The 72,089-nt window shown below is 34.2% G+C and overlaps 1 long non-coding RNA gene across 1 annotated transcript; it reads right to left on the bottom strand.

Annotated features, from left to right (window-relative positions):
• Positions 1-16,700: 16,700 nt before the first annotated feature.
• LOC134472203 (uncharacterized) lies at positions 16,701-60,758 on the bottom strand. Its single transcript, XR_010042075.1, has 3 exons — positions 60,539-60,758; positions 33,179-33,240; positions 16,701-16,859 (listed from the first exon to the last, which is right to left on the bottom strand). It is a non-coding gene; the product is annotated as an uncharacterized LOC134472203 (long non-coding RNA).
• Between the last annotated feature and the right edge of the window lie 11,331 nt (positions 60,759-72,089).

Raw genomic sequence — 72,089 nt, 5'->3', positions numbered from 1 at the left:
AATATAAAATTTCTATCTGGTGAATTTCATTTTCAATATTCTGCACTTTTTTTCCCAAAGACTTCACAGTCAGAAAGACTTATATTTTGCTCATGAAGAAAGCTAAACCTTAATGTAAGAGTAAACAAAGCACCAGATATCATTGATAATCTAAAACAAATTGAAAAAAGACAGAAGAAATTTTATGCAAATAGTTTTAAAATATGGAAAAACATTCTCACTACTCTTGTTTTCTGTTTCTGTGATGTTTATTTTTATGCATAAGAAAATATATTACTTGCTATCCTAGAAACAAACTACAAGAAAAATTCAGGTCACTTTCTCTTGTAACTGTCTGCAAAGCCCAGAGATCTGGTTTCCAGGAGGTAACTGATTTGGAGACTTGAAACTCACCCCAACCGTGACTTGCGTACTCTCCAGAGGTGGGGAAACAGGTCATGTCTCCCTTGGTTCTTACTCTCCTGACCTTCCTAGGACACTCGCAGGACACTGTGTAAAAGTTTCCCAGTCACTGTCCTCACTGAAGCAGCTGCCTGACATTCCTGCCATATAATTTACCTGCTACATAAAAGAAACAAGAAACCACTGCTGGAAGGTGCGTCAGCTTTCTCTCTTTGGCCCTCTTGGTCCGTCCCTAATGAGATATTAGAGTCCACTCTGCAGCTCTCAGTGGATTTGTCTCTGCCTATCATGGCCTCGGTTTCGGCTTCATCATTTGTCATTGCTGAGGATGAGGTATTTGACCGGTGGGATAAGTTCCTATTAGTGATGATCATTGGGAGTGCACAAGAGCGGTTGCGGGCAGAGGTTGACATCCATTGCACATTTTGCTCTTGTCTAATTCGTATCTATAAAGCAAATCCTAGAGTGTTATCCACTCAGCATTCTCCAGATTGGGCCATTTTCCTTAATAGTATCAGTTCTGCTGATGTTTCTGTAAGTCAAAATGATTATTGAGGAACTGAACTTCTAATGTGTAAAACACTTCTGTTTTCAGACCAGTGCAGGCATTTTTTGTTTACTTATCAAAATAGATGACAAAATCTTCTCTAATTTTCTGAACCTGCGAAGGTCAGCTTTCCTTTTTAAACTTAATGCTAAACCAACTGAGCAACAGATGATTCTTTTATGTCTTTGATGTCTTTCAGAGAAAAAAAAACACAGTTTATTATTTAAAGTAGGGATTTATGAAATTTTCCTAAACACATGCACTGGTATAATCTTTCTAGAAGAAAAACGTATTAAGCCAGCTAGATTTTTTTTTACTGAATAACAAAAATTGTATATCATTACCCCTACCAGATGGTGAGGTCTGAGACAGTTTGTTGAGTATTAAAAATATTTATTATTGCTCTAAGGGATTCAATACTTACAGATTCTTAAAATATACAATTTAAAACACAATTAAGGCATGCCAAAAATTCGAATGTTCATTTTATGTATATACTGACTGAATATAATGAGGACTCGAAACAATGTGCTTTCTTTCAAGCTTTGTTTCTCTTCCTGGAATTTAGAATGTCATGAAATCTCAATCAACAAAAAAGATTAATTTCTAATTACAATTTTATTTTAAAGCCTTCCATATAAAGTGGTAATTTTTAAACTTTGCTTATAACTTTCTGACATACTTGTTCTGATACAGCTCCAATGTTATGAACTTTAGGTTTCTCTTCCATTTGTAGTTTGTGGATACCAATTTCAATGTATGATAACTCTGAGGCTTTGTTGATGCTGAAACTAAAAGATAATCTCATTATTTCATAAACTATATTAAAACATTTTACTGTGTAAGCACCTGATTAATCAGTTAAAATACATGCTCTTGGTTTCTTGCAATTTATTGGGCCTGAGGTCGGCCACTCAAATTGTTTTTTTTTCCATCTTTGTATTCTCAAATATGCAAACATAGTTCATTTATAAAAGCTGTAAGTCCATACTTACAACGTTGCTCTTTGAATGTCTGATATGATCCAAAATTGTACTGTGTGTTGAAACTGTGATTATGAGCATTAGTTATTTTAAAATGCCAGTGGCAATGGCAGTAAACTACAAAGGGGATAAAGGCAGTATTCTTTTCAAGTTTTGAAATATGCATCTGTTATTGCATGTCAATAATTTATTCTCAAGCAGAGGTGCTGAGATAGCATGATCTGTCGACAAGTACAAGTCTTCAAGGGCAAACATTAACTGTGGCTTTTTAGAGATTCTACTTGTTTTTCATAGCTTGATTTTTAGGAACCTATTTCTATAAATAGGAAAATGAATATGCCATCCACAGAACATAATGAATTTCAGTCATAATTCTTCTGTTGCCTCAGAGTGTGGATTTTATAATTTATATCATTGTATCAAAAAATCTTTAGAATATGTGTAATTACTTTTATTCTATAGAAGAGTGAGTTTAGGTAATGTAAAAGATGCTAAGTTACTTTTGATTCTGAGCACACAACCAGAGTTGAAGTCCAGTGAAATTTTTCCATAACCTGTAACATAGTCACCTTCCTTTCATTGATAATGTTTAAAAATTTAAATACACATTCACTTTTGATATTTAAAAATTTTAAAAAATTCATTAACGTTTCAGTCTAGAAAGCAGTGAGAAATTTATTTGTACTTGTTTTATTGATTTTATATTAAGTAAAATGTATTGTTCTTGAGGTATAATTATTTACTTCAGTGGAACTTAGATGCAAGAATCTAAAAAAGGGGCTTTCCTAAAAGGCATAAATAAAATATCATAAAATTTAAAGAAAATGTACTTGGTGAATATTGTGTCACTTTTTTTGTGTCACTGTGGCTCAAACTTTAATGAAAAAGTAGAAATCTTAATAAATAATAAAACTTAGTTTCAGAATAATGCTATTTGTTGGTTCTTAAAATTATTATGCAGTTTAGATTTCTGCTTACAATTTTCTTACAGTACAACCTTCAAGTTTTCTATTAAAATGTAATAATGTTATTTTTATCATCATCATAATCATGTTTTGTTAAAGAAGATTTTATATAGGAAGTCATCCTTGTGATTTCTTTGACCATGTGCAGGTATTTGTAAGAGAGTATCATTAGTTTATAATTGCTGATTTCCACTTTCTACAAATATCTCAAAGAATCCCTAATGTCAGAGAATGTCACATTCACCCCATCATTTGTTTATAAAGCAGCTAAGTTCCAAGATGATCATTGTTGGCCCCGTGTTATGTCACATGCCAGCATTCCAAAAATAAGTCTTTCACATCACACCGTGCTTCCTCCAAACTGAGTCCCTCATTATGGAAATTTGTTTGCAATGTTTCAAATGTCTTGCATTCTATTTCAGTGTTTTTCATCGAATGTGTATTGATTCTTATACAGCATTATTGATCCCTCACTATACCATTGATGGTCCAGCAGAGACGATGAATTATCCTCAGAACATAACCCTATTCTCTTTGTGTCCAAACACCTCTTTCTAACTTATCTAAGAGTTGTGTGGCTAATTTCATAAGATCAATTGACCTGTATTGAGTGGATGGCACTGAATGAAAAAAAAAAAATTGATTTTATGGGTATGAAAATCTATGTGTATGGGGTATCATTTCTAATTTAGTTTTAAACTTCCCTGGAAAAGCTTTATCTCTACCTTTAATCTGCATTGGGAAATAAATAAGCACCTATAAATAAATGAAAATACACTACCAAGTGAAAATACAAGATAAGAGACCTGTTCAAAATTTGCATTTGTATGGAGAATCAATATCATGGAGTGTTTTGTGGTAGCAAACTTCAGCCTATCTTTAATTCAGAATCCAGAGTGGAAAATAACAACTTGGGATAGAAGAGAAAAAAAAATAAAAGAGAAGAATATACTGAGAATTAGGAAGTAACTGACAGGAAAGTCTAAGGCTACAGAAAAGTTTGAAAGCTGGGGCACAGTCTTGAAGAGGAAATACAGTGCAACTGTCTGAATTTTCTTTCCTAACCCAGGTAGTGGTGAGTGGGAAGGGGGTCCTGTCTCTGAAAAACCAAGGTGAGTGCTGGCATTCCTGGGAGAAGGCTGCGGTGGACTGGGCCAGGGAGGGAGGCTCCAGGGAGAATTCACGGTGGAGATGCAGGGATGGCAGGGGTTGTGCTCCCACCACACAGCAGCCAGTGCCAGTGCCTACAGTATTGCCAGGGAATATTCAGTCAGGAATGGTTCCAGGATTGAGTGCTTGAATCCGAATCTCAGAACAGCTGGATGACAACCTCAGTGCAGAGTTTCTAGTGGTATCAGTCCTCTTTGGGGAAAAGAAAGCCGAGAGAGACATTTCCTGACAAAGAACAGGCCAAAAAGAGACTCTGCGGAGTCTGGAGGTTGATCAGAAAACTCACAAGCCCCACACCTATGTGGGAGGCCAGATCCAGCCTGAGTTATGCGATTCTGGAAGTGTGATCATTGAGTAGTGGAATCCTCATCCTCCTGCCTTCATACGGCACAGACCTGGGATCTGATTGCTTCCTAAGCTACCAGTACAAGCAGGGACACAGTATGGCTCGGATACTGCCGGAGCCTGGAGTAAACAGGGGGTCATAGGTAAGGGAGAAAACACTGTGAATCACCCTGCTCTCAAGCTGGACTCAGGAAGAAACTACTCATTCAAAAATACGGCTAATTTTTTTGGACTCTGTTTTCCTTTCGTTTTCTTACTCACTTTTTTATTGGGGCTTCTGGAGATTTTCCTTGTTTTTATTTTTATTTGTTTCTTTACCCACTCTTTTTCCTTTTTTTTTTTTTTTACTCTTTCATGATATTTCTTATTTCTTTCCTCTCTTTTTCTTTTACCTTCTTTTTCTCCTTTTTTTTTTTTTTTTCCCAGTTGCCTTTGTGTAATTCTACAAATAGCCTCAGATTTCTGCCGGGGTCCCTTTTCTCACTTCTCTCTCTTTCTTCTCATTTCCCATTATTTAATTTTTCATTTTTTTCTCTTGTATTTTCCCATTCCAAACTGCCGAGGTCTTCAATAGTATCACCCTTAACTTTATTAATGTTTAGACAGTTATCTCTATGTTATGACTGTTGAATTCCTTTCTATGCTTGGAGGCGGTATAGATTTTACATTTAGTGTGTGTTTCCTATGTGTCAGAATCAGGGCAGTCCGGTTTGGGGGAGACTAAAGATCGTACAGAAGGCCACACTTTCTGAAGAGCCCTCGAAGTTTTCCTTAAGATAAACACCAAACGGTTAATCTTTGTATCCTATTAACTTGGTTAAAAAATTGGATACAAAACCCAGTCAGTAAACACATGAATATAAACTGTCAAATTTAAAGACATTTTAATATCACATATTTAATGAAATGGTTAGAAAATGCTTATGAAGGCAAATCAGGATTCTTCTTTTATATTTTGTTGGCCGATATAAAGTTATTTTTTAAAAGCAATACATTTTTCATATTCTAAAATCACTCATTATTTTTACACAACAGATGATGTGAGGCCATTTTCCAGCAGGCACTTATAAAAATTATTGATGATCACCTTAGTGATCCGTGGACACTTAGCAGGTAGCGAGCATGAAGCTGAGCGCTGTGCTTTGCTGAAGGATTTTTCGTAGGGTGCTGCTGACTAAGCACTGTGATCATCCCCATTTACAGATCAATGATTGAGGTGGAGAAATGTGACCCTCCACCTGCTGTCACACAGCCAGTCCTCACACGGGCTAGATTTATTCCCCTTGGGATTTTCCATTATATTATGAACATGAGAGTATTTTTAACATTAAAGAAATAATTATGTTGTAATAAAAATACTTGGATCTATAATCTAATTCTGGCCTTGAAATAAAAATCTATGGGAACGTGAGCAGATGTTCATATTCAAATGTTCAAACTTCAAATTTGCCCATTTTTTCTACTTCATTATGTAGGCAATACCCATATCTGTGTCACAGATGCCACAAAATGAGAGATAAAGAAATGATGTAATTTCAAATGTATTAACAGAAGAAAAGAGAAATGTGCATTTGTCAAAATATAATTATTTTTATTTGATAATTTTTGGTGCATTTGTGGTAGATTAATAGATTAATTCCACATAATTGTATATACAGTTGTATATTTCATCTCATTATTTTTAATGCAGTATAAGAAAACCATATTTTAATGAATAGTTACTATCCACATTGCAGTCTCAGTATAAAACTCTATAAATGGCTTGGATTAACTTGCATAATAAGGTGACGACACAAATACTTGTCTTAGGTCTTATTAATCTTGTTACATTCCTAACTTATGTAACAGAGATTTGTTTTAGTCTGTTAGTCTGTGAAGATTAGAATTACTTTTTAATAATGAAGTATTCTGCAAAATTAAAACATCTATATCTATATCTATCTGTATCCTTAACATACAACTTTGAGAAGACCTTTAATTTACAGAACTTTTTGAGAAACTACAAATTTTCTTAATGAATTTATAGATTTTTTATCAATTATTTCTGAAATCACATAGCCTATTAATCTTAGGTGATTTTAGTATGCATATCGACATTATTGAAAATGGATTTAGAGTAAAAGTTATTTCTTTTTTAATTCTTTTGCCTTAGCTTGGCCTATCTCTCAGATAACTTTATTGTGGGTGGATAAAACATTTCCAACTTTACCACTGATTCTCATTTACTGATTTGTATTTACAAGTATGATTCTACCCATTATGCTACATAACTACTTACTTTTTCCTATTTTATTAACCCTCATAATTTCATGTAATCCTATTTTAGCACCAAATATTCAATGTTCATTTGATTTCGAAAAATCCATTTCTCCTACTGACATTCAGTTCAAAATAATTACTGATTTCCTTGACATCCACCTTTGGTTTGTAAATTACAATTCTCATTTTGTAATTTACAAGAGATAGAGCACTTTGACAATATCCTTATCCTTATTTTTAAGTTTCATCCTAAAACCTAAGAAACAACTAAAGCTCTTAAATCATATCGTCTTATCGATGTCATATAAATATTGCAAATGAAAATTTCAGAGTGATCAGGTTCTGAGCTTGCTTTTCCTATTAGTGCAATTATTACTTGATTTGTATTCGATATGAAGTATTAAATCACTTGAATAATGTGATAATATTTTCTATTTATATATAATAATTTCCTCCTGGATACTGTGAAACACATTTCTAATGTTTTCTCATTTATCTTCACAATATCTTATTGATGTTACAAACTAATTTGTATTAGCTTTATTGATTGGAAAACATGGTACTTATTATTACTAATATTATTGTGTATAGAAACAAAATGACTTTTTAACTTTATATAATCAGGTCTCTAGGATTGAAGTCAAGGGATTTTGGTCACGACAGTTAATTGAGAATGTAAAACACATGTATTAGATTTCTTTAGAGCAACACAACCAGCAGAATGCCTGTAACCATCTTGTTTAGAAATTGACCTGAACATGGCCATGGTGGTCGTGGACAAAAGGGCTGAAGACAAAGTGAGGAGAGAAAAACTAACAATTGGGGGAAGGAAAAAGAGAGAGTGGGGGGAAGTAGAGAGATGCTAATGGTAGTAAATTATTTATAAGTTTGTGGGATCCAGCAGATCCAAAATATGTAAGATAGACTGGATGTTTTGGTTTCTGCGTCTGAATTGTTCAGAGCAACAGAATGAAAGCTTAGAGAGACTCCCTATGCAGCAGCTTTTAAGAAAATTCATCTTTTTCTGGAAAACTCAGGCTTTGCTTAAGGACTCAGACGGATTGGATGAGGCCCTCTATTGGTCCTCAGGACAATCTTCTTTACTGAAGTCAAGTGACTGTAAATATGGATTACATCCAAGAAATATACTCACAGCAACATTTAGACTTTTTTTTTTTGAAAATGACTTTTCTTTAGAGTTTATGAAATTATTGAGCATCAAAGCCCTGTCACATAGAATGATCACAACCTGATAATTGCAGACGATCTTCAAACCCAGGGCACATGTTGTATACTCAGGCAGTCTGTATGACTGAATAAGGTTTCTGCAAAATCTTTAGCTGCATGCATCTTCATATTGTGTGGTACTACTATAAATTCATCTTTAAAATGTGTATGTAAGTTCTAGCTCATCAAATTAGAACACGTGATTGCCATTTTCTCAGTCCCGGGCATTTCATATGTAGCTTTTGGAAATCAGATGTAGTATTACAGGTTAGAGCAATTGCAGTTAGCAAGATGAATCAACTCAGTCATCTGTGAAATTTCCTGTTTAGGATGAAAATTGGGCATCGTTACACACATTCATGCACCTGAGCCTGTGACTGACATCTAGAAATTTCTTAACATTTTTAAATGACAGATTGTTTTATGTTGTACAAAATAATGTTTTCAACTTTATATATCACTTCAGAATGATAAAATACAGCTAATTAAATATTGCCTTGCATGCAACTTTTTTGAAAATTGACCACATTGTAGCCACCAAGATGATGACTTGCCTAGATGTGACTATTACTAAATCTGCAAAATCGTTTTCAAAACATCATTTTAAAGAAAGTACTAGGAAGGAAGTAGATATGGTCATTTTAAAAATGATTAGAATTTGTGCATTGTGATCATGTCTCTTTTAATCATGAGACTGTCTGTTTTCCAGAATATGTTAAAGCAAAGATAGACAGTATTCTTTTTGAATATTGTTGTTTATATGTCTTTTGTCATAACCTTAATTTGATTGTTTCTTGCAAAGTATGATAACCCTTGATGGTTTACCCCTGATAATATAAGGGCTCTGACACATTTTTCTGATAGATTGATTTCCCTACTACAGAAAAACACCGGTTTGCCCATTATTTTTGCATTCAGTGTCCTAATCCTGCACTACCTAGCATACACATGTTTCCATGCAGGAGCAGCTACACTCTCTTCATTTCCTCTTTGTTTCTTACTTTGGTTTCATTGACTTTTAGGTTTTCACCTCCCAAACTGGGCTGGGAAGGATCAACTATCTGGTTCTCTTCAGAATCTCAGCACCAAGTCATCATATTATCACTAATTTCAGAGGCTCAGTTCTGTTTTCTTAATGTACTGTCTTTAATATGCAACTCAGTTTCTATTAGTGAATAATTAAAATCTGACTTATTTTCTTTTTGTTTTTCTCAGAATTACTCACCCCACGACCAGGCTAATGTGCATCTCAACATTGGTTTCTATGTTTCAGGGCAAAGAGATAACTTTCAGGTAAATAACTTCATTATTAACATAAATACCTTAGAATAAAAGCTAATAATGGATGACTTTTCACTAATTTTCATTGTTATCTATTTAAAATGATTCAGTCAGGACAGGTATATCACATAAAATTTTAAAAAATATGATTCTTGTTTTTGTCACATCAAATAATTTCAATTAATGATGCAAAATAAAATTAGCAATATATTCAAAGTTGTTTAGCATCATTGTCATTCAATAAATGAAATCTGTAACCCTTGAAAGGGGAGAGACAGTAAGGAAAAAGGAAAACAGCCTACCATGAAAGGAGAAAAGACAATAAGGAAAAGCTGAAAACTGCAAATCAGTTGTACGATTAGTGTCTCTTAGTTCACTAGAAAGGAAGGTTTGTGCTTATATCGACTGCAGAAATTTTTATGCCCCTATCTTTTACCTTGAACAACTACTTTAAAGATAACTTCAAACGTATTAACTATTGCAATTCTCCTATTATTTTGTTATGAAATTTTGTTTTATCTTTTCCCCATAAAACAACAACAACAACAATAATAATAATAAAAACCTCACCACGTTACATCACTTCCCGCCTTCACTACAATGGCTGTAATCTGCAAGATAGAGCACAAACCGAAACCCACACACATTGCTGGTAAGAGTGTAAAATGTGCAGCTCTTTTCCTGATTTTATGTCAGCATTAAGCAGTGTTCACACGACCCACATGCTACACTCAGAGGTGTGCAGGCAAGGGAAATAAGGATATCTGCTCACAAATTATGTATACACAAATGTTCAGAGAAGTGTTATGCATAACAGTCAAAAATAATAGGATATAAATCTTATCAACTGATGAATAGATAAATTACATAGCATATCCGTAGAAAATTGGTGGATTTGTATGATGTTTTTCTATAATTGGTCAATAAAACATCCGTCTAATACTAATATGTTGTGCAACATTAGCATGGAAGTCAAAATCATTATGTTAAGTGATAGAAACAAGTCACAAGATGCTACTTATTGTGTGATTCTTCTTACAAGAAACGTTCATAATAGGTAAATTCAGAGACAGAAAGTAGACTGCTTACCCAGAGAGGTGGAGAAGAGGAGGAACGGAGAGTGAGTAGTTCTTTAATTGTGAGGAAAGTGTCCTAACACTTATTGTGGTGATGCTATGGAACAGTCTCTCCATACCAAAAATTATTTGAATTACATTTTAGTTGGGAGCTGCATGATATGTGAATTACATTTCAACAAAGATAAAATTATATTCACAGAAGAATATTTCTGTTTCTCTCTAATTGATCAGTGACATTGTCATAAATTTAACCCACATAAATATAACAAAGTTTATATTTTCATTGAGAAAATATTATACACATATTATATATAATTATAAATTTTATGTACAATTTTACTCATCTGTTGTAAACTCTACATACACACACAATTTTAAGACCTCTTTGTAATTTCTTCTTTCTTTTTCACATGATTGAAATTCAGTTATTCTTACAACAAAATTTTATGTGGACAATTATAAAAAATAGTAAAAACTGAATATGAACTAGACATATAAGTATATGAATGTCTTTCTCTAAGGAGGTTTGGCTAGAGATTAATAATTGGAACACATAATTGGTAGTAGTGAAGGCATATTATTAAAATAATATTGAAAAAGTAGTATAAGTAACTATTTTGTGCTTTCAATTTCTGTGTCTGTTAATGAAATACTTGTACAAATACTTGATAATGCATTATCCCTAAAAATAGATGAATGAATCAAGTAGGCATAATGTCTCTTTAGATCCATAAATTCTTTAATATCTTACCATGATATCTTTCCACTTCTGGTAACTACAATTGTTGGAGACCAATACATAGTGGCTCTGAGCAGGATTTAAAATTAACTAATTGGCTATGTTTATCTTTGAGTCTGTCCTAGGCTTCCCCTTGCTTGGCAGTGGGAGCTGATTCATATAGTCAGTGAACTTCTATGAGTCACTGGTCCTGGCTGAGGCCTGCAGTGGCCTCTGAGGCCAGAGATACCTCAAAGGGCAAGATAAGGCCAAGCTGTGGACACTTTGGTTGCAACCCCAATTAACTAGTTAGAGACTGCAGCTGCGAAAATTACTCCTACAGTCTCACTTCTACCGTGTCTTCATGATAAGACAGTGCTACTGAATTGACACGATTTATTACTTGGAGACGTCTTTGAAGTGACTTCCAAGGTCCTGCTCATTGCCTGCACTTTCCTCAGTTTCCCTGCCCTTTGTTGTTGGACCTAATGAATAAAGTGGGTGGTCCAGAGAAGTCTTTGTCTTAGCCCTCAGAGTCTCAAGCTCAGCTAAAGGATTTTGACCCTCTTAGAGCCCTAAAATCATACCATTTGTCTCTTATCTAAGTCTCCACCGGTACACTCCTTTGGGAGATCAGGGATCTAGGTCAGGACCTGATATATACAATAATGTGTATCCTTCCGTTGTGGCCATGATTGTGGTGGTGAAGCTTCATTGTGTCCATTTATTTCATTTGGGAATTGCTAAGTGGATTAGTAAAGCATACGTCTATATGAATCTTCATGAGTCATGGAAGTGTGACCTGGAAGCCTACCTCAGGGCTCAGGTCCCTTCCTCTCTGGTGAAATTATTCTGCTTTGCTTACTAGCTACCCTGAGCTAAGGAGTTTTGTTCCTCTATGTTCTTATACTGTTATGTTCCTCTCTTGGAGCCAACCAGACATGTACTAATTCCCCAGAAACTGTCAGGCAATGTAAACTTCTCTTAAGTTACAAGTGCCAGGTATTGTTTCCCAGTGAAAGGCAACCTGACTAACACAATAACTGTTTGTTTGTTTGTTTGTTTTTACTTTTCATGAGTGAATATAGGTTACTGTGATATTTTTTCCATGTCAGAAGAATTCTTTCTATGTATTGTTTTAACAGCTGTTGTGTACATAGGTGTGTTTGAATTATATCTTCAAACCAAATTGCAAATTGTCAAGTTCCCTACATTCTTACTACTAGTTCATCAGCATTTATTTTATAATGATAAAAAGAACAACAGTAGTACAAATTTTCTATACAGTTGTTGCTCCCCAAGTCATATGTAGTATTGAAAACTTGAAGTGTAGTTAGTGTAAATGAGATGTGGAAATTAAAATTTTATTTAATTTTAATATAATTAAATTTAAAGGTAAACTAAAATCCTTCCTTGTGTATAATAAAGAGCAGGTCTAGATTATGCTTTTACCTCACTTCAAATTTCATCAATCCATTATTTTCATCATAGTAGTCAAAAATATTCCTGGTATATTAAATTATGTGCATCAATAACATAAAATGTTTTCACCTCATGTGCTGATCTTGCCATTGTTTATGCTTTTATAATCATAAATACCACTTTTGCTTTCTTTTTCAGCCATGTAGATTTTGCCTTTTCCCCAACCACATATGATCACTTCCAACTCAGTGATGTTTTTCTGTCCTAAATGTTTACCTTATAGTCAGGTGCTTATTTTTATTTTTATTTAGTCTCCATTTCAGATATCTTTACTTGGAAATAAACTCTGTCCATAAAAGTACTGCTTTATCATGCTCTACATTTATTCACATGTTGTTCTGCACGAACCATGTATCTATCTCCATTTGAGATTATTTACAAGTCTACTCATTAGACTAGAAGAAATAGAGACATTTGATGCATTGCTGGCATTCTCAGCATCAGGATTAATATCTGAGATGGGTTAAAAGCTCTGTAAGTAATTTTTGATGGTACCAATAACAAATAATATTAGATAAACATATATACCCATTTTCATCACTGTATTGTTTCATTTTTATTATGTTAATGAGCAGAATAAATTGAAATTCTAGAGACTCATGCAATATAATCTGAGAGAAAAGTCCCATGTTTAGTTCAAGTAAATCATGCCCATTTTTTTTGAAGAAAACATGGTTGAGTGCTTGAGATGTTTATTTTTGAGACAGGGTCTCACTATGTTCTCGGATGGTCTCAGACTCACTTTGTAGCTGGGGCTAGGCTCAGTATTGCAGTCCTCCTGCTTGTCTCCCCACAACCCCAGCCTGAGATTGTTAAATGGGCTGATAGATTCCTGCCATTCCTCTGCTGATGGTCAAGTGTTCTTTAACCAGCTGGTCTGCACTGGGCTCCTCTTCAAACCATCACGACTGTCGTCATCATCATCATCATCATCATCACCATCTTCATATCTCTGCCACTACTGAACATTGAAGACCTGTGCACTGTGAGGAAGGCATTTCTATGTGTGTGTGAATTAAATAGTTTCTGAACCACTCAGTGTGGGGCCTGTGCAAAATGCTTGGTACAAATTTCATCAAGCCAGAGTATAAAATAATAAAACATCATCATACATAATATTTTCATGCCATTCACTTAACTTTGGCCACAAATTCCATATAATTAATATGCTTTCTTATGTAATTGACAAAATGGTTATCTGTAGAAGGGACAAAAATCTTGTCTTTTTTCATGTTTTTCTAATGATAACTGTTGAAATAAAAATTTGTTGCCAACCAAGATTTTGAGCCAAAATTATAATAACAGCTAAAAGAAAAGAAGCTATGACTAGAAAGAAGCTATGATCTCATTAAAATAATTATTAAATTTCAGCCATTGTAATGCACAGCAGTTAAGGACTTAAGTCCCTGAGTAAAATGCTCTTCAAACATAATATACGTATCCAAGGCAAATTGTTTAGTTTCTCTGAGAAACAACTGTTATGTCAATAAAATCAGAATAATAACATAATCTACTTTACAAGGCTTTTGTTGGTTAATATGAATTAAAATGATGCATATGTATTTCCAACATGGGCTAGAATATATGCTTAGCAAATATCAGTGACAGCTTTTAATTTCAAATTTTTTTTCAAAATAGGTAGAAAAATAAAGACTTCATTTTATTCAACACATGCCAACGACAGACAGGAGACAATATATTTGTGACTATTTAGCTTTGTATTTAATATGATACCACTTATGGAATATAGTACTTATGAGAGAGTTTGGTCTCAGACAATGATAAGCACACATATGTTCGGGTTTCTTGTAATGGTATAGAGACTAAGTATCTTCTAGGACATAATGACATGAGTATTGATAAATTGATAATATTAACTTCTGCCCTTCATATGCTCAGTAATAATTGATACAATGATTATAGTGCTAGTCTGATTTGGTTCTCTGAGAGGCATGATATAAGCTTTAAGAATAAAAATGAAATTAAAAAACTTATAAAATATAGTTAATGGCATACCATTAATATTTTGAATCTCTGTCTGGTCCTCTGAGGTGTGAGAGAGAAAACAGAGAATAAAAGAAAAGTGGCATTTATCGCAGGCACAGAAGGGCTGGCTGAAGGAAAGCACCCTTTGGAAGAACAAAGGAAAAAATTGCATGCTTATTTGGAATTGATAGGGGCGGAGTAAAAGGAGCCAATAGAATGATGTAATGACAGCTGATTGGAGGAGTTTTGGCACGTGAGCAAAAAGCGGGAGGTTTAAATTTTAGGTTCCACAGAAGAATGTGGTAGGCAGTGCTAGAGGGCGGTGCTGTCCAGGGTCATGTTCACTGGCATATGGGAAAAACTCATCCTTGTTTTTACTTTTACAGTACAAATATCAGTCATTTATTTACAAATCAACATACTTAATTCTGGGGGCATTTATAGCCTGTTACTTAGTAATATGAATAAAAATATCTTTCTCATATTTTAAGATCTGGTACGAAAGTTATAGATATTCTTACTCCTGAATCAAAACTGCTTGGATTGCTAAAATGATAATTTTCTGATGGACAGATTAAGAAACTATTGTGTAAGGAACATTTCTATACTTTAGTAAGAAAAAGAAATGTTTTTTTTGTTACTCAGTGAACTTACATGTAACATGCCCTTTAAAGATGCCTATAAAAGTATCTGTTTCCGGCTGGGGATTTCACTCAGCGGCATAAGCGCCTGCTTGGCAAGCGCAGGTGGGTTTGATCCTCAGTACAAAAAAAAAAAAAAAAAAAAAAAAAAAAAAAAAAAAAAAAAAAAAATCTGTTTCAGCAGAAAAGCTTTCCAGTCTTTTAAATTTTTAAGGAGTTCAACATATTCCCTCCCATTAGTTTAAACCATGTGTATAGACTTGTCTTCTGTCTCAAAAATGTCTGTGTTGAAGAAGCCCTAATACCCAAATGACTGTGTTTGAAGATAACTTTTTAAGGGAATACTTAGGATTGTGTGAAGTCATTAGGATCTTAATCCCACTGGTCTGGTGTATCATTAAAAGAGGAAGAGACACAGAACTCTTTCTTTTTCCAGTACATGCAAAGAAAGGTCATGTAAGGACTCAGCAAAAGACAGCTGATTTAGGCTAAGAAGAGAGTACTGTGAGGAGTCAGATAAACCAGCACATTGATCTGAGACTTTTAGCTTTTAGATCTACAATATAAGTTTCTATCACAAGCTAGCCAATCTGTGATTAGTTTGTTATGGCAAGTTGTGCTGACATAGTTGTGAGAATTAAATGGAATTTAGATGCCTGTCTCCTGTTCTTTGCACCATAATGTCTTCGAAATGTCTCTGTCACATTTTATGTTTTTAAAAAATCACCTTTTAAAATGAATATATAATGGTATATGGCACTTATTAGAGGTGGGAAGATTTTGTGTGGCCCTGCATCTTCCTCTTATTTGTAAAAGTACTAATAATTATCATATCCCAGGATGCTTAGGATATTTCAGATAACCATATAAAGCTGTTTGTGACTAATACACCAATATAATAGTGGTAAATTTTGTATCTGATACAACAATTTTATTTGATAAAATACTTAATTACCTCAAGTCATCATCTTGCTAATTTCTGACACTGAATTTAAATCATAAAGATATGTCATTACACAAAAGCTATTATTTTTTATAAAAGTACTTTTCTGTGCTTTTTTGGGTTGGTTTTCTTTCTGATTAATATTGTTTACACTAAAATTCTTATATTTTTATGAACATAGAGGATCGTTTATCTTTCTAACACATGCATACACATCGGTCATTGATTGAGAGGGAATATAGCCTTATCATTAAGATCACGGTCTTTCCAAAGAACAAAATCTAGATTTTAAATTCACGGCTGTTATTTATTCTATTGGACTTTGAACTGTCATATTTGTTGTACAGTTTGTAGTTTATGAAATAAAGATGATAATATTACTCACCTCTTTGAGCATGTTAAATCAATTAACACATTTAACATAGGTTAAATAATTACTGACACTTAACAAGCTAAATAAACATTAATTGCTATTTGCACATTAAAGCACTTACATTTTTGTATATATCTGGCTTTTAAATACATGCAATTATTTTACTTGAGACTAAATCTCATAAGCTTAGTGAATAGCACAATATTTCTTAAAATGACAGTTCTCTGTTTCAAGAGTCACTAAATATATTTTATTTATTTAATAGACAAAAAGAATTTTATTATAATGTGTATGTACAATACTGTCTGTCTTAGTTATTTTTTACTCATCGCTGAAACAAAAATATCTCATGCCAAAGTTGGGAAAGGAAAGGTTTTTTCTTATAGTTTTTGAAGTATTAGTCTGTATTTAGTTGGCTCCAAGGCAGGGTGGCATGGCAGGGCTGCAGTTTATGGTGGCTGCAAATAGAAGGTGGAAAACAGTGAGAGACAGACACACACCTTCCTACTGCCATTACATTGTATGCTGGCTCCATCCCATGTGGGTGTAGCACTGACACCATCAACCCAAGCTCTAGACAATGAACCAATCACAAATGCACAATGCAAGTGCATGAGGCCTGGGGGCCACCAACATAAACCATGACATTCTATCCCTGGCCCACAGTATTCATGTATATCTTTATACAAAAGACATTTATTCTATCTCTAAGAATTGCCAAAGCCCTAAGAGATTTAGCATTGCTGAAAAGTCTGTCTCAAGTCTCCTCCAAGATCTATGGCAAACTTAACTGTAATCCTCTGTACAAGTGAAACAAGGTTAAATATTTCTTAAATGCAAAGGCACAAGATAAACATTACCATTTGAAAAGTTACAAATGGGAATATAAAGCATTAGAAACAAAGAAAGTCCAACATCCAGCAGGACAAACATTAAGTCCTAAAGTTTTATGCTCAGCATTTGAAGCAATCTGGTTGTAAGCTCCAAAAGGCTTGGCACTTTTAAGGACTTTAGCTCCTGCAGCTTTTCTCTTAAACCCTCTCTGCTCTCTTTTTGCAGCTTTCCTTGGATGCTCCAGTGTTTGACTTTTCCAAGCTTTTGGGATCTCCACTGCACCACTGACTTTTCCCTTACATCTTTATTAATTGTCATCTCAGGGGCATACTGTGTAGTCTCCCAGGCCTTTTTCAGTTGAGATGGAAGCCGTTTTACCCTTAGAATTTGTGTAAAATTTTTTGTACCTAAAATTTGCACCATTTTGATGCTGCCAAGGTTCACTGCCAGCTGGAGCAGTAGCCAGGATTTTTCTCTCTCTTGGCTCTCTCAATTGCCTGGATTTCTGGGCTCTGTGAACCTGATTGTGAAGAAAAGCTTCTCTACTGCTGCCATTTTGGAACCTGGTGTGACTGCCATCATTTTGGAACCTCATGAGGCCTCTGTCACCATTCTGGAGCATGGTGCTTTGCAACTTTCTCCTCTGAGCAAATTCTTTCACTTTTGCAGTTTTGAGGCTGCAAAGGGTGGTGACCAGCTGCTTCCTGGGATGCCCTGTGGCTATCTTTTTTATATCTCTGTTTCTTCTCAGCAATCAGAGTCTCAACTCTGTCTTTATACTCCACAGCTTTATTGGAGTTTTCCTTCTGGCCAAGCTCACAGCATTTTAAATTATCCTGCTGGGCTCTTTGCTCTTGATTTGCAACATAAAGCTCGCTAAAAGTCCCCAACAATAGACATGCCATAGCCTCAACATTTGACTGCCTTGAAATTTTCTTTGCCAGATTAATCAGTCCATCACCCTTAGCCTCAGTCTCAGGCAAAGTCTCTGGACATGAGCAAAATGTAGACAAACTTTCTGCCAAGCCATAACAGACATCATGGAGAGTCTAAGGACCAATGCAGTCCTTCTTCCCAGCAGAAACTTCCCAAGCCTGGTCATTACCATCAGGCTTTTTATCGGCCTTCTGGTCTCCTGAGCTCTGAACAGAATCTCCTCTACAAAATATCCTAAGCTGCTCCAGCTATATGCATCTAGGCGATATGTCCAAACCTTTCCAAACTCTGCCCACAAGCCATTTCCAAAGCCTCTTGAAAAACATGATCAGGTATAGTCACAGCAACAACCCTACTCTTGGTACCATATTCTGTTTTAGTTACTTTTTACTCGTCGCTGAAATAAAATACCTGATGTCTAAAGTTGGGGGGAAAAAGGTTTATTCCTTATAATTTTTAGTGGTTTTAATATATATTTAGTAGGCTCCAAGGCAGGTTAACATGGCAGAGCCACAGTTTATGGTGGCTGCAAACAGCAAGACAAAAACCAGTGAGAGGAAAAAGCACACCTTCTTCCTGCCATTACATTATACACTGGCTCACCACATGTGGGTGTAGCACTTATACCATCAATCCAAGTGATAAGCAATGAACCATCACAAATGCACAATGCGAGTGCACGAGGCCTGGGGGCTACTGACCTACACCATGACCCTGACAAGTCATAATGCTTGGTAATGAATTATTTCTCAATTATGAAAAACATGCAGTAAAAGCCTTGGTTTTGGCCAGACTCTTGGGAAAATCAATTTAAGTTCTTTCTGTTCTGTGCAAGTGTTCAGGATAAGAGCAGGGGATATGATTTTGCCTTGTCTAACCCTAGTTGAGACTCTGTTCATGTGCATTTTCTAGGTGTGACCTATGTTACACTTCCTTGACTGTATTAGATGAATTCTAGTAATCCCTCTGGCTTTAATGTTACTTACTGAAAAGAAAATGATCTAATAGTCATTGTGCATTGTGTTTAATTGCATTATTACAGCTTGTGTATAATTTGCAATTATTCTGAGGTTTTCTTTGTTGTTTTTACTATTGTTGCATAGGACAATTTCAGGAACACATTCTGCCATGTGAAGTGACATGAAATTGTCCAAATGTTATTTTTCCTTTTGATGCACAAATGTTGGGATTTAGGAAGACAAGAAAAGTGGGTGAAATTTACTAAATAATAAGAGAAAACAAATTAAATGGCAAAAAAAAACTTAATTTCTTTATATTGCTTCCAGTAAAAGGTTGGTTGAGAATGGCATTTACATAGGGAAATGGGATAAATTAAAAATAAAATGCAGATCAGTATTAGTCAACAATGATAGGAATACAACACATGTATACACATAAAATCAAGAGAAAATCACTATGTGCAAAAACCTATTTTGAAATATTGCATTTTAAAATTTTCAAATTTTAGTCTTACCGGTATTTTAAATAGAGAGCCATCCTTCTCACCTTAGCTACAGTGCTTATGCTTATTTCATACAAAAAGGTAAAATTAAAATTAAATTTCTAGAGTAACACAGTGCACCACAAACACAGTGCCATCACTGTCAGGAGAATATCAGCTATCACAGACAGGACTTGACTGGAGAAATGTACTGACATATTCAAATGTGACTCAGAGATGAAAGCAAGAAATCTTTAATTCTGAAATACTCTCAAATTGTTAAATGGCTCTTTCACTATAGGGTATAAACAGTTTTGTTCTGTTGAATTGAGAAATAATAAATAGTGTCTATTCATTTTGAAATATTCTTAAGTTATTCTCCAAAAATATTAAATGTATCATTAAGTCTGACATTATATTTGTTTTTCATTTAATTTTTCTGAAATTAACACTTCAGTGTTTCAAAAAGCAAAGCAGACAATTAAATTTTGACAAGATGTGGAAAATAAAGGAATTGAAGGCTAAGCAACTATTGAAGCTCAAACCTTTGAGCTTAAATATATTTTTGCAGATGCTCTATTTATGTGGTTTACTTGATTAAAATAAATTAGATAATAATTGAAAAGAAATCTATTGTTAAATTTAGTTCCAGTATCATTAGCCAAACATTTCTGATGGTTTTGTTATTTACAAATAGACTGATAAAAATCAGCAGAGTATATACATTTTCAGAATAAATTAAATAACATAAAAATCATAAATTAATCTGGTATTGATGACTACTTAACTTTGATGATTTTACTCTATCAAACAAAATGTAACTTTACATATATACCAAGTACTCAGAAAACTGAAATGATAAATACTGTGCTGTCTCTATCCTACATTCTACTCAAGATATTTTGCATATTTTCCCACTTGTATATTTGTGCTCCTGAATACCATGTGACAGGTATATAGTATACCATGTGACAGGTATATGTGACATGTATATAATAGATATACATGTAATTATTTTGCTCAATTTTACACATATTCCTTTTTTTAAACATATGTTGCTGAATATATATTTTTCATATGATTGCTATGAATAATGTGTTTACAAGCTTTTTATAGGACTTGATAATTTTCTTATGGTAGATTTTTATGTGTGAATATATCTGTCTCAAAATGTTTTAGATAAACATACTTTGAAATGTGTCTTAATACTCCAGTGTAGTTTAGTGGATATGTTCATAAAAATGAGGCTTTGTCTGTATTGCAGGTATAGGGATCCTAGTAAGTATGGGTACTGAGAAGAACCTATCTTGGTATCTTGTGTTGGAGTAATCAATAGTTCATTGTATGTGCTTCGTGAAATCTTCTGCTGTAAATTCTATATTGTCCAGCCCTCACATACTGTTCTACAAAGGGGATTTACTTCAAAATGTCAAAAAAATTGTTACCAGCCCTAACTGTTTGCTAATTTCCACCTTCTGCTTCCACTCCAACATCTGCAAAGGTATCACTATTTGCCTAATTTAATCAACATGAAAATTTATATATTAATTTATATATTAATAATTGTTCATTGTTTTTACCCTACTTAAGTTTATCTGTTAATAATTGTTGTATCAGTTAATAATTGGGAGTAGGAAGGGATTATTAGAATGAAGGCCATGAGGATATAAACATAACAAATTTTATTTAATATGCCAATCAGGATGGATTAATGCAGAGCATCATGGGCAATAGTGTTTCAAGGGTTTTAATCCTCACTACACAAACTGCTTAGCACTGTTGGCTTTACCCACTGACTCAGAGTGTGAGGGCTGAAAACGAATACACATAAAGGTGTCTGAAAATATTTAATAATTTTTACATAGACATAGAGCAATATCTAAGTTCACAAATGCTTCCATGATCAATTTTGTTCACTAACAGAAGCATTCAGCAAAGATTTGCTGCTGTTGGAGAGTGCCATGTCAGATCACTACAAAACTATCATCATTTCCCCCAGAATCTTGGATTGAATTAACTTTGTGAAGTGAGGTGCCTCTGTACTCTACCCATCTGTGTATATCTGTCCGTTCTCTATTTAAACAAACTTCCTCTGACATTAATATAACTACAAATTCATGTTTTGAATAGTAGTTCTAAATACATTATGCTAGTCAGAGTACTTTTCTTGTTTATTTTTTCTTCTCTTCTTTTGGCTTTTGGCTTGACTTGTTCTTCTTTTTTAGATGTTTGAGGTGTAACATCAGGTTACTTATTTGTATTCATTTTGTTTTCCTGATGTGTAAACTCAGTGCTATAAATTTTCCTCTGAGGACAGCTTTCATTGCATCCCACAGATTCCGGTAAGTTGTATTTGTGTTTTCATTTTCTGTGTTTAATTTAAAGGATCTTTAGTGTTTGATTTCTTCTTTCATTTCCTCTGTGACCTACTGATTACTCAAGAGTGTGTTATTCAGTTTCCATGTGTTTGTGGGAATTTTGTAGTATCTTTTATCATTAATTTCTAATTTCATAGCGCTATGGTCTGATAGCATGCAAGGGATGATTTCAAACCTATTGCATTTATTTAGATATGTTTTGTGAATTAATACATGGTCTGTTTTAGAAAATGATCCATGTATTGCTGAGAAGAATGTGTATTCTGTTGTTGTTGGGTGGAATACTCTGTATATGTCTATTAAGTCCATTTGTTCACAGATGTGATTCAGTTCTTTTATTTCTTTGCTGATTTTCTGTCTGGTTGATCTGTCCATTGGTATCAATGGTGTGTTAAGATCTCCTGTTGGAATTGTGTCACTGTTCACTTGGTTTTTCATTTCTGTTAGTCCTTGTTTTATATAACTGGGTGCTCTGGAATTTGGTGCATATATATTTAAGATAGTTATCTCTTCCTCTTGGAGTTTTCCCCTAACCAGTATGTAGTGACCTTCTTTATCCCTTCTGATCACTATGGCCTTGAAGTTCACATTGTCTGCAAACAGAATAGCCACACCCGCTTTTTTGGGGGGTCCTGTTGCATGAAGTATTGTTTTCCATCCTTTGACTTTCAGTCTGTGGGTATCCTTTTGCATTAGATGGGTTTCTTGTAGACAATATATGGTTGGATTTTGTTTCTTGATCCATTCTGCCAGTCTGTTTCTTTTAATTGGGACCATTTACATTAATGGTTTTAACTGTTATATATTGGTTTATTGTTGACATGTTATCTTTCTGCTGTTGCATCTTTGTCTTTTGGTTCTGATTAATTGTCTGCTTTGTTTAGTGGATTTTTCCTAGATGCATCTAGGCTGTCTTTCGGTATTCTTTGCAGGGTTGGCTTGGTGATCATGTGGTTTTTCAGCTGTTCTTTGTCATGGAAGTATCTTATTTCTCCATCCATTTCGAAGGACAGTTCTGCAGGATACATCAGCCTAGGTTGGAAATCATTTTCCTTTAGGATCTGAAATACTTCGCTCCATGCTCTTCTTGACTTTATTGTTTGTGCTGAGAATTTTGTTGTGATTCTGATAGGTTTTCCTTTATAGGTGATCTGTCTTTTCTCTCTTACAACTTTCAATATTCTATTCTTTTGTTCGATTTCTGGGATGCCCATTACTTTGTGTCTGGATGTAGTTTTATTTTGGTTATCGCTATTTGAAGTTCTATATGCTTCACTGATCTTGATATCGGTTTCCAGTCTCATGTTTGGGAAATTTTCAGCTATTACTTCTCTAAATATCCTCTTGACCTCCTTTATGTTGTTCCCTTCTTTTTCATTTATCCCTGTTAACCTTATATTGTTCCTTCTTGCATCGTCTTGCAGGTGTTGAATTGTTATTTCCTGATTTCTTGTTATTTTTAAAAGATCTTTCCTTTCCTGTTTACTGGCTGCAATCTTGTCTTCAAGGTCTGAAATTCTATCTTCACATTCATTGAGGCATTTTTTACAACTTTCAATGGAGTTTTTGATTTCTTGTATATCTCTTTGCATATGCTTTATATATTCTGTTTGTTTCTTATATTGTTCATCCAGGGATTCTATCTTTTTGTTTATCTCCTCAAGCTTTTTAACTGTGTCTTCTTTAGATATGTTCAGCATCTCCTTCATTTCTTTTATCATTTCTTCTTTTACCTGAGAGATTATTTCTAGTTTTATTTCCTTTAAGGCTTCCCAGAGTTGCTTCTTTATTTCAGTTACTATTTTTACAGGTTTCAAGAATGTGGCATATATTTTCTTCTATGCACATGGCTCCTAGGCTTTCTTGGGATGGGCTGGATGGTTGAGACTGCATTTTGATCTTTCGTTTTGTCATTTTCCTATATTTTTGAGCTTCAAGTTTTGTTCCAAGTGAGGTAGAGAGGTCAGTCAGCCTGGGACAGAGTTCTCTGTTCCCTCCCTACTCACTGATTTTGACAGGACCAGAGTACTTTGCAAAAAGTATTCATTTTCCTATGTAACAGTGATATGTGCTATTAGGTTGCTGAATTTCTTTCAAGAATCAGTTTTTACTTTTAGTATTGCTCTCTTTATTTACTTCAATTTGAAGGACAAAAGCAACAAAAATAAAAGTTAAAAAGCTTTCCTGATGAATAGTGAGGGAGCTGAGTATGTTTCATGTTTATATTGGCACATGTAATTGACATGTTTTGGGCTCTGATTTTTCAACATGGTAATTAAGCTTTTATTAAAGCATTAAATAAAGCCTATCAAAATTAAAGATGATCATTTAGGAGTAGGGACACATACGTGAAAGCTCCAACTCTGGCAGGCTTGATGAGGGACACTGCAAGCTGTAGCATAGCATGGATGACTTAGTGAGACCCTGTCTTAAGAAGATAAACAATAAAAAAGGGACTGGTGACTTGACTCAGTTTGAAGGCCTTGGGTTAAATCCCCAGTACCATCAAAAAATTGAGAATTGTCACACACATACTTGCAAGTATCATCTTAAAATTTTTGTTCAAAGTATTTAAATATATTTGTAGAATTTTAAAATTTTTTATATTTTAGAAGTGCCCTTAATAAGCATGAAAATAAATAGGTTCACATAAACTTGTTTTCATTATTTTTCTTAGTTTAAAGTGAAAGGCTCTGGTTTTCTAAACCCCAATTATCAGTTGGTTATTCTTCACATCTGAAAGTTGCTCAAATATTAGCTAATGTTTTATGTGCTATTTCCTCTATTTTCTTTTTCAAAGCAAGAATTCTAAAATTAAAAATCAAGAGCCTATATAGAAAATGGCTTTGTTGACTAATTCTCTTGAAGTTTGAAATCTAGAGGGCATGGGTAGTTTTCTTATATAAGTAAAACAGATCAAGTCAAAAGTTTCTTAAATTTTAACAGTAACAATATGGTTGAACTTGCTCACTGCAGGTTCCTTTATATTTGTTCCCAAATTTCTTGTAAAGGCTCTACGCTTAACCATGGATGTCAATTTTATAGTTTTCCCTGTAGCAGAATATATATAATGCTATTGTATATTGTATTTTTTGGTGTTTAAAAGTCTGGTGTGGGTTCTGAACAATGGAAGTAGACCCAAACCACGAAAAATGTCAGGAAAGCTACCTCACTCTAGATTCCATATTCAGAAAAAATTAACATACTGAGAAATGGTAGTAAAAACTGTGACCACTTTCTGTGTTGTCTCAACCTGACTGGGATACATGATGCCTGGCAAATCAGTAAAGTACAGTTCTTTGCTCATGAACGTTTGAAACTTAGGTCAATAAACTGAGGGGAAAGACTCACCATTACAGTGGGTGCTATAACCAATAGACATGTAACTTGCATGGAGTAAAAAAGGAAAGAAACTCCACCTCTCTGATATGCCCCATATTTCCTGACCATGTGGTTCCTTCACTGCCCTCACTTCATTACATCAGTGTCCACTTTCTTCAGACTATGATGCTCCAGGGAACAACTCTGGATTCCTGACCTCCTGTAGACTTGATAGTTCTTTTTTGTGGCTTCCTGTTTATTTATTTATTTATTTATTTATTTTGCAACTCTCCACCTTGCTGATAGTCATGGTGGATTCTACAACGTCGGATCATACAAGCCTATCTAACATGTCTTTCCATATTTTTACATTTATATTTTACTGATCCTGTTCCTCTAAAGCTGCAGTGGTGAACACAGAGCTTGTGCAGTGTTTGGATAACTTAAAGCTCTAAAAGGTAAGCTATCGTTCCTCTAGAGATCTTGACCAATACAGATGTTGGTTTGACAAGTGGTGATACAGAAACAGAATTATAAGAATTAATTTTTCTAAAGAGTTCAGTGATTTGTGGAGCCCCCTTTCTAAATTGATGTCTAATGCTGCCATAATGTAGAATGTACTGATCTATGTTGGGAACTGTTTAAAAATATGAATCATAGATCTATTTAATTATCTTTATTAGTTATTTGTGAGAAAGAAGAAATTTCATGACTGCATACACACAACTTTTGAACATTTTTGTATTGGTAAGGAATATGATGAGCTGACCATTGCTCTTAGAATCTCTGGACAAAGTAATAAGGGAAATAATGAACTTGGAGATTTGAAATCCTTGTTCCAGACATGCATAAACAATTTATGGTCTCTAAGTGTTAGCTGGAGAAGAATCTTCTCTCCGTTAGCAACAGGGTTCAAATTACCAAAAACAAACCCTCCAATATAATAATAGATGGATTACAGAGCAAATTTATTGCTCAGCCTGCTTAAAAAAGAATAAAATCTTGTAGGTTAGACTTGAAATGTTTGTGAGGAATTTGATGAGACTGAAGATCTTGAATTTCTAAATTTTGATGACATTATTTAACCAGTGAAAGAAATGTCCCCACCATCCATGGCAGAGGCATCCCTACTCCCACCGGTGATGGTGTTGACTTCTCTAATTCTTCCTGAGGAAACGAAAGCTGTGTTGTCTGTGGAAACAGTAAGATATTTCCTGATGCAGTTGCAGGGCAAGGAAGTGCTGACCTTCCCTGGTACCTACCTTCATTACTCACTACTTCCTCTAGGCCTACAAATCAGGTCTCAGAAGCCTTCTAAATATGACATTCACCTTGTGACTCACTAAGAAGTGCAGTATACTCTCAAAGAACTTTTCAAATTTTCTATATCTTATCAAAAGAGTTCGAGGAATAGTTACAGGATTGGGTTTTAAGAATATGTGAAATAATTTTGGAAGGAATATAAAATTGGATCAGGCTAAATTTCTTAATATAGGCAACTAAATAGACATTCTGAACTTTATGTCACTGGTTGTCCAGTTTTTAAAAAAGATGATAGTAGGTTACATGGTTGATTGACTAACACATGGATCAGAATATGGCCAACTATAAATGGTTTGGAGATATTCAGCAGGTTTTTGGGGGTGGTTTGCTGCTGAAAATACTAAAATGTTCAGGGAAATAGGAATGCTAGAGTAAATTTGGCAGTTAAATTATTCTTACACATTGAGAAGGTACAGAAAATGTATCTTTCACTAACATCTTAAAGCATGGATTTATAAAGGAAGCATCAGGATTCTTCAACATTCATCATTGCTCTTTTTAATACCAGATCTTACCGTGAGGACCCCAGTCACTTCACTGGAAGAATTAAATGTGATGTGGATTGTATCCCAGAGTGGCAGAGGCCACATGGTGGTGCTCACCTGCTAAAGACAGTGCGGCATGTTTGACATAACAGACAACAGAGGCCCAGCAACATTCATACTGTGTCACGTGTATAGATCCTACGTCTCTGAACACTTAATCACTTTGTTCTCAGAATTGAAAAGATAAAAATGCTCCTCAATTGTTATGGAGTTTGTATCTGCCGAAAAAATTTAGAGCAAATGAACAAAAATGTGCCTCAAATCATAGTGACAGAGAATTAGGGCCTCTCAAAAGATTCTCAGACTTGAAGCAGTTTACAGGCTCCAAACACCTTGACTGAAGAGAGGACTGGTCCCCCTGAGGTAGAATTCTAGTACATTTCCAAAATGTTACACTATCAATCGTCCTGCCATCCTTGCCTAAAGGTACTCATGTTTGAAAGGCAACTGTGCAGTGGGGAAAATATTTTGCAACCACTGGGTATCGGTTCTGAATTTATGTTGAGCCTAGAGATACAAAACATCATTGTAGATACCCAGTAAAATTAGGAACTCTGGAAATCCGGGGATCAATAAAATGTGGCCAAGTACAATTCACAGTGAGTTCAGTAAATCCATTAATCTATTCTGTAGTCATTGTCCTAGTTCCAGAATTTATTATTGGAATAAATATACTTACTATTTGTGAAAATTCCCATGTTCATTTCCTAACCCTCCCATATCCAAAAAAGGCCCAAAGTTTAGTGGGCCTATCTGGATTTTGGAGACAGCACAGTCTTCACTTGTGTGTGTTACTCTGGCTCATTTTCTGAGTTCCTGAGGGAGACGGTAGTCTTCTGCTGAACACAAATCAAGATAAGGCTCTGGATTGCTGGGAAGTGTGCTCTGCCATGTGATCCAACAGATCAAATGGTACTTGCGTTACCAGAGGCAGATCGGAATCCTTATCAGGGCTTCTTAAAGGCTCCCAAAGGTGAAGCACGGTGGAGGCCTTTAGGGTTTAGCAGCAAGGCGCTGTCATCTGCACACGACTACTCTCCGTTGAGAAACAGTTCCTGACCATCTACTGTACCTCAATGGTAAGCTTGAACATCTCCCTGCTCTCTTGGGCTTCTTATGTCTCGGAACCAACAGACTAAAAAGCTTTCCTGTTGAAGATAAATGCTCAATCCTCACAATACTAAGGAAAGATTAATTCAGCTCATCCTTAGAAGGATTTCAGTCTGCTGTTAGCTGGGTCCAAGGCAGGAATATCTTGGCAAAAGTGTGAGGTGGAGCAAAGCTATTGAATTCATAGCTGCTGGGAAGCAGAGCTGGAAACAACAGCAGACAGGAGTGGTTGAGGAACCATAAATCAGCACCCAGGGCCTCACCGCGATGGCACAGCTGGACATACTGAGGAGCATGGTTTGCTTATCTGCTAAGGTTTTGTCAATGAAAGATATTGAGAGGTCAGGATTCATGGTCACAATGAATTACAGTTTTGACTGATTCACATTATGGAAGAGAAAATTAGACTATACTCCACAATGGAGATAAGGAAGAACTTTTCAGAAAGAAAGATATCCTAGAGTAATCTAGTAGTACCATTCCCTGGTACTAAGGTTATATGGGAAACTAAAACAACCCAATCTAGCACAAATGTCTGATCAGCCAGAACTCAGAAATGTCAGGCAAAGAACCAACTGAAATGTTTGGGGAAGACCGAGGGAATGCAGAACAGGTAGTAGAATGAGGTAGTTACAAATACCACTCTTGACCCCCATGTGACCTCGGTTATAGACATGATGATTGTCACGAGTCTTTTTTACTTTTTTTATGCTTGTGCACATATACGCTTACATTAAGCATATTTTCTTTTGTAACATCACATGGATTGTTATAATATGATAATTTTATTAGTGCTAAATATACATTTTAATATTTAAGTTATGAAATATCAGAGAAGAGTGTACATTAGAAAATACCATTGATTCTGTGGAGGAAGTGAGTATATTTCTGTTTGTGTGCAGCATGATTGTATCACTTTAGGCATAATTATGAACTTATTAAATTTGGAGATAAAAATGATTTAAGAATATATATATATATATATGCTAACTTCATATATTTATGTTATATATATGTTATATATAACACAGCATGATATATATATATATATATATAAACATGGTAGCTTGTGATTGTAAATGGTGATATGTCAATTTGCCTGGAGCCGGCATGTGTAGTTTCCACCATGGACTCACAACAGCTGTCACTAAACCTCCGGTCCTTCAATACTAAGACTGGAGCTGCATCCTAGATTGCTTATTTGTGTGGTTTCCCTTTTGGTGGCTGAGAAACCATTATAAATCATCCTACTTCTGATCCTATGAGCTTACCTAACAAATCCATTGCATAATTATACATATATTTTCTATTAATTCTATTCCTCTGGAGAATCCTAACATAGAGAAACATGTAGAAATAGAAACATGTGTAAGATACTTGTCATTATATATTAAAATGCATTTTATTATATTGTTTATTTCAAATAAATATATGCTCCCAGACAATATCTTCTCATATTGTATACTAAAGGGAATTTTGTTTTCAACAAATTAAATTAATATGTATCTCTTCCAATTCCATATGTGTTCTATTTGGCATTTTCCACTTTCCCTTTGATTACAAGTGTTTTGATTCCTTATTTGAAAACAGCAAATGTTTTAAAAACTTGGAAATCTAAAGTTTTAATTATAAAGTATCTTGTTTATCATGCTTTACACACACACACGCACATGCACATGCACGCACGCATGCACACACACACACACACATACACAATGCTGAGCATTTCCTAGCCAGAATCAAAGGTACTTTTTCTTGTATATAATACCTTCTCTTCTCTGTTATTTCATAACTTAAATATTAAAACCTACATACTCCTGAGCTTCAAAGAAAGAAAACAGAAAATAACTATAGTACTTTATGATACAGCTTTATGTAGATGCAGGTTGCAAAGATTATCATTCACTATTGAGTTAAGGATGATGACTCTAATGAAAGTAATGGCAATTTCAGACGCTGTAGGAAGAATCAGAAAATAAGTCTACTTGTCGGTGGTAGAGTTGCCTACATGTCATTAGACTCTTGACTCTTTCAACTTTACTGCTCTTTTTAAATAGTTACCTAGAGGATAGATGAAGGTTAATGTACAACTTGAAAAGAGAGAGATGTTGTAAACCAGAACAAATTTTTCTAAGCCAACAACGATGCTGACATAGCCTTTAGGCTTCTTGTACTATATGATGATGCTGACATCAACTCCTCACCTTTCTTGGACATATGGATTCTTAAGGTTTCCTTTTCTATCTTCACGTGGCACTGAGCTAAAACTTCTATATCTTGACTTTTCACTGTTTCCTCAGCTAATTCATTTGAGTGTGAGAAGTAGTGGTTTGGTCCTATTATTTTCCTAAGAATCTATCCATTAGATAGATAAATCTATTTATTTTTAGAGTGCAGATCTACTTTTGAACATCAGTACAGAATGACTGCAGGCTAGGTGCTTGCTAGAGGATATAATAACCTTGGATTGTTTCTGTCTTCTAGAAGAAATAATAATTAAAATGATTGCATGAAAAGTAATCTAGTATTGTCACAATTCAAGACTTTGCCTGCAGAATGTTAAACCATCAGAAAGCCCTCATTTGAAATGCATTATTTTAATTGTGTTGCTTTTATTGTACTTGATATTGAGATCATTTTGAACTGCATTGGTAAACAGCAAAAGCAATGATTATGAAATTCTTTATTTGCCTCCTAGAGAGGTACTGAGGTTAAATTTCACAGGATCACATACACACCTTTTGTGATCATTCAAGAGAATTATGATTCAGAACATTGTGCCAAGAAAACTTTTACTTTTGCTGAGAAATTGATTTATTGTTGTCGCATAGTATTAATCTACAAGTGACCATGTTTTCAATATTTACTAACCCAAATGAAGACCAACTTTAACATTTTAAACTTCATAAAGTATATTTTTGTGATATTTTTTTCTTTTGTTTTTTAACATATTGTCTTTTCCCCTGGATCTCACTTGATAGAAAATGATATTTATGTTTCTTCACCTGACATATTTAGCATAATAATCTCTATTTCCATCCATTTTTCTTCAAATGATATATGTTGTATTTTTGGAGTTTATTAACAGTCTGTTGTGTATATTTACCACATTTTTACATATGCACATTCACAAATTTTATAACTTGGCTATTGTGAATAGGGATACAGTAAACATGAGTATTTAGATATCTCTGTTGTATGATGTTTGATATTTTCATGTATAGTCCCATGAATGGTACAGCTGATTTATATAGTGGTTCTATTTTCTGTTTTTTGCAAGCCTCCATGTTTTCTTATTAGCTATATGGATTTTCTTTCTTATGAACAGTGCATAGAGGTTCCTTTTCCTCTTATATCCCTGCTAATATTTGATAACAGCTATTCTGACCAGGGCGAGATATAATTTCCATATAGTTTTGCTTTATATTCCTCTGGTGTCCAAGGAGTTTGAACAACCTCTTCAATATATTTATTGGCCATTTCTATGTAAGAATGTCTGCTCAGCTCATCTGCTCATTTATTAATAGGATTATTTGTTCTTTTGGAGTTGAATTAATAAACTTTTTTTCCTACAAAATTCTCTTATGTATTTTGAATATATTTTTATGTTCTTTAAATATTGTAATAATATTCTAATAATATTTTAAAATATACTTACAAATAGCTTCAAATGCTACATGAAAAAGAATATATACTTATCCATTTATATTTATACATATATGTATAAAGTATGTAAAAAAGATCTTACATAATAACAGAATTTGAAATTACCTTTAAAGTTGATATTTTTTTAACTTAGATATTCATACAAAAATAAATGACAGAATAAAAAAGTCTTTTAGTTTAAAAATATTGGTCAAAAATGTGATATGCATCACAAAATATTAAGAGATTGCAAAGAAGGAAAATAAAATGATCTCTATAAATACAAAGAGAATTAACCCTTATATTCACATTTAAAGAAGAACGGAAACTAGTCCTTTAGTAAGAGGACTTGACAGGCTTCCTTTGTGTCACACACATAACTGACTCTGCTTACCTGGTACTTTGAATGACCATGTGCTAACTAACTGCTTTTTTTTCCCTAGAGATGGAACAAAGTTTTCATTAGTTTGCACTGGAAGGAGTTTTGAACTGTGGAGAAAAGAGTCCACAGAAGGTAGCTGCCTGCCTTCCCAGACGGCAGATCTTAGGGATCTTGTCCGCATGTATGTATGATTCAGATAGATGGTTGCCAGATCTTCAAGAAAGCTTTTCTTGGGTTAGAAGCCTGACAATGTGCTGTGGGATCTTCCACTATATATTTCTTCAAAACAGAGAAGAAAGACCTTACAAGTTTTCTAAGATAAACACTCAGAGAAAAAGGAAGAGATGGAATTTTTTTCTTCTTTCCAATGGAAAGAATTGAGCTTCTCGTTGTGAATTTGTTTCCTTTTAAATTCTTAAATACATTAAAACCATAACTAAAACGTTCATAATTCTTTAAAAACACCACATTACATGTAATTTTGCTATATTATTACTTCATTAAAAATACCAAAATCTCTCTCTTTTCTTAGTATCTGTCTTAATTGTTGTAATCCACTACATACAATGTATCTAAAAGTGTACCTTGCCTTAGTAAATGGTCTTATACGTTTTATGTGTTCTTTGGCCTATTCGTCTGATTTAACTTTATAAATTCTTACAAGATAAACATGATCTGATGCTGGTTATATAAAAGAAGAGTAGACAGAAGGACAAAACATGAAACTAAAATATATTATATATAGATACCAACTCCCCACAATGAATGTAGACATTATATACTGCAAACATGTAATAGTAAAAGTCAAAAAATACCATATCCTTAAATTATCTGGAATATTAGACAGATCTTTCTCACTTACCGATAAGAAAATAATCAGTTGTGTAGGTCTCCAGGTAACACAATTATGATCTGACCTGAAATCTGAAAAGACTTGTATTAATAGCCTAATTTCTGGTTTTGAATAGCAGAGATAAATGCATCCTAGCCAGGTGATACGGAAAGAAATCTGGCTCCCTTTTTCCTGGATATTGGGCTAAACTTGAAATTTTGGCAGATAGGAATCTCTGATTTCTATCTCACAGTTTCTCCACTTTTTTTCCACTCTTACATTCTGGCACTCTGAATTTTGTAGCTACCTAGATTTTATCCTTTGAGACCATTTTTGCTCTCTTTTATTTTTATCCAGTGTATATCATATATATATTTACTAATTATTCTTCTTCATGTTAACTCCTTCTCTTATTTTCCTGTGCTTATGCTATGTCAGTTAAGTATTTAAAGATATATAATCTGATTGAAAAAATTTGAATATTTGTGTGAATACTTAAAAAAACTATAGCTCTCTTAAATATGTTTATTTTTAATACAGAGGAGTGTTATATTATCTCAAATTTTATCATTGTGGCAGGATATCAAAGCTGTGTCAAGCTATTTTGGCTGCAGGTGCATCACCACAAAGACACATTAGTTCAGATTTATTCCTTGTCTTCGGGTACATTTGTCTGTAATTCTCGAGTTGTGTGACTTGCAGGACGATGTCTTTTCACTTCTCGTGGCCCTGCAGTACTCTCTTTGGCCCAGGATGTCTGTTAGTTTCACCATGTGTCCACAGTGCTGCGCAGGAGCAGGGCAGGAGGAGGGCCTTGGGAGCAGGCTCAGCAGCAGGCCTGAAGGAGCAGCCTCCAGGGGAGACTGTAAACACATGACTCCTCAGACACATACCCAAGGTAGTGAGAAACACAAAGGAGCACGGGGAGTTTCCCGCAGAAAAATTGGTTTGTTTTCTGTCAAAATTAATTTAATGAAGAAAAGAAACAGCACCTTTAGATTTCATTGTAGTGCACAAAAATAGCAGCAGCTTTCCTTTGTAATTGTCTTTATCACTCATGTTGCAATTAGTTGAGCCTAATTTGCCTCTGCCATGTTACCAGCAGATAGATTGCAAAGCACAGAGAACGGGGCACTCCTGTGTTAAAAATTATTAGGTATGGAATTAACCGTCTAGATCTAAATTCTTTTAAGTTTTAATGAAAAGGTTTCAGGGTTCCCTTATTTCCAGGGCAGAGAAATGCTTCTGAAATTTTTGAAGGTAGATGAAGAAGCAAGACAATTATGTTCTTGATAATTAAAAGTATTGTTGTAGTAGATGGAGGAGAATCATACAAAAAAGGCTGTGTTTACTTGAGATGAGAAGATGGGAAAATCAGTGGAGACTAAGATGAATGAGGATTATTTTGCAGGCATACCTTTTAGAGGTTTATTGGTCAAAAGACTGACTAAAATCAGTATATTGAAGATCTTTATTTTTTTACATCATAACAACTTTTTTGATAAAAACTCCGTATTGAAATGTCTTTTCCCATCTTCTTTTAAACCCTAGAAAGATAAACTTGAAAATAAATATAAGAATCATATATGTGCACTACTATTTTTTTAAAATTACATTACTTGTGAAATAAGATATATTTTAAAATGTGCAATATTCGCTTAAATCTCAGACATATAGTTTATGTAATTCAGTCAGTGAAAATTGTTCTATATGTTCTTTCTATCTGAACAGATCTGTTAATGACAATATAGTAACAATAAGAACAAAAAGATATTAATAATACAGGTGCATATTAAGAAGTTCTGAGGTGCCAAGCGTATATTCTTCAGCACTCTTCCTACACAAAGAATGTGCCTGGCTCATCAGGAAGGAAAGGAAGCAAAGAGGCAGAGAGGAAAGGGAAATGTAATGTGAAGTTCACTGCAGCATGCACCAGACAGTGAAGACAGCCATGCTGGTTTCTCTTGGCCCATTGAGAGGAAAGTTTTGTTGGTGATTTTCTGGACAGTGTTTCAGGCCTCTATCTTGTACTCTGAATAACTACAGTGTATACAACAACGTACCATGCGTGGGTTATTGTTGCTTTCCTACTAGCCTGTTTTGAAACTGTTTCATTGTTATTTATCTATTTGTATTTTTACTTTTTCATGTTTAAAAAAAAATATGTGGTTAGCAGCTAATAGACACTATGCTTTAAATTGAGACAAAATATGATTTTTATTCTAATTTAATTATCAGGTAATTTTTATGGGTACTTTTATGAATAGTACTTTGATTTCAATGAGCACAGATAGAAATATGGCGTGTTGCAAGCAAGCACAGTTTAAAGTACAGTGTGATTTGAAACCCCGCATCTCATCTATGTGCCTCTTGTGTTTAGTGTCACACTCCTCTTCTTACATCGGGTTGAAAACTCCTTCTGCATAGCACCCTAGTGGCCCGCTGCTGCAAGCTCCTTCTTTTAATTGTAAGACCTTCATGATTCGGCCCTTCACAACTTCTTCTTCCTGCTGTATACTTCTTCTCTGTGTTAACAATCCAATGGAACCAACTCCCTTTTGTTTTCTCAAGTTTGAGAGCTTTGGTATTTTTCTTTTCCTTCTAATAATACTTTACCCTATGTATTAGGGTTAGCTGTCTTAGAATAGCCATTCCTGACAACTTTAATGGCATTTCCTAGAATCACAGTCATTGTATTTATTCTCTTGCTAATTGTCCAATTAATTGATTACAAAGTTGCTTGGCTTTCTTTCCCACTAAATATTAAGTTTTTATAAAGGTGGCAGTATCTCCATCTATTTCAACACTGAGTTTAGGCGATTCCATATTAAGGCTCTGAAGATGTCTGCATATTTATTGAACAAGGTATTATGAATGGCGGCTTAGACTAGAAAGGAGTTTTAGCTGTCAAAGTTGAGCTCCATATTAGGTACAGACACTGGGAATTGAAATGAGTTTGAACACTCCAGAAAAGCCAGCATATTAATAACCCAACATTCTGCGCAATGATTGCCTGAAGAAAGACAGAGATTACATACTCATTTATAGTCACATGAAAAGAATGTAGGCTGTACCTGTAATAAACACAGAGATTACAGGCAGATTTGCAGGTTTAACTTATGAAAATGTTGGCTGAGTTTCCTCCTTACGTCAAAATTGAGATTATGGCAGAAAATATTGCTAGAGATATCCATAGGGTTTTTGGAACTGTGAAGCAGATTCTCAGGAAAGTGGTTAACTTAGAAAAAAAAAAATAATTTGGGGTCAAACAAGTGACTAATAATAAAAGTGACTATTATGCTGAAATTTGACTTCAGTTTCAAGAAATACTATCCAATGAACTTTGCATAACTATAAGTTTATATTGCTTCTCGTTGACTCAGATTTTAACATACATGTGTTAGTTTGTATACATTTAAAAACATGACTCTGAATTTTTTTTGCATTTGCTTTGGCAAGACATTTTGAGAAACTAAAATGTTTATGTTAGCTATTCCTAAAAATTTAGGCTTTAGTTTGAGGGTCTGGTTTTACGCCACACATATTACCATTCTTATTCTTCTTTGCCAATGTACAGACAAATGTGTTGCTGCTCAAAACTGTTTGAAAGCTGCAAATACCACTTGCCAAAGTAACATGTGAAGCCAAAGACTGAAAGTGCTAACTTGTGCTGTAGTTACAAAGAAGAGTCCTACATTAATATTAAAGTCAGTAAAATAGTCACTATTAAGACACATTGAGGTTAAAAAGGTCAGTACACTGCAGAGTATGCTAAGCATCTGAGAGTTTATGATCTTTTGCTTCTGAAGAACATTGTATTCAAAAAGAAAATCCTGTACAACTTTGAATGTCCTGGCAGCTCAAGACATCTATGCTTCCTGTGAAGTGTGGTGCTGCTTCTTGTTGAAATGTACCATTACAGACAGAGGGTCTCAGAAAGAGTTGTTTAAGGAGAAAAATTGAGGCAGCAAAAGGAGGATTGGGCATTTGTAAAAGAGTACCAAGTTTATGAGCAGCCCTTCAGATAGTTTTATTAAAAATTAGCTGCATCAATATACACTTAATATAGATGAAGTTTTAAGAGCATTCTGTATGACTTTTCTAAAATTAATTTTTGGGCAGCTAGGTGCTATAGGGCACTTGTTCACACTTATTAACAGTGTGTGATTCAAATGGGTTTAAGGAGGATGCTTTTCTCTTTTCTTTTTCCACTGTTGAATTCAGAAACAGTGCTCACATTTACATTTTGTGCTTGCAGATATATATATATATATATATATATATATATATATATATATAGAGAGAGAGAGAGAGAGAGAGAGAGAGAGACAATATGATGCATTTCTCTGTTACTAATTTTGTGTTTTACTAACAAAACTTAGTTAAGTAAATGTGATTTGTTTGCCTGTTCTTATTACTGTGAAGTCCTCTCTGTCCTGGGATAGTTAAAACTGTTTTTGTTGGGGTTTTTTTGTTTGTTTGTTTTTTTTTGGTTTTTGCTTAACGAATCTTCCTTCGTATAATGTGTATATCCCTCCAGTGTTTCTAAATACCTGTTTTTATTCTTTCTTTCATCGTATAACCTTAATGGTTGGAACCCAACTATTGTACATTTTCTTTGCCCTTTCCATTTGTTATATCTCACAGTAACTCTGTGTGACAATATGAAAGCCGTTTAAACTCAATGCTAAGATGTAGCTATCTTTTTTACTGTGTCAATTATTCTTTGCACTTTTTCTCTATTACTGATTCTTTGGTTTTGTCATTTTTTTCCTAGATATGAAGAATATTTTCCTACTTTTGTTGGAGACAGAAATTTTGGAGGATTTACATTTCAAACACTGCTAGCCAGTTAAGTTGGCCAAGCATTGAAATCAAGATATTTCATTTTATGTAACACATGATAGAGAAAAAATAGAATATATGTTTCTTGGTTTGATGGTGGGCTTAGATTTCTTAATACATGGGTAAACAACATTATTTTGAAAAATATGTAACTTAATTTATTTAACTAAATTTTCTACACCTTCTTACCCTAAGGTAAAGTCTGCTCCTCTGTGATAAAATGTAAAACATCTTCCTGATTCAGACTTTGAGGTCTAGGACAATGAAGAAGTTAGTGCTTGAGTTCTGATTCCTCAACTGAAACCACTAGCTCCAATGGGTTTCAATTGTGATTATTTTGTAGTAAATTTTATCTTTTTCATTTTTCAATTTGATTGTTCTCCACAACTGTTGTACTTTCTCACCACTTTATTGTCACATTATTTTTCTACAGTTAACATCCTAGACAAATAAACATGATTTACGTACGTGTGCGTTGGAGAAAAACTGGCCATTTTGGCCATCATGATACATATTCATCATCCTGTGAGAAACAGCACATTCTTTGGCAGGGTTTTCTGAGGCTGTTGATATATACCACTCTGATTCAATATGGTTCCCATCACCCTGATGGTTTCTGATGACACAGAATGTTGAAATAGAGAAACAGATGAGGAACTTAAAAGGTAATTAATTACAGAACACAATACCAAAGCCTTATGATTAAAATTTAATATTTATTTCCCTTTAATATATCTTTTAGTGACATCTCAGTGGAAAATACTTTCAAAAGTTTTGGAAATCTTTGACATCATTACTCAAAGAAAATGAGTTATATCACTTAAAAAAAAACCCAAATACTTTTTTTCTGTACAACTTCATTATGTGTTATCATGGATTTGCTTTGGTTTTTATCTAGTGGTGAAAGGAAATTCTATTCATGAAACTAGACAGCTTTCAAAATATTACAAAACGGTTCTTCATCCTGAATGCAGACCTGGGGACATGTATGTCACTAGAGCTGTGATGGTGACAGTTCGGGCTATAAGAATAGATTAACAGCATCAGCACCTGCCGGTGTGGTACTTTACCATCCATTTTCTGCATTAAGGGACAGACCATTTGTTTTCCCTTTTGCATTACTCTCTCTCCCTTTTGGCTTGGTTGGCAGCATAACGGAAACAAGGTTTTAAAGGACAGATCCATTCTTCCTTCATGACTGATCACGGCTAGAACATGTTCTTTTACCTTAAAAGAACTAAAATCACTTCTATTCCAAGAGACTGTTAAAACCACTTTTTTTTAAAAAAAATCATCATTTTTAATCTAGAACTAGATAATCTCCAAAGTAGCATTTGAAATACGTATGAAAATCAGACTAAGGCTATACTGAAATGCCAGGCATATTGTAACCTTTAAAAGACAGAATAAGACGGGTCATATCCTGGGACGTAGTTGATTCAGGGCTACACTCAAAATAATGCAAACTACAAGGGGTAAACAGGAGCAGATGAGCAGTGGAAAGAATTGTGGAATGTTGGGCTGTGTTCAGCAAAGGAGATGCTCTTTAAAGCATTCTGATTGCACTTGTGTCTAAAACAAGTAAGGGTCCATTTATTCACATACTTGCACTTGTAATGGATTTGGTGAGAAAAGCAGCCTTCCATCTGTATCAAATGGATCGCGTGACAAACACTGCACAGTTGTCATGAGCCGCCCTTCAGAATTGTAATAGGGAGGGGAGGCTGTAAAACCGACACAACTTCAGATGTCTTAACAGCCAGAGAAGATGACTGTGACGTACTTTGTAATAAAGTGTCATCTTCCAAGATACATAAAAATCAGTTGTATTTACTGTGCACCAGATCTTTTTTTAGTGCCAACTAAATGACAGTGTCATGCCTATACTGCTGCATGCATGATTTAAATCATTTTTCACAACATATTACTCTAGTCAGCCCGAGGTGGGTGGTCCCTTAGGAAGCAATGCACTGTTTTGACCTTGGTCATTCATTAACTATCACAGATGAGACTTAATATTTTAGGAGGGATTATGCAAGGTTTCCACACATAATATCTGGAGAAATTGAAACCATATTTTGACATTTCTGAAGATCTCTATAAACTGAATGTAGAATTAATCAAAAGGATCATCAGAGCTAAAAGAGATAAACAAGGGAATGCTGTATTCTGGGGAATGTTTAACATATATGGTGAACATGTCAGTTCTCGGTGGTCTGTGCTACAGTGTAAAAGATAATTGAAAAAAAAGTATACCTTAAGATAAGATTATTTGTTTCATTTCCTTACTCTCTTCATTAGACACACTAGAGTATAAAATGAATGTAAGCAAACGTAAATGTACATAACCAGATGTACATTTTATATTTCTAATATAAAAACTTACCACATACAAAATATTTTCATTAAGATGCTTTATTACACAGTTACTTTTTGAAATTATATTAGTAATTTCAAGAGTTTATGATATAATTTTGTAATTTTCATGGAGTATTAGAGTGTCAACAAAAGCAGCTCAAATTATGATTTTGAAAATGTGACAATAGCTGTATGCACTGACTGCCACCATTGGACAGTTTGCTTCCTGCAGGCAGCCAGTGTGGGCCAGAGATGCAGCTGGCCCATTACACCCCGAAAGTTAATCACACACACAAGCTTCAATGCCAAAGGTCTTCCAAAGTATAAATAAGGAGCAAAATAAAAGATAGATAAATGTAAACAGTGAGTGAGAACTTCTGCAAATGGGAAGAGGACAAAGAGATGGATGGAAGCCAGAAATGGATAAGGAGAAATGACCGAAAAAATATGTAAAATGTGTTATTGGCACCTACCAAATGCCCACAATGAATGCAGCAATTCTGTATCTCCAGTGTACCCTTCAATTTAGGGAAAAAAGTTTGTTTTTTCTTCATTGTCAAATATGCTGTCATTCCCAGTCAGTGTAATCAACTCAAACTATAGTTGCACAAATAGAATTTTCACTTAGATTTTCATTTAATATATTTTATTTTTCTAGTTATTTTTTAAAGATAACATAAATATAAGAACTGTCTTTCTAATATTTTCTAGACATCTATATTATCATTTTCATTGTATTTCCTTTGATTAATTTTCTATCATTAATATGAATCATACGTTCTTGTTCGTTAGAATGACTGATAGTTTTGATTACTTGCCTCACATCATGAAATGTACTTTGTTGGAATGTCAGTATTTTTATGTGTTCATAAACACTTTGGGAAGTTTTCTGTGATTATTTAAATTCTTTGGAAACAATGGGTTGTTTTAATTCTTAATAGGCCCAGATTCCATATTATTGGAACAAGACCCATCAAAGTATTCTACTCCGTAACGCTTGCTGGTAACAGACACTGTTTTCTGCCCTGTAAAAAACTGTGAATGTGTGATGTGTGTGGTGATTTATATTTAGGTGTTACTTGTTCCATAGAACATTGATGCTATCCTGGGATAGAGGACATTGATTTGCAAAGCCAAGAGAAAGATAGGTTTCCTAGTTTTGCAGCTGAGTTTAGACAAGCATGACAATATAAGTGTATGTGTGCTCTAACTTGTGATTTCTAGAAGTTACATTTTTAGAGGCTTGAGATTAAAAAATCCATATTGAAAAAGTGTATCACTATGTATGTGTGTGTGAATATTGCATTTTCATAGTGAAAATTACACATGTGCAATTTAATCAACTAATAATTTTTAAAGTTTTAAACAATATTTTATAGAATATTTTGTTTTAAAAATCATCACTATTTAAAGATTTAAGATGATAAAAATCCCACAAATTTACTCAGAAGATTACTGTTTGCATGATTTCTGATAGCTTAATTTTATCTTAATATGTTTCTCAGAGTGTATTTCTGCTTTAGTAAAAGTAAAGTATTGTACTCTCTGTTGAGCACTTACATGTCGCAGATACAGGTGGAAAATTACATCTTTCTGTAGTTTTAACAAAAGTATTATGCAGCTGTTTTTCAAATGGTAAATCAAATGATATAATCTGTACCATGCAATCCAGTTTAGGATTTATATGCCATTTCTGTCTAGTCTTTATGTCTTAGTTTTTTTTTAAGTGAAAAGTTATGCATTATTCAGTTCATTAATTCATAATTTCATTTTGATCATATAATCTATGTACTTTAAAGAATTTCATTTTTGTTTTGTGACATTAAATTTGCAGATGAGATTATCACCATAAATAAATACACTAATCTCTAGTTTGTTACTAGTTGATGCAAAATGTTTACCATACACATGCTAGTGTATCAGTTATTTTATCATAGCTGGGGAAAAAAATCTCCCACACATGCAGTTCTGCAGAAGAAGTGGTTTATTTTGGCTTATGTTTCAGAGGATTTAGTTCATAATTAGTTGTCTCCAGTGTAGAAATGACATGGGGGATAAGGTAAAAGAAAGCTCCTCAGTCCATGAGATCTATGAAGCAGAGAGAGAGAGAGATTGAGAAAGGAGTTAGGGAAGGAGACACAGCTTTCCAGGTCACGCCCTGCACACCGGTTTTACTCTGGTTCTGTGTCCCACTATATTTAGCAATGAACTCCTCAAGGGATTAGAACAGCGCCCCCATGATCCAATCATGGAAAGTTCCAACGTTGAATATACGAAGCTTGAGGAAATACTTTAGTTCCAAACCATAACAATTAAACTGTGATTCTAATGCGGGTAAGGAAATATTAAAAGGTTGTGATAGAATAATTTTGGTTTTCTAATGTCACTGTGCTATATTACTGCAAATTAATGGGCTTAAAACAACGTGTGTGTTATTGTATAGTTCTATAGATTATGAATCCAGCACAAATCTTACTGAACTAAGTCAAAGTGGTGTTAGGTATGTATTTCTTTCAGGAGACTTTAGAAATAAAACAGTTTTCTTACTTTTTGGAGGCTACACCTATTTCTTGATTCATGACTCACTTTTTCTATCTCCAAAGGCACTGATACAGAACATCTCTTTATTTTCTGTCTTGCTTTTCTCTCTCTTTCTTGCTTCCTTCTTTCTATCTTTTTTCCTACCTCACTTGCCTTTGTTTTCCATCTTACAGGATTCTGTTGATTATCTTGGGATATGAAGAGAGAGAATGCAGGATTATTTGTGTAATTTAAAGAAAGTTGATGAACAAACATACTTTCATGTACAACCATATTTTTTACCATGTAAACTACCATATTCACAGTTTTTGAAGATGGCCATTTTTTTGGGTCATTAATTATTTTAACCAACTGAATACATAGATAAAATGAATTTTTAGTGAATATAGTGGCATATACAGAACAATAACAAATGCTAATTCCTGCATGATTTCTTTTATTTTCAGATATATTTTGTTAAGTTTGATTCTTTTTAGTTTTAGTAGCATGGTAGATAAGCTCTTCCTTTTATTTGAATATCAAATTAATTCTGCCCAATTTATAACTTTAAAAAAGTTCTCATTCAATTTAAAATAGAATCTCTGGGCAAAGAGTTTAGTTTCTTTCAAACTTTTTATTAGTACATGTTTGCAATACATAAAGATTACACTCATTGTGGAGAGTTGGTGCATTACACAATTCATCTTGATGTATTTGTAATCCTTTTTCTCTCTCCTTCCTGTGCTCTTGCACATCTCTTGGCTACTTTCACTTGTGAAAAATATCTATGTCCCTGTTTACTCAATCCCCTAGCTATGTGTATTTGAGTTGCAAACTTTCGCGGATATGAACAGACCTCCCATTAGGTCCCTGACTGATGAATATTTGAGTTGCAAAGTTTTGCACACATGGATGGACCTCACATCTGAACATATATGTGTGAATCGCGGAAGTAACTCACATGAGTGCTGGACATTCACAATTTTGCTGTTGCATGTTTATTGTAAAAGTGAAAGTAGTTTGCTTACGGTCATTGTATTGTACTGTTCCAGCATTTTAAAGTAACTATAAATGGAGAAATTATTGACAGTATTTGTGTGCATATAAGTTTGGTTTTCCTATGCTTTACATTGTATATCCGTGCCAAACGTATGTAAGACTTACTCTGTCTAGCATATAAATGAATACAATTTATGAGTGTGCTACTGGAATGCAACTCATCGGTACTCAAGAACTTACTATATCTATCTTTTTTGTTAGTCTTTTTAAAATTTTTATTAGTGTATGTTTACAGGAAGTCATGGTTACATTCATCATGGAAAGCTTGTACATGTACAAAACAAATCCCGATTATTTTTATCTCCTCTTCCTCTCTCTTTCTCCTCCTTCCATCTCTTGCTCACCTTCCCTTTTGCAAGAGATCTAGCTCTGGGGCTGGGGATTTAGCTCAGCGGCATAAGCGCCTGCCTTTCAAGCAGGCAGTCGCGAGTTCGATCCCTGGTACCGATAAAAAGGAAAAAGACAAAAAAAAAAAAAAAAAAGAGAGAGAGAGATCTAGTTCTGTGTTTCTTATTATGTTACTTCACTCATCTTTATTTTGTGTTTCTCAAATGAAAGGAACCAAGTTAAAATTTCAGCATGTGTGTTTGATTTATTTCAATAAATATGACAGATTCAACATCCATTCATTTCCATATGTATATATATATCTGAAATTTATTATTCTTTATGTCAAAATATGAGTCTATTGTGTATAAACACATTTTCTTTATTCATTAACCTGTTGATATGTTATTTCCTATTATAAATTGTACTGACATAAACATGAGTATACATGTGTCACTATTATATGATGTCTTTGATTTTTGAGAAGATTCTTAGAAGTGAACTAGCTGAAGGGAGTGGAATTTTTATTTGCAATTTTTGAGGTAACTGCATTCTGATTTCCATTTTACATCTTCATCAACAAGGTAAAAGGCTTCTTTCTCTTCTCATCAGCATTTGTATTTGCTTGATTTTTTGATTTTAGACGTTCTTTCCTGAATACAGTGGAATTTCAGTGCTGTTTTAATTTGCATATCTAATGACTAAACATGTAGATCATTTGTTTGAAGTGTGGTTCAACCCTGATATTTCTCTGGGTTTTTTTTTTTTTTTTTGTTATTGTATTTATCTGTATATATATGACAGGGGGTTATTGAGGTCTCCAGTACAATTCTGTTGATATTTATCTCATTTCTTATGTTTAGTGGTGGTCATTTTATGTAGTTGGGTATGTCTGTGTTCCATGTATTTATTTATAACTCTGTCTATTCAATCAGTCCTGAAATATTATATGATGGCTTTCTTTGCCTCTTACGAAATCCACTTTCTCTGAAATATCTTATCTACTCCTGCCTGTTTCCAGGCTCCTGTTGCAGGGAATATTGTTTTACATTCTTTAAGTCTATAAATTTCTCTTTTTTAAAATTTTATTTTAAAGGGAAAAAGAAAAAACAGAAAGAGCAAAAAGCAAACAAACTTAAAAAAATAACAAAAGCAAAATTCCAACAACAACAATAACAAAATGTATATACAGGTTTTCAAAACAAGATACTAGGAATTCAACAGTGGTGGTTGTATTGCATATTGTTATCTCCAAAATAGCTTCTCAGGCTACCCGATACAGAAATAAAGTAAACCAATAAAATGGAACAAAGCCTTGGAAACAAGGCAGAAGGAGATCCCCCACAGTTGCCACAAGGTACACTGCCATCCTCCAAAGAGTTGTCCAAACCACCAGCCCAGGCCTAAATGTCAATTAAACAATACAAGTATCAAAATATTTCTTTCACCTCATTTGCTACCATCTCACCCCAAGTTCCTCTGAACCAACCAGTTGCTTGCTGTGGGTGGAGGGAGAGCTCTTCTGGTCTCCTAACTTAGGCACTTGCTGGCTCAGGAAAAGGCACAGTTCAACTTCTGGGTGGTCTCTTCCTGTTTCCTGCGGTGGATCATGGCTCACGGCAAGGCCTGGTCGATGAACTTCTTTGTATTAAATGTATTTCTTGTACATGGCATAGACTGCTTTTGCTAAATACCACCCACCAACCTGTGGTGATCTTTCCAGACTGTTTCATAATTTTGTCCATATTGTGTTCCATTTCTCCAGCTTCTCTGTAGTTTCCAGTTTTTCTTTCCTGTTATCTTCCATATTGCAAGATTTGTACTACTTTATTTCTATTCACTAAATTGTTTTATGTAGTTGTCTCAATCCCAAGTCCCAGAGAAGCTGTAATTTGCTGCCATTCTTTACTCCACCATTTTTAATCCTTTCATTGAATTTAGTACCTCAAATGAATCGAACATGTGTTGACTGAGAATTGAGCTATGTAGGAAATAATATGATAGTGCTCTTCTATCTATGCAGCACTGCTCATTACATAAAATGGAAGTTAATAGGATAATTATACTAATATCATATATATATATTATATATGTACATGTTATTAGTATACTTGTTTTCCATATATATGTTAACATATATATATGGGAAACAATTTAAGTTCTGTTAAATGCTACTTCTTTTACTCTTTTAAATTTCTTGTGAAACTGGATAGTATTCTTATGGATTTCGTGGAAGACCATAAGAAGTTTTGCTGTTTGTGGAATATTGGACAGATCATATTGCAGTTAAAGTACAGAGCTCAAGTGAAATGAGTCATTTAAAAAATGGCTGAATGTCAGTTTGTGTGTCGGCTCTATCCATATATTTTTTTTTTACTCAAGAATTCTTGCTTCCTTCTTCAGAAACATTTCTGTCAAACAGTGAATGTATATTCCCTTGTTTGACAAAAACCAAGGAATTATACATGCAAATGTGAGTCTATTGCAAATAGAGATCTCTGGAACTTTTCAAAAATCAGGATGCAAGATAGGAAATATATGGTTCAAGACAAAACAGGCAGGCTATAGATCTGCAGCCAAGAGAGATGGCAGCACAAATGTTCAACTGGTTGGAGCACAGTGAGAAGAAATCTTGCCTGTCGTAGATAATTGAATATTTGGCAGATAAAAGCAGAACAACACAATTGGCATAATGGGTAAAGTGTGTTGGCTGTGAGCACTGAGATTCTTTTTTTCTTTCTTTTTTTTTTTCATTTTAAATTTTCTTAGATGTTGGTTTTCAAAATACCATTTACATAGAGGGGACTAAAATTGAATTTATTTCTAAAATATCCACATTCTAATGATCTCCAAAATCTGGCTATTGTATTATACTTAATTGTTTTTGGTTCAGTTTTATGTATGCTGTGTAGCCCAAGGCAGATGTTGTCATTTATGAACTTTTTTCTTTTTAAACTTTTGTATATTTATGTGATCACTTGTTTCTTCCCTCTGATTTCCTTCATTTTAAAATTGTTATGGAGCCTCCTGGGAATAATTTAGAATTTAATATGTTTACTTTTTCTACAATGTCATCTGTTTGGAGCAAGCACAGAAGTGATTTCTACAGTATGAGAGAGAGTTTCTCCCGTGAGGTTTATGACAGCTGTATTAACCAGCAGAAAGGTAGCTTTTCTTGAAATTTTCCACAGAAATAATAGATACCAGGGTTTTCTGTACATCCCTTTTGCATGTATTTTTTAGAAAGCCATAGCAAAATGAGGAAAAAACACAAACAAAGACATGTGGTGAACTCTGAGATGTGCCTTCAGTAATTCAAAATAAAAATAAGCCAAATCATACATGTATTTATAATGTGTCTGTAATAATGCAATGGTTTCTATCTCTCTCTACTGTATAGATGAATAAACTCTCTCTAGATGAAAAAGCAACCACTTTATAGATTTGTTGGTTCTTTTCATATGGCCATATTTAAGAAACAGAATTAAAATTTATAATTTAATGTGCAGTACTTACTATATATGATCCTTACTTAACATTATAATCTGTCTTAAGGTATCTCATGGTATCTTCACGTACCTAGTATGAGTTATCTTACTTCTTTCAATTTTCCTCTTGACTCTAATGACCTATACTTATCCCACTCTCTTGACCATTTTTCTTGCTTTTGCAAAAGCTGAGAGCATGGAATAAGTACTGCGGATTTGTTCTTCACTGCAACTAATGCTAATCCCACAACCCTCAAATTGGTAATATTGCACATAGAAGATGCAGCTTCAGTAAGAACTCCTGCAGGTATGGATTATATGAAGTTATTATAGTAATATTAATGCAGATTGGAGAACTAGCTTGCAGCAAAATGTCTAAGAAAATACATTTCAACATATCTTTAATCATCATTTTTTACTATTATAATGAGAAACTGGTTTCTCCACAATTGAGTCAGTACTGAAATTCTTAAGTTTGTATACATCACCATAATGATAGCTTTGTACAATGCCTTTAATAAGAGATGGACAAAGTCAGCAGATAAACTAACATTGATTGATAATAGATAGAGAAAGCTATTCCTAGGTAAAGTGAAAGTCACAGTTTTTACTATAACTGTACCTTTTATGCCACCTTTCGTTTGTATGATGTTCCAACATTTCTGCATTATTTGATATGCAGTAGTTTTCTACAGTCAGTGATCAGAAAACAACTATATTTTTGATCTATTATTCTGATCAGGTGAAGTATGAATGAAAACTATTGTCCTTTGAAATAATATTTTTTTCATCATCAACAGTTTCAAGAAAGACTAGAATTCACTTGTCATAAAATATAAGTATTGTTTCTTAGTAGTAAACATGTTAGCAGATTCTCTTACATGGTCTCCTATTATGTCTTATTTTGCTCTTTATTTACGTATTGAATTTCTCATGTAAGAGATTCCAGGCAATATTTAAGCTTGTGTGTCTGAATCACTTCAACCAACATTGTGGTCTCAAGTTCCACCTTCCTATGAAGAATTCAAGATTATGTTTCTAGCAGAGTAGCACTCCATTATGTATAAACACATTTTCTTTATCCATTCATCTGTTAATTGATGTATAAGCTGCTTCCATGTTTAGCTATTAAGAATCATACTGCTACTATAAAGGTTTATATAACCTGTATGTGAAATATCTTCTAAGTATGTTTCCATTCAAAGCATATTTTAATCTAGATTTATCCTTTTGCTGTTTTATGGAATTTTCTAGAATATAAAATGTTGTTTTGCTTTGGGTTAACTTCTACATGATGACTATGTGACACAAGGAATAAAAAAACAATACAACTTGGTGGTTAGGGAACATAGCTTTTCTATCTTCAGTGAACTCATTTTTCAAGAACATGTTTATTGTTTGTAGCATTCTATGCCAACACCATTACAGTAATGTTTCAAAATTTTAAAATATCACACTTTAGATTTCATTAAGACAAATGTATTTTCCTTTCTCTAAGATTAATATGAAAAAATATTATTTTCATAATGTTTTTGGTTCAAATAGTACACATAAAATTCTAATACATATTTTATTATTATAAAATGCTTCTAATATTTATATTTTTATAATAAAGCAATATACTGCTTCATAGTTCCAAATATCTCTAGAGTGGTCATCTTAAAAGCATCTGCTTCATCAGTAAGAATTTAATACATTATAATATCATGTTAATTTCATAAAAACCTTTAGCAACCAGCAATTGTCATGAACATGAGTTTAAAAAGATATGTTGACAAAATAATAGCCATGAATTGTTCTATACTTAATGAAGACAAAAATATATTTAAATGCTGGTAGATACATCTTAGTGCCTGTATATTTCAACCAGTTATGTTTTTTGACTATTGTTACCTTAAACTAAGAAATGATTCCAGTTACCATTTTATCTCAGTATTTAGCAATATGAAACAAAAGAAAGATAAGGATATATAGAAGGAAATTAGAAAATAGTTATTTGAATACAAAGTGGATATTCCCCACCACTCTCTTTCTTTCTTTGCTTTTTCTGTCTTTTTTATTTTTCTGAAGGAAAAGGAAAGTGGATTGGATATAGATGATTCATAATTATGTAATACTCTTGCAAAATTGTATCAGAAACACTTTATACTTTCGTTGAGTTAAAGCTCTCAATTTATATTTCAGATAGCTGAAAAGGCATCTGACTCACATAACATATAAAAGGTAGATTTGAGCATTAAACTTTTTAACAAAATCTTTTAATCTTTAGGGTTCATTTAATTACTCTGATTTTCCAGTGATGAGTATAAGCTAAAAGAAAAGAGTAGAGAACTATAAAGAAGATAGATGGAAACAGACAACTTAACTCAGGAGAACTCAGAGGTGGAAATTAAAATTTGTAATAATACTGAGAAGATAAAATAAAACAACACAAAATTAATGATGATTCCAAAAGGCTGACAATTACAATAATAGCCACTTAGGAAAGCTGTACACTAGCAAAAAGAGCTTCATTATTGCTTCGTTATATTTGTGTTATGCCAAAGTACCTATAATGCAGCATACTGTTCTATATGCATTTCCCCCCCTCTGGGTGACCTAATTGATATGTTAATCAATGCTCCCCTCTGTAAAGAATTTTAAATCCCTGGAATCCTAACCTAATTGATATGTTAACCATTGTTGCCCTTTACAAATAACAAAAGATGTGGTGCTAAAATAAGCTGCCAAAAGATTGTTAATTACTGCTAGACTATTCTGTCCTCTGCTAAGGAAAACATTTCCTTAGCAGATGTCCTGGTCCACGCCCATAACGCCTTACTTTGTAAACTATGATATGTACATAAAGGCTGCAAGCTTTGAGGGGGACACACAGCTTTTGTAATCTTGAACTGCACTGTGTCACTGGGCCCAGGATAAAATAAATCAGCGCTGCTTTTATAAAATATGTTTTTGCCCCATTTTTTTGAACTCAAGTTTGGGGGCCCATTTGTGGATTACAATATTTGGGGAATCATCTGGGATTACTGGGGACCTACCTCAAATTATTTTTTTCACTGATCGATCAGCTAAACATCTGTAAGTATTTGGAGGTATTTTTGCCTGTTTGTAATGTGTGTGCACATTTGTAACTGCAGATAAAATGAGACTTCTGGGGTCCTTTTTTTCGTAATTTAGTGCTTTTGGGCCCATTCATAACTTTGGGCTTCGGCCCATGTGGGGTTTTATGCCCGTTTGTAATTTGGATGTGCACAGTGACTGCAGGTGAGCTAGTGTTCCTTCTGCACTGTACTCTGGGGGCTCTTTCCCATTTGTAATGCAGGGCAGCTAGGCCCATGTGTAGGGCTTAGGCCTGTGTGTGTAGCCTAGGCCCCTGTGGGGCGTTGGGGCCCATTTTTGTTCCTTTAGCTAACTAAACTGGGGACAAAAAATCTTCGTTTGTGTTTTTAATGTTGGTTTTGTCTTTGTGGTGCCTTGTTTAATGTTTTAGTCCTCAATTGATACTTGAAAACCTCGGCATGCCTTTAAAAAGTATTTCTTTCTGGTTAAAATGTGAATATATGTGCACATATATGTATATTTATGCGTTTTAAAAATCATATTAACTTTACCGAGTAAAACCAGATCACACTATAATTGAGCCAGTTAAAAAAGTTACAATTTTAAAATGAAGCATTTTAATGTGGTAAAAAGACATAAAAAGATTAAATATGTTTTAGACTACTAAAAGTAAGTCACTTCAAGGATTTTGTTAAAGGTTTTAATGTTGTCTAAAAATTAAAAAAAACTAATTAACTGATAATAAATTTTTAAAAAGTGGTTTTGTCTTAAAGTAAAAATGTAAAAGAAAAAATGTTTTCTGTGGCATGGCTATCAAGAGCAAAGAGCCCCATAGGATAATTTACAATACTGTAATTTTGGGAAAAGAAAACTTCCAAAAATGCTATAAATTATAAAGACAAAGTTAAGATGTTGATTGTTAAAAAAAAAAAAAAAAACAATTTATCTTGTACTAGAAAAAGCCGATCTAAATTTAATAGAAATAAGTATTGTGCCTAATATGATTGGTAATAATAGAGATAATATACAAGTTCTTACATGTGCTGTGGACATCTGGAAGATTATGTGGCATAATTATTTTTGTTACCTATGGAAAAGACTTATTTGTTAAGTATGTAATTTCAGTAAAACAATGCCACGTGGCACCCTGAGACAAAAAAAGCAGTGTGCCATTCAGATAAAACCTGTCTTCTGATCCAAAATGCCAATACCATGTTTTCCTTTTGTCCCACCCCAATTAGACAATCAGAGGTAAAGAGGTTCCTGATTGGTATCACCAGTTGTTCTTGTTAGCCATTAGGGCACCCCAAAAAAATCCACCAATTTGTCCAAGATAACAGAAGCGAGACATTTGGCTCATAAGTCTCCCTCAGGTTTTCTATAAAGATTGCAAAAGGCCTATCACATTTATACAGTGATAGCATCTAAAAATGCAAGGGCCATTAATATTGCCTTTATAACTCAATCATCCCCAGACATTAGACAAAAAATCTACAAAAGTTTGAGAAAATAAAAAAAATGCCCTTCAGTCAGTTATTAGAGGTTGCTTAAAAGATATTTGACAGCCAAGAAGACTCTAAAGACCAGGCTTAAGATGTTTCTGCTAGGCAGAAAAAGATATATTGGTTGGTGGACTCTCCATAAAAAAAAAATAATAATAATAATAAGATTCTTTCCTCCCAGCAGTTGCAAGCATCCAATAGATTCCAGTGCCTATAACTAAAAAGCAAGTTCAAAAATTTCTAGGAGCCATAGGGCTGACACAGAGTTTAGAACCCTGGCAGAAGCCTGTTACCTATCTTTCCAAGAGACTTGATTATGTGACAGTTGGATGGCCACATTGTCTGCAGGTGATTTCCTTGGTGGCTGTCCTGGTAAAAGAGGCTTAAAAATTGACTTTTGGACAAAAACACTTAATTGTCCCCTCCTGTTTGTTGGAGACTCTCATCAAGGCTCTGCTGGACCAAGGGCTGCCCAACTACCAAGTTATACATTATCAGACATTACTTCTGGATCCTACTACTAATAGTTTCAAGAAAATGACAGCTTTAAATTCAGCCACTTTCTGCCTAATGACCACCCCTCGTTCCCTTACCACAATTGTACTGAGGTCATTGATCACCTTACAGAACTTCGACCTGATTTGACAGATGAGCCACTACTCAGAGTTCCATCCTACTTTTCTGATGGAAGCAGTTACATCTATCAAGATAAGCAGGTCACAACAGCTGCCGTTACTACAGACTCTCAGGTTCTATGGCAACCAACCCTAGAGCCAAAAACACCGGCCCAACTGGCTAAACTTATTGCCCTCACTGAGGCCTCAAGTTGTCAAAATACACATTTGTTACTGCCCATGTTCATGGGGCCATTTATCAAAAATGGTGCTTATTGATTTATGGGGCCACAAGATTAAAATCCCCAAATTTTGAACTTGTTGGCTGCCATCTAGATGCCAAAGAGAGTGGCTAGTATCCACTGTAGAGCAAATTGTACAGGAGATGGCCTTGTTATACAAAAAATAATTTGGCAGATGCCACAAAAGACAGCCACAAAATCAGTAGGGATTGAGATAGCCCTGACATTACTGCTGATCCCACCTATTTTGTCAGAGCCTATTTACACCTAAAAAAATTTGCATCTGAGACTATTATCAAAACTTGCTCAGTCTGTGAGCCTCAGATGCACTCAGTGCCATTTGGTGAACCCAAAACAACTGCAACAAATAAAAACCACTTGCTAAGTGGGACTATGCCTAGAGAACATTAAAAAATAGACTTTACGTAAATGGGGAAGCCTAAACTTCAAGAAAATAAGTACTTATTAGCAATGATAGATATTTTTCACTAGATGAGTTAAAGCTTTGTGTGCTAAGTCTGAGTCAGCCCTGATAGCATTTTCCCTGATTTTGCCTCCCCTTATCCATGGGGTCCAACAACGGCCCAGCTTTTATAGCCCAGATAACTCAAAAGCTAACCTAAACTTTGCAGATAAATTCAAAACTCCATTGTGCTTACCAGCCTCAAAGTTCAAGACAAATAAAAAGGATAAACCAGACTTTAAAGACAGTAATTACTAATGGCCTTTAAAACTGGTGAGAACTGGGTGAGTCTCTTTCCTTTTACTCTTTTGCGTGCACGATGTACACCCTATGTTGCAGGTATTTCCACATTTCAGGCTTTATATGGTAGACCTTCTCTTCTTATCTCTAAAATTAAAAAAAAAAAAAAAAAAACAACTTAACTAATCAAGATCTTATTAAGTCCCTCCAGACTTTTCAGCCAGTTCTGACTTCCATCCATCAGATATTTCGACAACATCCTCCACCTGCTGCCCACTGCAAGGACAAATGCCCTGCTGTGGATCCTGGGACACTGGTCATTATCAAACGACATCACTGTAAGTCTCTTGACCATGATGGAAGGGTCCCTACATTATAGTCCTCAGCACTCCAACCTCTATCAAAGTAGCCAAAAAGCCTGCCTAGATTCATCATTCCCACTTCAGGCGGGTCCTAGCTCCCAAAGGTGATCAACCTATGGATAAGTGGACTGTTTGTTGTTCCCTCCAAGGACTCTTTAAACCTTAAGATTGCCAAATATAACTGATAAACTTGTGTTCTCCCTTATGGAGACCCCAAGGAGGCCTCTGTCTGGCTTTAAAAAACGGTTACTTGTATAAAGAAAGAGAATAAATTTAAATGTTGGTTTTCTTTTTCCTTTTGGTTAACAGCTTCAATAATGGCAGCTGCAAAACCTTTATTAATCCTCCTATTGGGCCTTATATTGTAAACAAGTTGATAAACTATGTCAAAGATCGGGTTCAAACTATGAAAGCTTATGATTTGAAAGACGCAAGGTTACAAACAGATACCTATGTATAAAAACCTCATGAGCCAATGGTTTGGTTCACTGACTAAAATCAGTGAAGAAAGCTATACACTAGCAAAAAGAGCTTTGTTATTGCTTTGTTATATTTGTGTTATGCCGAAGTACCTATAATGCCGCATACTGTTCTGTATGCATTTTAATTTCTTCTGGGTGACCTAATTGATAATGCTCCCCCCTGTAAAGTATTGTAAATCCCTGGAAACCTAACCTAATTGATATGTTAACCATTGTTGCCTTCTACAAGTAACAAAACATAGTAACTGCTAGATTACTCTGTCCTCTGCTAAAGAAAATATTTCTTTAGCAGATTTCCTGATCCACGCCCATACCCCCTTACATTGTAAACTGTGATATGTACATAAAGGGTGCAAGGTTTGAGGGGGACACACAACTTTTGCAATCTCTAACTGCACTGTGTCGCTGGGCCCAGGATAAAAGAAATCAGCACTGCATTTTACAAATATGTTTTTGCTCCATTTTTTTGAACTGAGTTTGGGGGCTCATTTGTGGATTACAAGAATGAACACATACTAGTTACTATTTTAGGTCTTTTATGTCATTATTTCTCTAAAGTCAGATTGCCACCCCAAGTTACTAGCTTTTTGATTTTAAGAACAAGAAATACAGACTTTGGATCAATATCTTTCAAATGCAAGAACGTTTGGCTGTAGAATCAAACTGAACTATGATTCATTCTCCACATGTGCCTCCATTTCCAGTATTGCTTCAATTCCTATGTTTTTGCTCCACATTATTGGAGATTGTTGCTTCTTATTCATCATTTTATTCATGATTTTTAAATTGAAAGATAACATTTTGTTTCTTCAATAGATTTTATGCCCTGAATTGTCTCTCTTACATCTAGGGCTCAATTTCTACCTTTTGCTTTTATGCTCAGCCTTACAACACTAAGCAAATTATACACACATGCTCCTTCTTCCCCAGACACACAAAAGTTATTTCATCTTAACATCTTGAATTTTTATCTTAATGTTTATCTGAATTTAATGTGTGCATATGTGTTATTAATTTTACATATAATTATATACACTACATATTCAGTATTATTTTATCTTTTTGCTGCATTTAAATGTGAACTTCTAAAGCAACCATTTATGTGCAGCTTAAAATTCTAACAATCAGACATAGGTTTTATATTCTCTAAGTACTTATCAACTTAATAAAATCCAGTTGATATCTCTATCTCCATTTCACCTTACCTATTATTTATTTTACTGTTTACTTTATGTAAATTTTTGGTTTCTCACACAATATTTAGGCTATGTAATATTTAAGCTTGTATGTCTGTCTTGTTTCACTTGACAAGGATCATTTGCAAAAGAAGAAAGTCCTAAGAGATGGGGAGAGGAGGAAGAGAAGAGAAGAGAAGAGAAGAGAAGAGAAGAGAAGAGAAGAGAAGAGAAGAGAAGAGAGGAGGATGAGGATTAAGATGTGTTACATATACTCATTAACTCCTCAAACTGAATTTAATCACTATGTACTGAGTATATCTACCAATACATTGTACCAATACATTGAATGCCCCATTTCTCTCATCAGTTTCATCTGTATTTTAGACGAGAGATGTAAGATTTTACTTAGGAGAGAAATTCTGTGACTGCTGACTGTTCTGGATATGTAGAACCAGGGAATGACCCTGACTGGGGTGTGGCCTTCACCTCCATAGATCTCTTAGTCACTGTTTCCACTTATTGGAACAGAAACTGAGTCCTTCTAGTATTCTTTCAAGAAACTCACAGTTTCTATCTCTGGGTCAATTATTCTCATTCCTATTTTCTTCATTCTTTATAGTTTCTCATCAGTGTTATAATCCATCTTCAGAATCTCCCCTTGGCCATACTCACACCTTCTAGGAGGAGAGTCTATCCCCGTTATTATATTATAATGAGGTCTTGTGAATAAATATGTACCCAATCAGACATCTTGCCTTAAAATTTAAACTATATCACACTGTTTCTCATATTTCAGGATAAAGGAAACTTAGTGCCAAAAAAAAAAAAAAAAAACAAGAAAAGTAGCCTTGAAGTATAATCCTGATGATATAGAAGAAATGACCTATCAAAGCAGAAACAAAAAATATGCTTGGAAAAATATAAGAAGGATCAAAATTTTACACAATCACAGAATCTCTGGAAAGAGCATGTTTGTAAGGCATTGATTATAACACCAAAATTTAGGTGTAATCTAAAAGAAAGAAAGCTAATAATACTCAGTATGACTCAATGATTAGAGAGTTTATTTCTCAAAATTAAACTAGAAATTTCAGCAGACATGGAGAGACTAAGGGTAAAAGTTATATATCACAGACAACTTCTGTAGTGAAAGCAAAAGGATGGAGTGAAAGGAATGAAATACTCCTTAGGCTCAGTTTCTTAGAACTTTGACAAGCTAAAGAGGCAGAGTGTGCACATGTAATAAAATTAGAAATTCAAAATTCAAAATAAGTGTATTATACATTAAGTTTTGGAGAAGATGTCAGTATTTTCCTTTTTATCTAGGGGTTCTATTAAGGTTTTCTTGATATCAAAATTGTTTTAGTAAATTGTTTCCAAAATATTGAGTAATAAAACAAATGAAATAATATTTAAAACTGCATGTCTTTTAGCAGCCAACACTTTCTTGATATTTAACTAGAACGGAAGACCTTTGTAAGGGAAAAAAGAGAAAATACCTGAGAATAAATACATTATATAACACGTCTGCAGTGAAAAATCAAATTTAGGTTTATTTATTTGTTTGTTTATTGGTATTTTTGAGACAGGATATAACTATGAAAATCAGACTTATTTTTACTTATTTTGTAGCCTACACTGGATCAAATGTGGCAATCTTCCTGTGTCAGGCTCCCCAGTCCTAGAATCACATGTGTACACCACCATGCAGGTCCTTATTTGATTCATTTTAAAATCATTTCTTTTGAGAAGACAAATTTTGTCTAACAAAATCTAAATAAAATCTTCATATAATGCTTTTTAAAAATAGAGCTTTTAGTGCATATCATAGCTAATATATGTATTTTTTTCTGGACTAAGTATTGCCTAATCAATTGTCTCTTTCAGTATACATTCACAGTGATATGATGGGTAGCCCTTCAAAAGAGCATAGTTAGTTAACTTAAAATATTGAATATGAAGAATGTTAGTTATCTTTCTCTTGTTCCTGGAACAAAATATCCAACCCTCAAAATGAATAAAGAGAGGTTTATTTAGCTCACTGTTTGTGGAGGCTTCAGGCCATAACCAGCTGACTCCAAGGTAGGGTGGCATGGCACCATGGCAACACTTCAAGGCAGTAGCCAGAAAAGGCAACCAGAGCAAAAACTATGTGTGGGGCAAAGACAAAGTATCTTTTCTTCCTTTATATTGTATAGAGGTCACTCTGAGTGTAGCACTCATAAAATCTTCTTGCCCTCCTCTTGCACAGGATAAAGATGATTACAAAATAAGAACCTTGGCTTCCTGCTGAGTTTCTTTATTAAACTTCTAAACTCTTCAAGTTGACACAATATATCAACCATAAAAATCCATCCATTGTCAACTTGGCAACTAGACACATTACTTTAAACCAATTTCCAGATATAAAGACAATCTTAATCCTACCATTTCACAACTTGAACATTATAACACAAGTTTAACAATGCTTAAGATCTAGTGCTATCAACTTTATATTACATTAGAATCATAACATTCTTTCCTTGCACCCTCCAAAAGGTTCATGCTCATTTCTTTCACAAAAGGCATTTATTCAATCTGTAAGGGTTGCCAAAATCCTAATGGTTTCAGCATTTGGAAAAAGTTCAAGTCCTCATTCTCCTCAGAGATGTAAGGCAAACTCTTACCTGCAAACACTTGTACAAATGGAAGCAAAGTTAAACACTTCCAACATTCAATGACACAAGATAAACTTTTCTCATTCCAAAACTTACAAATGGGAATACAAAGGATTGAGATCAAAGCAAGTCCAAAATTCAGCAGGGCAAAGATTATGTCCTGTAGTTCCATGTGCACCATTTGAGGCAATTTATGTCAAGCTGTGAGCTCCAAATGGTTTGGGTGACTTCACTAGTATACATGTCTGGTGGTTGTAGCTCCCACTTTTCTCATAGGCTCACTTTGCTATTGACTTGCAGCTGTCCTTATATGATCCATGCTTTTTTTTAAAACTTCTAGGGTTTCCACAGCAACTTTGGCTTCACCTTTACAGCTACATACACTCAAGGGAACACTGGATGGCCTTTCAGGCCTTCTGAAATTGTGGTGGAAGCTTTTTAAACCTCAGAACCCTTGCATTTGGTATGCATGTAAAATTGATGTCATGTGGATGATGCTGAAGGCAGTAGCCAGAATTTTATCTGTTTTGACTGTGTGGGTCAAATGCATGGATTTCTGGGTATACTGACTCCAATTCTGAGGAACAAATTTTCCATGTGGCCACCATTCTGGAACACAGTACGACCACTGCCCTTCTGGAATGTGGTTCTCTGTGGCTTTCACCTCAAAGCAAATTTTTCACTTTTGCAAGTTTGAGGCTTAGATTTTTTATGTGATGTCTTCTGGCCATCTCTTCTGCTCCCTGATTCTTAACAACCAATAATTTTCTTAGCTCTATCTTTGCAGCCCACAGCTTTATTGGAACTTCCTTTCTGGCCAAACTCACTCTGTTTTAAACCATCCTGTTGGGTTATTTGCTCTTGATTTACAACATAAATCTGGCTAAAAGCCCCCAAACAGCTTCAACATTTTACTGCCATGAAATTTCTTCTGCCAGATTACTTAGTCCACTGCCCTTAATTTTAGTCTTAGATAAAGTCTCTGTACATGAGAATAATGCACATAAACGGTTTGCAAAGTCGTAACAACATCATCTGGAAGCCCTCCCAATACAGCCCATTTTCCCAGCAGAAAACTCCTGAAACTGGTCTTTACCAGTAGGTTTTCTATCAGCCTTCTGGTCTCCTGTGTTCCCACCAGAATGTCCCATACAGGAAAGCCTAAAGTGTTCCAGCTTTATGCCTTCAGGTAAGATCTCCAAATCCTTCCAAACTCTTCCCACAAGCCATACCCAAAGGTATTTGAACCACAGACAGGTTTAGTCACAGCAACAAACCCACTTCTTTGATACTAAATTTAGTCTTAGTTACTTTTTTTCCTGTTGCTGGGACAAATATCTGACACCCAAAATGAAGGAAAGAAAGATTTACTTAGCTCACCATTTGTGGTGGTTTCAGTATAATCATCTTGCCATAAGAGCAGCATTTAAGGTAGCAGCCAGAAAAAGTATGTGAACAAAAATGGAAGAAGAGCAAGCTTCCATTCCCCTTTTGCATTGTGCACAGGTGTAGTCAGGGGTTGTGAGGAGGATTAATTATAATTACAGGGCACAGAATTTATAATATTTTTTTATGATTATCACCCAAAGCTAACACAAGAAAGTGCAGGAAATATTTCCACAACACTAACCACCCAGAATATTCAGCCAAGGGCCTGGATCCCACAGCAATGTCCTACATGAGTCCGGATGAAAAACTAAAGTCCATAAAAATGCCTCCCACAAGTTCAACTGGAGGTCTAGAGCCCACAAGAAGGACTCATGCCAGTGTCTTTTATGGATCTGCACTGGGAAGGTCCAATGGTCAGTGACAGAACTAGAAAGTCTATGCCAGCGAGGTGAAGGCGCTGTGCTTATAGGTTGAGGGTTCCACACTGGAGCCCAGAAATCATGCTCAAAACAAGGACCAGGGCTGCACTGGAAAGCACCACAGCCATCCTCAGCAACATGGAGGTCTTGAGCTCCTCCAATGATAAGAACAGCAGAGTACATACCAGAAAGCCAGCATGAAAAGTTTCTCCATCTTCCCTTCCAGAGCCAGGAAGTGATGCTCCATGTATGGACCAGCCTCCCCAAACTGAACCACAGCTTCTCTCACCAACAAGATCCTGAGCTCCTCCGATGACAATGGTTGAACTCAGACTGGAGAAGCCAGTCATGTCGAGCTCCTACAGTAAAACCAACAGCTCAAAACAGCAACACTGAGAGAAACTCATAAAGCCTCAGTCTGCTTCTCCACATCTCTATTTCTGCTGGCAACTTTCCTCAGGTGAAACATCTACATTCAGCACCATGCTGATTTAATTCAGCTGGTGTTAAGTTGACCATAAGTTTTTAATCCATAACAACAGGGCATCTCCCTCTAGGGCTGGAGTAACACTCACAAAATCTCCTTGCCTTCCTCTTTCCTAAGCTGAGAATGATTACAAAGTAAGAACCTGGGCTCCATGCTGAGTTTGTTAGTCAAACTTCTAAACTTCTCAATTTGACACATTGTATAACATGTAGAAAATTGTCTGATAGCTGAATAATGAATTATTTTAATATAATTATTTTACTTCACTTAAATATATTCTAGTACATTAAAGTAGTTCATTTATCTTGTGTATATTTCAGAATATTAAAATTAATGCTTTCTAGATTTTAAATAAAATTTTATATTAAAATAGTTTATCTCATAGTCTAAGATAACAAATTCCAAATCGTTAGTCACTTCAAATTTTTTTATTCAACTTTTCTGTCTAAATACATAGAAAAGCAATGCTTTTTGTGCATTTTTCAAATATCATTTAACTTTAGCTTCATTAAGTGCAATAGAGCTCAAACACACAAACATTAATTCTATTGTATTGTACTATTATGAGAGAACTGTGTCTGTTTGTTATAGATTTGAAGACATGGAAAGATTCCATAAAAACAATATAGTAAATGTAGAAATATAATTTTAGAGTTTTAGAAAATTTACTTTAAAGTAATACACAAATGCATTTTTATTTAAAATGTTTCTATTGAATATAAAAACTTTGACAAAGCCAGGAGTTGTGGCATACACCTGTAATACCAGTACTTGACAGGCTAAGGCAGGATGACCATTGTGAGTTTGAGACTAGTCTGGGCTAAAAAGTGAGCTCAAGGCCAGCCTGAACTACATAGTGAGACCCTCTTTTATGCCTATTATGTGTACAATACACTCATATATATATATATATATATATATATATATATATACACACACACACACACACACACACATTTATGAATCACCATTCTCTCCCTAATCAGCATGCAGACTTCCTAGAAGTGAAAGCGTTTATCACTGTAACATGCATATTTGTGTTCTCAAAAACATTTACATGTTGGAAATGGAGGAATCACAAAAAACCTGATATTTTGACATAAACAGTACGGGAGCATAGAGAATCAATAGTTTTGTTTTGAGATCATAAATTTAAAACACTAGTTAAACATCCATTTTAAATTTTCAATACTGTACTTGGGTACGTATTTCATGATCTCAACACAAAAATGTGAATAAATGATATAAATATTTATGTCATCAGCATTTGAATGGCATTCAAAGATTAGTCAGAGAAGTGTGTATAGAGATAAGTAGGGGATATATGCCACAGATCCAGCAAGCTCCAATTTTAACAGACCATGCAATGAGGTAGAACCCTTCAAAAGAGACTGTAAAGAACAGGACACTCAGAAAATAGGTCAATATGAAGGTGATACCATTACAGAAAGCAAGAGGACAAAGTGTTTTGAGAGAAAACTTTAGCTGTTTTGGGAAGGCTTTGATAAACTTACAGTAATAGAGATCAAGAACTGGAGATTTTTCAGCAGCATAACAGTCATTTAGTGTCTTGAGCATATTATTTAGTCTCCTTTTCCCTCATTATTGAATGACAATAATAACAGTTTTGTTGTTAGTACAATATGTTGCTGAGATCTTATGTACTTCACTTGGAAAATTGTTGAAAAATGGAAGGGTAAACATGTATAACTCACTACATGCTAATGAAGAATGTGAAAGGGTAAAATATAAATATGGTGATAAACATCTCTGCCTAAAGCAAGAATCATTCATTAAAATAAATTAATGCATATTATGAAATACACCCAGTTTAGTATTCTGTTACCATGTTGGGTTTCATCATTAAGTCTCAATATCATAAGAGGTATGACTCTTCCTGGAAAACAAAAGACAGACAATGAAATATGAGGAGATTCACTAGGTGTCTTCCTAGTACCAAAAACTGTGTATTATTCAACAGTATATGGAAAATGTAGATTTGAGTTTTTGAAGATCTGAGTAAGGACAAACTATGGTATTAAAATATTCAAGGCTGAAAATCCATTTTCCAGTGTATGTCACACCATAGAGTGCATTGAGGCATGTTGTTTAGTAAAGACTCTCAGAAAAATAAAATTAAATTGCAGCAGTGAGGTACTTCAAATACATAAATAATTTCAGGTAACAAAAATGCTTACAATGTAGACTATAACAAATTCAAAATACAGTCTCCTAAATTAATTCTAGAATGAAATCAAAGTTCAAGAAATAAATTACATTTAACTTAAAATCCAAGAACTTTAAAATGGATGAAAAAAAGTCTAAATATGTGATCTTTTCTTTTCAAGTTCAAAAAATTCAAAATACAGAATTTTTTATTCCAACTCTTGTAGCTTATTTTTAGGGAAACTAATTTGGGATACTTAACACAAATTATCATTAATAGGATGAACATGGTTTCTTCAGGGTTTAATAAATTGTGCTAATTCAATAAGAACATCAGCAAGTAAGTTACAACCCAAATAACATTAAGTCCAAGAAATATAGCTTGATGTTATAAACTTTTAAAATTTCCAGTTTAGGGAAAAATTTCTGGCAAAAATTGGTTTAAAAAATACCCCCATAGTTTAATTGTAGGTATTAAGTTTTCAATGTAGAAGTTGTACCATAGAAAGTAATTAATATATAAGTCTCCAAATGAAATAGTAGCAGGCAACTTAATTTATATTTTGACAAAAGTATGAAATGTACAGAATTTAAAGAATGACCTTCTGACACACTGAAGCTAAACTGAATGAAGGGAACTCAGTTGCCCTTCCCTTGTCCCTGAAGGATCTCAGCAGCTGACAGGCCTATTAGCTGCCATTTTCTCCATCCAAAAGACCTCAATAGCCCACGCACCATCAGGGACTCCTTCCATTGCCTGTAGTAAATTGCTGGACTGGTATAAGCCTCAGCAACCACTTCCTCTATACTGATGAGAGCTTCTGACAGTGTGGTGAGTTTCCTCCTCATGTAGAGGACCTCAGTGGGTCAACAGGAGCCTCAGCAAATCCTGCTTCACAATTCTAGGACCTTGGGGAGCCAGCAAAAGTCTAGGTGAATCTCTTTTTTATACAGAGAACCCCATTTGATGAAAGTGTTGATGAAGCCTTCCCCACCTAGGGGAATTTGAAGGGCCTAAGAGACTCCTACTGATATTGTAGGGTCCTGGCTAAAAATAGCTATATCTGGTGGCCTAGAACATCCTGAAGCCACAGTACCAATAGGGAAAGGGTTGGTTTACTTCAATAGTCCTAGGTTAGCCAATCAAGGAAGAATATAGGACTCACTCAACTAGCCCTGCAGGAGGAATTGTGGTGATTGGCCCATACCCTACACTCTAGGACCCAGCAATTGGGTGAACCTAAGCCACACATAGGACCATAAGGCACACACAATGGGAAGCTGATACTATCAGGATGTAAAAGACCACAATATTAACTCAAGGCATAAAATTAACACACACAAAAAAAAAAAGAGAAATGCAATCATAAACACCCAGTTCATCAGTAACAAGTACAGGAAACATCAAAAGAGAGGCTATTGGAAGTCACACACCTGAAATTTCTGAAAAGATAGCAAGTGAAATAAAGCAACAAATCCATGAGGCTATGAAAGAAGTCAGATAAGAAATAATCTCTCAGGGAAAGAAAGAAATGACAGCACAAGCCACTCAGTCTTCAGGGAGAAAAAAATTAGTGCTTCCCAAGAATTGGACATGCTGGGATTTGGAGGACTTAATAGTAAATCAAAAGCTAGCCTTTTTGTTAAGCAACCCAAGCCACATAGTTTCCAGGAGAGAAAAGCTGTTGCCTACCAAGAATTGGCCATGCTAAAGAACCTACCAAGAAATCAACTAGCCAGCATTTCTTGTAAGCCACACAAGCTGTGTGGGTTCCAAGAAGAGAAAAGTTAGACAGCACCTCCCATAAGCCTACCAGTGCACAGGCTGAGAATCAAACACAGTAAGTCCTCAAACCCCATAAGAAACTGGTTCGTTTGGAAGACAAGCTGAGTTGATAGAAACTAAATACTTGTATTGTTTGGTCAATTTTTGAGGCATGGGGCCAGCAATCTGAGATCTCTTGGGACGATGCCAGAATGCAGTATAGCAAATATGCAGGATTTTCCTCTATCTTGTCTTTGAAGTCCAATATTATTTTCACCATTTTGTTTTGTTCTAATTAATTGCTTTGCTTTATTCAATATTCAATTTTGATTGGTTTTATTCTGTTTTGATTTTGGTTTGTTTTTGATATACCTGATGGACTAAACAACTATTGTGAAGATAACAAGATATACAATGATATCTATTGCTATTTTCCTAGTATCCTGCTTTGAAGTTCTGTATGAATTTTGATACATTGTTTTGATTGGCTTTATTCTATTTTTTTGGATTTTACTATTTTTGAAATAAAAAAGAAAGAAATGGCAACAATAACGAAGGAGTTATTCAGCATAGCTAGAGAAGACATAGATTAAAAAAAAGTACAGGAGCATGTGAAAGTGATGGAAAATATGAATGGAAAATATAGGAAAAAATAGAATGCATGAAAAAAATTAAATAAGATATACAAGAAATTAAAAATTCCTCTGAAAGCTGAAAAGTACTTGTATGAAACTGAAGATAGACTTTAAGACCTTGAACACAGGATTGCAGCCAGTGATCAAAGAAGGAAAGAACCTTTAAAAATAAGGGATCATGAAATGATAATTCAATAGCTTCACACTGATGCAAAGAAAAACAAAATAAGATGACAGGTATCAATGAAAATGACATAAAAACTATTCTCAGAAGAAATAGCAGAAAATTTCCTAAAAGTAGGAAAAAAACTGGTATACATATAAGTGAGGCATATAGAACACCATATAGTCATAATCAAAATAAATCTACTGAGACATATAATGATCGTCTCTGAAATTAAGCATAAAAACAATAATAAAAGCTGCTAAAGAAAAGACACTACTCACCTGTCAAGAAAATCCCATTGGAATCATGACAGACTTGTCAACATAAATTCTCAGGTCAAGAATAGCTGTGAATATAGTATTTCAAGCCCTAAAATAAAACAAATTTTAGCTCAGATTGATGTGCCTTGTAAAAACTCTCTTTGAAAATTAACAGAGAAGTATAGTACTTCCATGAGAAAGAACAAATGAAGTTCATGTTCACCAAACCAATCCTAGAAAGAATACTGAATGGCATACTAGAGAGAGATGAAAATGACTACAATTTCCAGAACAACAACAAAGAAACTACATGGCAGAGCAAAAAATTAAACAAGTGAGCAAAGCAGGGAACCAACAACCAGAAAATAAGATGACAAAGTTAAATCAGCACATATCAGCTATAATTATCAATGTAAATGGCCTCAATTCACCAATTAAAATAAACAGGTTGACAGAATGGATCAAGAAGCAGAACCTCACAATATGCTATATACAAGAAACACACCTGACTCAAAGGGAAATTCATAGACTGAAAGACAAGGGATAGAAAAAAAAATGTGACAGGAGCCCAGAAAAAAAATACAGAAGTATTCTGTTTGCAGACAATGTGATTAAAAGAAATAAAGAAGTTCACTGTATACTTGTTAGGGGAAAAGCTTCAAGAGGGAGAGATTACTATCATAAATATATATGCCTCAAATACAGGAGCATCCACCTGTCTAAACCAAAATATACTAGACATAAAAACACCTAATTTACAATAACACAATTATAACAGGGAACCTTAGAACCTGATTGTCACAAAGAGATAGATCACCTAGACAAAGAGTCATCAAAGAAATCACAGAAATCAATGACACCTGTGAACAAATGGACTCACTAGATGTTTACATATATTCCCACACAACAGCATCAGAATACACATTCTTCTCAGCATCACATGGGACATTTTCTAAAATAGACCATATATTAACCCATAAAATATACTTAAGTAAATGTAAAGTGATGGAAATTATAACAGGCATATTTTCTGACTATAGTGCACTAAAATTGGAAATTAATGACAAAAAACTGTAATAAAACCCTGCTGAACAATCAATGGGTTACAGAGGAAATTAAAGAAGAAGCACTATCTATAATTCAATGAAAACACACATACCAAAACCTGTGAGACACAAGGAAAGTGGTCTTAAGAGGGAAATATACAGCAATGAATTGTCATATCAGGAAAATCAAACGAGTACAAATAAACAACCTATAATAATGCTGCATCTCAGTCTCCAAGGAAAAGAAGAGAAAAAAATTCATAGAAGGGAGTAAATTTTGTAAAGATTAAAGCAGAAATAAATGTAATGGAGTCTAAGATAACAATACAAAGAATTAATGAATCAAAGACTTGATCTTTGAAAGAATAAAAAATTAATAAACCCATATCAAACCTTATAAAGATAAAGAAATGATTTAAAGTCATGCAATAAGGATTGAAAAGATTGAGATTACTACAGATCCTGTGGAAATTCAGATAATCATGAATACCTATACTGAAAATATTCTACTCACAAAGAGTAGAAAACACAAAAGAAACGGACAGATTTGTATAAACATATGAATTACCAAGGCTGAGTCATGAAGATATAAAAATTTTGAAGAACCCCTATCAGTTACTGACATTGAAAATATAATTAAATACTTACCAATAAAGAAAATCCCAGGTTCTCATGGATTCACAGTTGAATTCTACAAAAAATTTAGCGATATCAATACTCCTCAAACTCTTTAATGCAATTAAAAAGAGAGCAATTTTTCCTAACTCATTCCCGGAGGAAAATATTACTCTGATACCAAACCAGAAAAGACCCAACAAAAAGGAGAACTGTAGGCCAATCTTCCAATGAACACCAATGCAAAAATTCTAAATAAAATACTAGCAAATAAAGTGCAGCAAATTCTCAAGAGGATTGTAACCAGGACCAAGTGAGATACATCTCAGCAATTCAGGGATGGTTTAACATACAGAAATCAATAAATGTAATCCATCACATCAACAGAGACAAAATAAAAATCATAGCATCATCTCAATAGATGCAAAAAAATATTTTGATAAAATTCAACACTAGCTCATGATAAAAACCCTACAGAAAAATGGAATAGATAGTCTCTACTTCAATCTGATAAAATCCATCTACAGCAAACCAACAGCCAACATCATACTAAATGATCAAAAACTCTAAAATCAAGAACAAGATTAGGTTGCCCACTATCATCACTGTTATTCAATGTACTTCTGGAAATATTAGCCCAAACAATTATTCAAGAGAGCAATCATAAGAGTAAGGTTAAGAAAGGAAGAAGTTAAATCATCCCTATTTGCAGATAGCATGGCGTTCTACATAGAAGACCATAAAATCTCCATTAAAAGCCTACTAGAGTTAATAAGCAAATGCAGTAATATACCTGGATACAAAATCAACACTCAGAAATGAATAGCATCCCTGTACACCAACAACAAACTCACCAATATAGAAATTATGTAAATGACACCTTTCACAATAGCATCCAAAAAAATGAAATATTTAGGAATAACCTAACAAAGGATGTGAAAGACCTATATGCTCTAAAAAAATGAAATTGAAATGGATGTAAGAAAATGGAAAGATATTCCTTGATTTTCATTGGGAAGAATAAACATAGTAAAAATGGTCATACTCCCAAAACTATTATATAGATTTAATGCAATTCCAATCAAAATTCCATTAACATATCTCACAGATCTAGAGAAAACATTCTTAAAATTCGCTTGGAAACAGAAGAGGCCTAAAATAACAAAGAAAATCTTTGTTTTCTTTGTTACAAAGCCACAAAGGTAAGGCTGGAAATATCACAATTAGTTACTTGAAATAATACTACAAAGCTACTGTGATAAAATCAGTAGGGAACAGGAAAAACAGACCTGAGGACCTGTGGGACAGATAAGATGCAAACACAACTACAAAGACACTCAGCCACCTTATGTTTGACAAAGGAGCTAAATATGTTCACTGGAAGGAAGATAGCCTCTTAAATAAATGGTGCTGGAAAAATTGACTTTTCACATGCCAAAGACTGAAAGTAGACTCATGTCTACCACCTGTACTAAAAAAAAGTCAAAATGGATCAAAGATCTAAATATTAATATAGAAACACTAAATCTACTGTTAAGTAGACAAGGTAGGTAGAAATCTTTAAGACATAGGAGTTAGCAAAGAGTTTATTAACTAAATGCAAAGTGCCCAGGAAATACTTGAAAGAATCAACAAGTGGGATCTCATTTTATTAACGTTTTGTACTTCAAAAGAAATCATCAATAGAGTGAAAACATAACCCAAAGAATGGAAATGAGTTTTAGCCAGCTGCCCCTCAGACAAATGACTTATATCTAGAACACATAAAGAATTGAAAAGCCTCAGGTCCCCCTAATTCAAAGACTCAATACAAAGATGAGCAACTGAAACAAATATACCCATCTCAGATGAAGAAATACAAATGGCAAAAAAGTACATGAAAAAATGTTCATCATCATTGGTCATATGCAAGCTAAAACAACATTGAGATTCCGTCTTACTCCAGAAAGAATGGTTGCCATCAAGAAATCAACTGACAACATATGTTGGCTGGACTGTGGGGAAAAAGGAATGCTTCTCCACTGTTAGGAGTATAGACTGGTACGCCACTGTGGAAATCAGCGTGGAGATTCCTCATAGAACTAGGGTTGGAAGTTCCAGTCAACTCAGCTATTCCCCTTCTTGGTATTTTCACAGAAAATTTGAAAACGACATGCTAGAGTGATATATGTGCACCCATGTTTATAGCAGCATAATTCTAATAGCTAAAGCTTGGAGATAACTCAAATGCTCATCAACCATGAAACAGATTAAAATGTAGTCTTTTTAAACTATGGAATATTATTCAGTATAAAGAACATTAATCTTGAGGCTTTTATGGGTAAAATGAGGCAACTTGAGGCCACATTCATAAATGAAATAAATCATATATTTGTAAGCATCATATTATCGTCCTGTTGTTTAAAAAATCTGAAAGTAATAAAATTTAAAATGAACAATAGATACTGTGATAATGAAAGGGAAAGTGCTCAAAAAGAAAACAAAACAAAAAAAAAACTGTTGGAATAGGGGAAAGGGGAGATAGAGAAGGGGAATATGTGTGTGTGTGTGTGTGTGTGTGTGTGTGTGTGTGTGTATGTATATTAGATTGCTATATTACTAATCTCTTTTAGTTCATCCAAAAGAATAGTTTGTGGTTTCACTGTTTGATTGATTGATAATTTTTTTGTGCCCATATCTCAAAATCTGAGTAACTGCTTCTAAGATAATATGCAACAGATTAATTAGTACTAATTTCCTACTATTTTTTGAAATTCTGTATCATTTCTGTTTTCCTGTTTTGCTTTTTTTAAAATGAAAAAAAAAGAATTAATGTAAATTTCCAAGAGCAGATGATAATAGCTTAGAAGAATTGTGGCATACAAAATATTGAGTCAGTTTCATTAACATACAAGCAAACAAAATAGGGGAAAACTTCAAAGATCAATCATAACTGGTAACTATAAAAGTAGGACATGAGCTAAGTTGAAATTAATCGTAACATGTTTTATAGGAAGATCAGTGATAAACTGGACAACTGGACATCGAGCAAAGTGAACATAAGTCAAATTTTACCAATTTACTCTTATTCTTATTATCCCAGTATTGCATCTTTTTTTAGATTTGCATAGTTTTTTCAAAATTTAATGTTTTTATTGAAATATCTAAAATTGACCTGGTATTTCGTATTTTAAGTCTTTTCTGATTTTTTGATTATTATGTGTAATACATACACTGAGACTTGATTATTATATTTTCACTCCTTTATTATTATTATTATTATTATTATTATTATTATTATTATTATTATTTTTGGTGTACGAGGGATTGAACCCAGGGCTTTTTCACGAACTACATTGCTTCCACTCTCTTTCTTACATTTATTCTTTATTTTGAGGCAGAGTTTCTCCAATTCACTAATTTACTTAGGCTAAGATTGAATGTAGGACTGGTCTGCCTCAGCCTCTCAAACATTGGAATTATAGAAGTGCACCACCACACTTTACTCAGCGTGCTTAATTTAACAGACAATTAAATCTGAAAACAAACATTAACCATCTTTTTTTTTTTTTCCTACAGTACTTTCCATACGCAATATATGTAGCTTGTCCCTTCAAGGACACCATTGTAATTTGTTTACAGATAAAGCAAATTGACTTTGAATACAAATGGCCAAAGAGAGTCAACACAGATTGCAGGTGATTTTAGGAGATATATTAGACACTGCTGTCCCTGTCAGTCACTTCGTAACAATCAGAAGTGGTATTTCACATGTCGTGCTGGAGAGATACATGAACCCTCCAAACAAGGTCAATAGGAAGTCACTAGTCCAGGTATGATATATGGGCTTGGCAGGCTTCCAGTAGTGCATACTGACATCTCTGAGTACATAAGCAACAATCTGGTAAAGCTGCAGAAACAATATTTTAGAAGCTAGTAGTTAAGACCATGCCTTTTACTAACAACCAAATATATACAGGTACAGAAAATGTGATATATTTCACTCTGTAAACCATAATTTTTCATTTAGATTCGATCCAATGATTGCTTAAATTTTACCCATTTCAAAATCACATATTCTTAGTTGTGTCTAACGGGTGAGGTAATACATATGAATATATTGCCTCTCTTTACAGGACTTCACAGATAATTATGCCACATATTCATTGAAGGATGAAATAATTCAAATAGAAATAGCAAGTTATGTTGATTCTGATTGATAATTCACTTTTAACTATGAATGACAGAATTATAGCAAACTTTTTAAAAGCTCATTGGTTAAAAATTATGTTGAACTATTGTTGCTAACATTCTTTGTTATGGAACTGTACCCTGAAACCATCTTTTGTGGATTCTTTTTCCATTTCATCAATAAAAATCTTTATAAAATATGACAAACAATATGGTGAATACTTCTGCCATGTATTATCCAACAAAAGAGCCTGTTTAAGAAATGTCATTGTGGGTAATGAAATACAGTTCTGTTGTTATGAGGCCAAGTTTCAAAGTTCTTAGTAGAAATAAACCAGTTCACCTAGTGCCAAAAAAATTATATCAGTCAAGCTTTAACATCAAGGTGATACTGAGTGTGGAGTTGTTTGTTTGTTTGTTTGTTTT

The sequence above is a fragment of the Cavia porcellus genome, unplaced genomic scaffold, assembly GCF_034190915.1.
Source record: "Cavia porcellus strain 051 isolate PalLab524CR breed Dunkin Hartley unplaced genomic scaffold, mCavPor4.1 scaffold_22, whole genome shotgun sequence".
Lineage (NCBI taxonomy): Eukaryota > Metazoa > Chordata > Mammalia > Rodentia > Caviidae > Cavia > Cavia porcellus.
Note: the sequence above shows the minus strand (reverse complement) of the source record. Positions and strands in the feature narration are given on the sequence as shown.